The sequence below is a fragment of the Tachysurus vachellii genome, chromosome 5 (genome assembly GCF_030014155.1).
Source record: "Tachysurus vachellii isolate PV-2020 chromosome 5, HZAU_Pvac_v1, whole genome shotgun sequence".
NCBI lineage: Eukaryota > Metazoa > Chordata > Actinopteri > Siluriformes > Bagridae > Tachysurus > Tachysurus vachellii.
In genome coordinates, this window is record NC_083464.1 from 3,862,649 (window position 1) to 3,934,737 (window position 72,089).

Genomic DNA, 72,089 nt, shown 5'->3' on the forward strand with positions numbered 1-72,089 from the left:
GGTGAACAGCAGTGAACTGAGCATGCAGCCCTGAGGGGCTCCAGTGCTTAGTGTGATGGTGCTGGAGATGCTGTTCCCGATTCGGACTGACTGAGGTCTCCCAGTCAGGAAGTCCAGGATCCAGTTGCAGAGGGAGGTGTTCAGTCCTAGCAGGCTCAGCTTCCCAGTCAGGTGCTGAGGGATGATTGTGTTGAATGCTGAACTAAAGTCTATGAACTATAGGGGGTCCAGTGAAGGTGGTATCTGGGTCCTGATGTGCCTCATGACGAGCTTCTTGAAGCACTTCATTACAATGGGTGTGAGTGCGACAGGACGATAGTCATTGAGGCAGGACACTGTAGACTTCTTTGGCATGAGGACGATAGTGGTTGTCTTGAGGCACGTAGGAACAACAGCGCTGCTCAGGGAAATGTTGAAGATATCTGCTAGCTGTTCTGCACATTCCCTGAGCACCCTGCCAGGAATGTTGTCTGGTCCAGCAGCCTTCCGTTGGTTAACTCTGCATAGAGTTGGCCGAGGATAGACAAAGTACCTGATCATTGGGGGGTGGGATGGTCTTCCTTGCCGCTCCATTGTACTGCATCTCAAACCATGCATAAAAGTTGTTCGGCGCATCTGGGAGGGAGGCATCACCAATGGCGTAAGTTTGATTTTGACATTGGTGGGGACATCATTTATTTGTCATTGGTGGGGACATCATTTATTTGTCATTGGTGGGGACAACATTTATTTGTCATTGGTGGGGACATCATTTATTTGACATTGGTGGGGACATCATTTATTTGACATTGGTGGGGACATCATTTATTTGACATTGGTGGGGACAACATTCCCCATATTTTGTGCATAAAACTGTTGTTATAAGAATACTTTCTTACTCACATACCGGTAGCTGCATAATCACGTTGCATATTGCTTCATACAACGGAATCTAGCTGCAGCCTCCGACCTCAACACATTAGTGAGAAAGACAAAGCTAATCAATCAGTGACGTGGGTTAGAGAGGCAGGACTCAAAAAAGGCAAAGGTCAATCCTTAGAGAGGTGAGTTACAGAGGCAGGATTCATTGCAGGGGGATAGATCTGTTAAACGTTTGTGTTCCACAAGTTGCGCTATTTTTTACAGAACGCCGTTGTAAAATATTTTTCATCTTATTTAATGATTCCTGGATAAATGTTAAAGGAAATAAGTAAAAAAGCACAAGACACAGACGGACGTCAGGGGTTATGTATATATATATACATATATATATATATATATATATATATATATATATATATATATATATATATATATATATATATATATATATATATATATATATATATGTATATATATATATAATCTTGGTCGAATTATTGCTAGGGACAATTGAGTGTTCCCTGGATATTGGTGGGGACATGTCCCTACCGTCCCTACCCAAATCGACGCCCTTGGGCATCACTATTACAGGCAGGTGAAGCTGTCTTGTAGTTCGTGATCGCCTGTATGCCCTGTCACAAAGTGGCTGTGAATTGTCTGGGCATGAGAAGCATGTGCACGCTTTGCTTCTCTGATGGCTCGGGACAGTTTTCCTCGGCTGTTCTTAGGCTACCACCTTTAAACTACCATCACTTACCACACACGTCAGCGAGCCTTGTGTGCCAGTGACCCTGTCCACTGTTTGACCTTTATTGAAGCACTTATGGTAAGAACTAGCCACTGCAAACCCTTCACAAACACTTCACAAGACCTCCTGATGTTTTGGAGATACTCTGATCCATGATCCTGAGTCATGAAGCCTTCACAATTTGGTTTCAAAGTTCTATTTCATAATAAACTGCTATTTTCTACAGCAGTAGATTTAAATGGATTGGGACATAACCATAGTGTCTGTCTCCTTCAGGAAAGCAGTGATTAGCACAGTGTGTGAGTGTGTAACGGTGTAAGCAGGGTGTGTAGTGTGTAACCGTGTAAGCAGGGTGTGTAACAGTGACGCACATGCTGTATTGACTAAAATAAACCTCTGTGAATTGCACATGATCATCTGATACTCATAGGACTGTAATGAGTTTAAAAGGTTATTGCAAATCAAAATAGTCATGATAAAAAAGTATGACGTGTTCTTCATTAATAATGAAAGTTAGAAAAAGGACACACACACACAATCATACACACACACACTCAGTCATACACACACATACAGTAGGAACGAACAATTTATACAAATAAAAAAAAACATTGTAATATAATAAAACAACCTGCATTAATGTGCTTTTTGAATAACATATTTTTAAATTAAATGCAAATGCGTAAGAGACTTCGTTTGGTGCTACAAATTTAGTGTGAACATATTAGAAAAATAAAACGTTCGCCTCACACCTCCAGGGTTCGGGGTTCGATTCCCGCCTCCACCTTGTGTGTGTGGAGTTTGCATGTTCTCCCCGTGCCTCGGGGGTTTCCTCCGGGTACTCCGGTTTCCTCCCCCGGTCCAAAGACATGCATGGTAGGTTGATTGGCATCTCTGGAAAATTGTCCCTAGTGTGTGATTGCGTGAGTGAATGAGAGTGTGTGTGTGTGTGCCCTGTGATGGGTTGGCACTCCGTCCAGGGTGTATCCTGGCTTGATGCCCGATGACGCCTGAGATAGGCACAGGCTCCCCGTGACCCGAGGTAGTTCGGATAAGCGGTAGAAGATGAATGAATGAAAAACATCTAGATCTCTTTTCCTATAGGAGAGAACACACACATTCAGCAGCTGCTTTTCAATCTCTACCTGGTTAATTAAAGAAAAAAGAAATATATAAATATATAAATCTTCACTACTGAAAGCTACATAATACTTCAATGAGGCGATAACCAATATTTATTTATTTTTTGGATTAAACCAAAATCGTAACCTTCTCTCTCTCTTTCGCTCTTTCTCTCTGTCTCTCTCTCTCTCTCTCTCTGTCTCTCTCTCTCGCTCTCTCTCTCTCCCTCTGTCTTTCTCTCTCTCTCTCTCTCTCTCTCTCTCTCTCTCTCTCTCTCTCTCTCTCTCTCTCTCTCACTCTCTCTCTCTCTCTCCCCCTCTGTCTTTCTCTCTGTCTTTCTCTCTCTCTCTCTCTCTCCCTCTCTCTCTCTCTCTCGCTCTCTCTCCCTGTCTTTCTCTCTCTCTCTCTCTCTCTCTCTCTCTCTCTCTCTCTCTCTCTCTCTCTCTCTCTCTCTCTCTCTCTCTCTCTCTCTCTCTCTCTCTCTCTCTCTCTCTCCCTATGTCTTTCTCTCTCTCTCTCTCTCTCTCTCTCTCTCTCTCTCTCTCTCTCTCTCTCTCTCTCTCACTCTCCCTCTGTCTCTCTCTCTCTCTCTCTCTCATTCATATTCAAATTTATTCAAATAAATATGATCTTGTGCTACTTTTTTTCACTGCAGAACATAGTAAAGATATCACTGTCAATCATTTTGGACGGTTATTAAAGTAAAAACAGATATCTGATACCAGTTGTGTCTAAATGTGAATGTAAACAGACGTGCCAAAAAAAAATCAGATAGTCAAAACATAGGATCTGTGCATGGACTTGCAGTGTAAACACAGCCTCGGTCCCATCCTTACACCCCACATAACACTAGACGAGGCGACTGTGAGGAGACAATTAGGAGCAATGAAAATATATTTCTTTTCAACCAGTGTGTTTTAGTGACAGTGGAGGGAACCAGAGAACCTAGAGGTTAAACATGAACACCTGAGCTCAGGTTTTAACTCTTCACCTTTTATCAGGATCACATTTTCTCAAATAGTTCCAAGTGCTCTTTACACATTCTGTCTCACATTTCAGTCATTTGCTGTTTTGCACAATCCTTTACATTACCTCATGTAACTGCTGCTATAATACTGTGTTCAGTCCAGTATTTCTGCACACACAATATTATTTGTACATACAGTATTTATACTGGTCAGTGCTGCTTTTGTGTATTGTCTTGTATGTTTTGTTTGCACTGTCTTTTGTCCTGCACTGTCTTGTCTGTGTTGTCCTGCATTGTCTTTTTTTCCTGCACTGACTTTTGTCCTGCACTGTCCTGTACTCCCTTTTGTCCTGCACTGTCTTGTCCTGCACTGTCTTGTCTGTCTTTTGTACTGCACTGTCTTTTGTCCTGCACTGTCTTGTCTGCCTTGTTTGTCTTTTGTCCTGTACTGCCTTTTGTACTGCATTGTCTTTTGTCCTGCACTGTCTTTTGTCCTGCACTGTCTTGTTTGTCTTTTGTCCTGCACTGTCTTATCTGTCTTTTGTACTGCACTGTCTTGTTTGTCTTTTGTAAAGCACTGTCTTTTGTCCTGCACTGTCTTCTTTGTCTTGTCCTGCACTGTCTTTTGTCCTGCACTGTCTTGTGTCTTTTGTCCTGTTCTGCCTTTTGTCTTGCACTGTCTTGTTTGTCTTTTGTCCTGCACTGTCTTCTCTGTCTTGTCCTGCACTGTCTTGTTTGTCTTTTGTCCTGCACTTTCTTGTCTGTCTTGTCCTGCACTGTCTTGTCCGTCTTTTGTCCTGCACTGTCTTGTTTGTCTTTAGTCCTGCACTGTCTTTTCTGTCTTGTTTGTCTTTTGTAAAGCACTATTTTTTGTCCTGCGCTGTCTTGTTTGTCTTTTGTCCTGCACTGTCTTTTGTCCTGCACTGACTTCTCTGTCTTGTACTGCCTTTTGTCCTGTACTGTCTTGTTTATCTTTTGTAAAGCACTGTCTTTTGTCCTGCACTGACTTGTTTGTCTTGTCCTGCACTGTTTGCACCAGGTTACACAGATACACTTTATGTATCTAGGACTAACTTACTAAGTCCTTATAGCTCTGTCTTTGTTTTATGTAGCATCATGATCTTGAAGAAATGTTGTCTCATGTCACTGTGTACTGTAACAGCTACATATGGTTGTAATGACAATAAAAGCTTCTTGACTTGACTTGAAGTTCACCATCCACCCTGAAAACTCCAGAGGACGAACACAACAGCGTGTACAGCCCTACAGTCTGTGTTGTGCCCTACAGTCTGTGTACTGCCCTACAGTCTGTGTTCTGCCCTACAGTCTGTGTACTGCCCTACAGTCTGTGTTGTGCCCTACAGTCTGTGTACTGCCCTACAGTCTGTGTTCTGCCCTACAGTCTGTGTTCTGCCCTACAGTCTGTGTACTGCCCTACAGTCTGTGTTCTGCCCTACAGTCTGTGTTCTGCCCTACAGTCTGTGTTCTGCCCTACAGTCTGTGTTCTGCCCTCTCATGCTTGGCCAGGGTTGTTATTAAAGAGTTAATCACACGCACACTCCCGGTGACGTCACCAGTCTCTCTGCCGCCGCACGCGCAGCTCCGTTACACATCAGACCGGATTTTAGGAGGAAATCTAACAAAATGGGAAACTTTCAGGTGGGAATCGGTTTGTTTTTTTTATTCTTTTATAACCCAGAAATGAGATTATTGGTCAGATCGAGTGCAGCTTTAATGAAACAGAAAAGCCTTATGTTTATATTAGAGGATGAGGAATTTATCAGGGGATTAAATAGGTTGTTTATTTCTAAAAACACTAAATACACTGGAGACTTGATGTGGAAGTTCATTCCTGAGGATGACATGAGGATATCTCCTTTATAAACACCGTTATAAACATGAAAATCCCAGGGTTATTGCTCTGCGCATGCGCGTTAGGTAATGAAACGGGGACGAATATTTAAATATTTATATTTACATATAAAAAACGCGACTTTATACGTGGTTTAAACGAATAAAACTGTAAAAACGGAAAAAAATAAGAAACTAGGAATTCTGTGTTTCCTCTGCGGAATTCCCGTTAGTTCAGAGCTGTGACTCAGGAGGATGAGTGTGGAAAGCCAAACGGGTCAGAACTCTAGTAGGAAAAACTAGACAAACTTAATAATAAACCCGAGTTTAGACAAGAACTTGTAGGCTTTGTTATAAAGGTTTTAAAGGTTAGGTAAAGAAGTGACGTTTAATGTTTACTGTCTATAAATAAGTACAGAACAAAGGCAGCCTTTTTTAGTTTGTTGTTTTTACTCTATAACTGTTAATTGTATTTTAGTGAGCTTCATAAAGATAAAACTTGATGTCATCAAGGCTTTAACTCTGACAATGAACTCATGTATTCATGTTTTTTTAGACCCACAAAAGCTGATTTCCTTATAAGGAATTTCCTCCCCGTACGCATTGGTTAATCAGACCGCAGGTAGAAAGACAGTGACATCATCATTTACATGTTAGTCGTGTAAATAAGTCACATCACATGTGATGAGCTGTGATTAAGCATGAGTGTGTTTCAGAAACACATCCTCCAGAAGGTCATCCTGAATCTTCCTTTAGCAAACACACTATCTTATCATTTCTCACATCTCTAGTACATCTGTTGTAGTTGTTGCTTAACTAAACCTTCATGCATGAATTTCACTTTATTTTCCTCGTATGTGTCTCTTCTAATCTGTGTTTGTATTTGTATTTATTGGGATTGGTTCTGGAAATTATTGTCACGTTTCATACCTGGGATATGAACGCAATTATAACCCATGATCAGAACTTTACAAATAAGCAAGAGCAAAAAACAAGCAAACAAACAAGCAAACAAAAGACAATGGTATGACCAGGAACAGAAACGCAAGAAAATTAAAGATTCAGAAATCAAAGATCCAGAAAGGCAGAAAGTCAGGTCAAGACACGAACAGGTGAACACGGAACAGGTGCAAACTTTAGGCAACAGGCCAATGACAAAACTACAACAACAACATAAAATGGCATGAAAAACAAATGCAAAAGCTCAGGCAGATGTTAACATTTTGAGATCTATCTTATAGGCCTGGATTTAAAGATTTTACATTCAGTTTGACGAGTTTAAAATTCATTTTGACTCTTCTGGGAGTCATATTAGATCCAAACACTTATTGGAAATTGACATGCAACAACAACAAAATAATAATTTCTGTACTTTATTCGATGCCTGCTTTGTATGTGATGTCATTCTCGCAGTCCTTCTTCCCCTGTAAATCTATATCAAACTTTAACAATATATATAACAAATTTTGGCTTGTTATTTGGTATTTTAGTAAACCAGGACCTAATAGCACTGCATTAAGACACAAGACATTATCATCTTAAAATATGTGTTGGTTTGGACAAAGGTGAAATAAAGATTATTGGACATCTCTATATTGCATTTCAGCGATATGTAAATAGATTGTTTTGCACGTGTCTGGTGTATAAACCAGTGGATTTCTTGGGATGCTGGAGGCATGTTAGTAAGATGGTGGAATCAACAGATGCAGCAAATGTAGTTAAAGTTGATGAAACTGAATTTTACTTGTCTCAGAAATCGCTCGCAACTGATTTTTCATTTTTATTTAGAATAAGACAAATCAACTGCCTGTGCAAAATATTTAATTATATATTATACTATTATTCAATATTATATGTAACAATAAACTTTACAGCGACTTCATAAATTAACTTGAAACATAAAAAAGTAAAAAAAAAAATAATCTTGCTGCATTTCGTTGTGGTTAATAAAGAGAAAGTTCACCTGCTGTTGTAAATGCGATTTCCTGACCTGCAATACTGTACAAACTTCCCAGGAGGACTCAAACACAGACAGTTCTACCAGTGTTGCTATGACACTTATAAAATCCAGCATTAGGAGGACGTCATGTGATTACACAGAACTCCTGGGATAGTGTTAGTGGTTGCATTGAGGCAGCAGACAGAGCCTCTCTATAATGTCTCATATAATGTGGTATATCGAGGCAGGACCATAAGGGACACGTTTCATGTGGTCCAGCTTCTGTTGACATCATGTCATGTTTCACTCTCTGTAGGTCTCGTTTCTAGTCTGTAGGTCTTGCTAGTGTTTTTTACTTTGTGTTCCACAGCATGTTTCTCCTGAGTTATATAAATAAAACTCTACACTTTTCTTCATCTGTTGTCTCTTCACTTAAATGACAAATAGGCAACTGTCGTTTATTTGTATGTCTCAGCTTATATGGGGTATTATATTTCTTTTAAGCTGTTTGTGACCCAATTGGCCATCCATAGTTTGGGTCGCTTGAGATTTGTGGTAAATGGATCACTCTGGAAATGCGTTGTCAGGAGAGAGAGGGGGTGGGTAAAGAGAGAGGGGGGAGGGGGGCAGAGAGAGGGGAGGGGAGCAGAGAGAGAGAGAGAAAGAGACACGAGAGAGGGGGGGCAGAGAGAGAGAGACATGAGAGAGGGGGTAGGGGGGCAGAGAGAGAGAGGGGGGCAGAGAGAGAGAGAGACATGAGAGAGAGAGAGAGAGAGAGAGAGAGAGAGAGAGAGAGAGAGAGAGAGGAGGGGGCAGAGAGAGAGACATGAGAGAGAGGAGGGAGGTGGAGGCCTTTGTTTCTCTTTTCCTAGCTCTGTTTGTATAGTCTAATAGCAACTGGAGGCTCATGAGAGGGTGATTTCATGACACACAGTTCACACACACACACACACACACACTGTTCTCACGTACATAGTTTTACTTTCAGATGAAATTAAAAAATGATTATCTCTGCAGTTTTAACACACTGTTGTGCGTGTGCTGTTCATCTGACAAATAAATAAAAGATAAAGAATGAAATAATGTCGTGTGTCCTGATTCACAGCCAACGATTTTTCCTTACGAGGAGTTCGATGTTGTGGCTGACATCAAGGCCATCCGCAAAGCCTGCAAAGGTTTAGGTGGGTCTCTTTATCTCATCATCATCATCATTATTATTTATTAAAAAGATGTTGTGTTTGCATATCAGTAAATGTGTGGTGTGTGTGTGTGTGTGTGTGTGTGAATTCTAGTATAGCAAATACACAACATGGTTAACTGTGTTTTTATTCATTGACTTTTAGTCAATTTGTGTAACAGGTTTGTACTTTAAAAGTGACCTTATCACAGATGATCACAATATGACTGAAAGAACTTCTGATCAAGTTGCTTCCTGTTGATCTTGCGCTAATTTTTAACCTGAGACACAAAGGGCACATCAATTGTGAAACTGCCAACTCAATTCCCAACATGTTTAACGTTAAACTATATCAGATAAACATGACCCAAGACATTTTCTTAGTGTGTTACAGGACAGTAGCGTCTTCTGTTCCATCTAAATTCCGACCTCTTTTTTTCAGGCACTGATGAGAAGGCCATCATTGAGATCCTGGCTAATCGCAGTGCTGCTCAGCGAATGGAGATAAAGCAGGCTTACTTTGAGAAATACGATGACGTAAGTCTGAAAGTTATCTATGATGGTGTGAATAAAAACAGAAGGATATTGTGGAGGTGTTGATTAATTGTCTGTGGTAGGACTGAAAGGAGCTGTAGTTAGACCAAAGGGAGTGTGGAGTGTAAACAGGTGTGTATGTGTGTGTGTCTGTGTGTGTGTCTGTGTGTGCTTTGCATTGTTTTCAGGAGCTAGTGGACGTCCTGAAGAGCGAGTTGTCTGGGAATTTTGAGAAGGCCATCATTGCCATGCTGGACCCACCACACGTGTTTGCTGTGAAGGAGCTGCGCAGGGCGATGAAAGGAGCAGGCACCGATGAGGACGTCCTGGTGGAGATCCTCTGCACTGCCACTAACGCTGTATGTCTCATAAACATGGGAAACATTTTATTGTTGTGACGTGACATACGGCACCTCAGTCGTGGCCGGCCCGAGACTCTACACTACGTTACTTGTTGTAATTTAGTGGTTAAGGTGTTGGTCTACCAATCAGAAGACTGTGAGTTTAAATCCCATGTCCAGCAAGCTAGCACTACTGGGCCCCTGAGCAAGGCCCTTAACCCTTACTTGCCCAGATGTAAGTCACCATGTGAGTGTAAATGTAAAGATGACTGTTGGGTGTTGTGTGGACTCTGAGATGTTGTGTGGAATGTCAGGGGTCATATGGACTTATATGGGTTCAGATATAGGTTATGTAAACTCTCAGAAGCTGTATGGACTCTGGTGGGTTGTTTGGACTCTTGTAGTTCGTGTGTATTCCCGATGGTTGTGTGGACTCCTGGGGCTATGTGGGTTCTGGTGGGTTGTTTGGAGACTGTGGTTGTTGTGTGGACTCTGGTGGGAAGTGTGGAATCTCGGGGGTTGTGTAAATTCCCAAAGGCTGTATAAACTCTGGTAGATTTTGTGGACATTCAGGGGTTGGTTGGATTCTCCAGGGTTGTGTGGACTTTAACGGGTTGTGTGGATTTTTGGGGTTGTGTGAACTCTCAGGAGTTGTGTGTATTTTAGTAAGTTGCGTGGACTCTCAGGGGTTGTGTGGATTCTCAAGGGTTGTGGGGTTATTTGGATTATGGTGGATTCTTGGAGGTTGTGTAGCATCTCAGGGGTTGTATGGACTCTTGATGGTTGTGCGAACTCTCAGGGGTTGTATGGACTCTTGAGAGTTGTGCAATCTCTCAGGGGTTGTATGGACTCTTGATGGTTGTGCGAACTCTCAGAGGTTGTATGGACTCTTGAGGGTTGTGCGAACTCTCAGAGGTTGTATGGATTCTTGAGGGTTGTGCGAACTCTCAGAGGTTGTATGGATTCTTGAGGGTTGTGCGAACTCTCAGAGGTTGTATGGACTCTGTTGGGTTTTGTGGACTTTCAGGGGTTGTGTAGAATCTCCAAGGTTGTGTGGACTCTTAGGGTTTGTGTGGATTTTCTGGTGTTGTGCAGACACTTGGGGGTTTTGTGGACTCTCGAAGGGTTGCGGGAACTCTGGTGAGTTGTGTAGACTTTTTTTGGGTTGTTGTGTGGACTCCTGGAGGTTGTTTGGACTTTCAGTGGTTGTGTGTTATTTTGCTGTAGCTGTGGTTTGGACCAGGCTTTGGTGATATTAGCTCTGACAGTAATATTTTTTATTTCTTCAATAAAACATTATTGCAAGGTTTAATTCTTTTCTCAGGGAAATATTTAGATTTTTTATGGGTATCAGGATCTTGGATTGACAAAGTTTTTGTTTACTAGTTTATGTTCTTCTATATGTAAATGTTTAATTGCATCACTGAGGTCACTGCAGGTTTCTACATAAATACTACTACACATACATTTGTATATAACAATGTTCTCATATCAATCATCAAGTAAATGTATTTATTTCCTTAATTTTTTATTTTCTCGTCATTCTAATGTGCCCAGTTGGATTGTCTAACCTTTTCTTCCTTATTTCTCACTTCCTGCAGGATATTGCCGTTTACAGAGATACCTATTTTCAAGGTGAGAACAGAAACGTGTTTTTTATAAATGTTTTTGCTGGATTTAAACACAGTTCTCTTAGTCTCCGTGTAACTCGTGATGGATTACATTGTGATAAGATTTGGTGTTACTGCAGATATTTTTTAGCTTTTTGCTGTTCACAAGTATACATAAGAAGGAATTATTCTAATACTAATGCTTTGGTGCAACATTACAGACATTTTATAAACTATAAAAACATGACAAAAGCGGTAAAATGGTGTAAAATACAATAAATAAATGCAGAATAAGAGCGTACAATAAGGACAATATGGTAAAGACAACACAAGGCATAACATACAACACAACACAACCATTACAAAACACAAGACTAAATACACAGCGGTCTATATATATATATATATATATATATATATATATATATATATATATATATATATATATATATATATATATATAAGTCTATAGAAACACAAGCTCTGTTGATCCTCATTATTAGAGCTGCAGAAAGAAGCAGCTCAGCCTTTTTTCTCAGAGAAGATAAAGCTGTACTTGTGGCTTTAAGCGCTTGCAGTGTTACAGGTACGGCCAGTTTGATTATCTAACCAGTTTAATCCTCTTCTCTGCAGTGCATGAGCGGGATCTGGAATCGGATATCGCAGGAGACACCAGTGGAGATGTCCAGAGGCTGCTAACTCTGCTCCTAGAGGTACGAACAATCTTCCACAGAGCCGTATTAGGAGCATTCAGATGGACAAAAGCAAAAAAATAGCAATAAAGTCATATTATAGAGGATAAAATCGTCATAGCTGATATTCCAAAAATTATAAGAAATGTCATCATATTTGATGGAGATAGATGGCGCAATTTTTCAAAAGTGAAGGAAAATTAGCAATAATAAATAGAACGGGGGTGGGGGAGGGGTGGGGGCATAGAAGCCTTCATTATCACCACATATACATTATAGCACAGTGAAATTCTTTTCTTCATATATACTAACTGAGGAGGTTGGGGGTCGGAGTGCAGGGGCAGCTATGATACAGCGCCCCTGGAGCAGGGAGGGCTGAGTGCCTGGCTCAAGGGCCCAACAGTGGTATTTGGCAGTGCTGGGGCTGTAACCCAAATCCTCCAATCAACAACCCAGAGCCTTAACCACTTGAGCCACCACTGATCTCATAGCAATAATGTGAGAATGTTTTCATATATCAGGAGAACAAAAAGATAATATTTCACGAATGATAAGATATTGAACAAAATTCATAAAAAAGTTCTAATATGAGAAATAATTTTCAATATTTTGAGAATAAAAGGTCACATTCATTGTTCACCCTCAAGACAAAGAGGTTTTTTTGCTCAAAATATTATTTTTATTATTATAATGACTTATTTTTTTTCCAAATCACATTACAACATTTATCCTAGAAATATTTTCCACATAATGTCAGATATTAAGACTTTTCTCTCAATATAGATCTATATGTTTGTTCCTGATATATTACTACTTTTTTATGACATTATTTTTAAACTGTTGTAAAGATTTTAATAATATTAGACTTCTTTTTTAATATTTATTTTTTTTTCCCATAAAGCCAAATATTAGAAGATTTTTCCCAATATCTTTGAGGACAATTCTCTAAACTCCTTCTGTAAGCTTCTGCTTCTCTGATGAAGCTGTCTGAGAGAGCTGTAGTACGGAGTGAAACTGAGCCCTCTCTGACTGTCGCTTTCCTGAACTCCATCCCACTTCCTCCAGACCTTCCAGATCTGATTACAGACCAGGGTTCAGTAACACAGCAGACTGAAGGCCTCTGTTTCACTTTCCTCATAATGAATGCCTGTAGTGAATCACTATCCTGCAGTGTGCGATAGAGCGAAGAGGTCAATCACAGGAACAAACTAAACTAGTCCATTCTCAGGATAATCCTGTTACTGCACTTGGAACAACCGCAAAAAACAACAACACTTTTTTAGTTTTGTCACTTTCTCTGCCCAAGTGCTCTCTCCTCTCTGTCCAGGGTGGGCTTGATTTAGCTCCTCCTACCAGGGCAGAATCAAAATAAAAAAGACCAGGGGGTGGAGTCTGACCTGTTCTAGCTCCTCCTACCTGTAGTAGAACCAAAAATTACCTCAGAAAGATCATCTAAGAGGTGAGATCAGACCTGATTTGTCCCCTCCTACCTGGACAAAACCAGAAAGTCCAGTGTTACTACTCTGAAGTTGATTATTTTCCTTTAACTGCACTCCCTCATTGCGTATGCCTCTTAAACACACTAGTTTATAGAGTACATTGTGATTTCATCTGTATATGTATATATATATATATATGCAGTATATAATATCGTCGCTGTCAGGCAGAAACCTCGTATGTCCAAACTTTGTCAATTTCATATTTTTTCACATATCGATGCTATTGGTCAGTCCCCACGTGGGTCTGTTATTTTTAAGTTATTAACCAATCTAAAGTCTTGAAAATAGCTTGAGCGCAAATCTCATAACTCCATTGGACACTTCAACTGTCCACCTCTTCCTCACTCTGTGGGAGAGCTTCACGTCATATTTCTCCTCAAGAAGAGTCGCAACGAATCAGCACGTCTTCTGAGGTAAATGTCTTCAAAACACTGGGCTCAAAGAAAAAAAAATCTTGACCCCCGCTAGTTCTGGTGCTCGTCTGAGGACAGGAATTTAGCGCAAGACAATCCACTGCAACGCGGACTAAACCCTGTGTACTGCAGATAAGGTACGGCGTTTTTTTAATTTCCTGAAAAATAACGGTTTTGGAGATACGAGGATTCCGCCTGACAGCGACGTTATGCTTTTCTCCCTTTATCATGTGGGTGATATTTTGACAGTGTGCTTATTTCTACTGCCATCTTCCTGTTAGGGAAATCGAGATGAGAGCTATGAAGTGGACGAGGTTCTGGCTGAACAAGACGCCGTGTCACTGTTTGAGGTAGTTTTTCGTTTTAAATTTTTCAGCTCATTTTTTTTTTATAGAAATCTTGATCAGTGTATCTAATAAAATGGCAACTCCTGTTGTGAAATTTGGGAGGGTCTAAAGAACTTGCTAGAAGTACAGTAAAATACTTTTGTGCCACCATCTGGTCAAAAGTTTGTCCATAAATTGGAAGTAATTTTTTGGTTATCTATTGTAATGTATGGCTAATTATTTTTTTGGTATTTTGTCCCATCATCACCAAATTTGGTAGATGTCATCATCACAGTAATCCTCATATCAAAAGAATTTGGAATCTTCCATACAGTAAATGAGTCTTCCAGTGAAGCTGATAAACAGGAAATGTGGCTGTTTCTCAGCAACGATTTTGTGCAGTATCACAAAACTTGCTAGACATCTTTAGAACCATAAACTGAGGATATGCTACAGATTTTGTGTTATTAGACCCCACTGGTTAAACATTACAGTAACATGCTCAAAAAACGTCTGTCTAAGTCAGGGGTCGGCAACCCGCGGCTCCAGAGCCGCAAGTGGCTCTTTCATCCCTCTGCTGCGGCTCCCTGTAGATTTGGAAAATAAATATATAATTTAAATGTTTTTTATTTATAGTTAGTTAGTTTTTAAAAAAATGTAATTCTAAATTCTAAGATTATGATGATCTTGTAACATTAAAATAAACCGTCTTTAATTTTTTTTGTCGCTCAAAATACGCGTCGTAACCGCCGACTTGCGAAATCCGACACAGAAGCAGACACATTTGTGGTTCGCTGCAGCCGGCGAGTTAAAATTTTGATGTCGTGAATACGAAGAGGACTCAATTAGACATTGAACATTTTATTAGAAAGTAAACTTCAACCCAGCTTCAACCTTCTTTTTTGTTAAGGTTAGTTCAAACTGTTCAAAATATTTTTGTTTGCCTGCAGAAATAAAATTTTGTTTACTCGGTAGCAGTTCATTGATTTCATAAATGCAACACACTACAGTTTTTTCTATACTTTCCATAAAGGTAAAAAATGATATATGCGGCTGTTATCTTCATTTTAGATTTTAAAAGAGTTTTGTGGCTCCCTGTGTTTTTTTTTTCTGTGGGAAACGGGTCCAAATGGCTCTTTGAGTGTTTAAGGTTGCCGACCCCTGGTCTAAGTGATCATTTTGTTCCTAGCTTTCCTCCAAATTTGTCCATTCATCAAATTTGGCTCACATCATCTTGAGACCCTCCGAAACAACTGTGTACTACTATTCTAATTGCACTAGCTATCCCGTGTGTTATGCTACAGACAACACGTGACAGACAGGGTTTAATATCAAGTTGCTATTTACCTGAACAATTTTCAATAAAGAAACAAACCCAGCATAAGATAGATATAAGTGGAAACAAAAGGCCCGGCCTGTTGAGAAAGAAACATAAAGACATTAGATCATTTTAAATTAGTAGAAAAATGAAAAATGTCTGAGAGCATAGCAACCAGAAGGCAGCAGTAACTTCCTCTAGTCCTTTTCTTCCTCGGTCAGGGAATTCATCTTGAGTGTAATAACGTCTGTCATCTTGAGTGTAATAACATGTCATAAATGGCTATAGTTATTATCAATTTCTATAGTTTACAAAGTTATTCCTGTGATTGCTAAAGTGTAGTGTATATATTTATAATTGTATCGTATCTCTGAAGTGGCACATCGAGTAGGTGCTTGGCCCCTAAAGTCCATAACTAAAGGATCTTTAATTATTATTAATATTATTTTTTTTATTTGAATTGAATTCACTGACAAATTTTAAAGTCAATAGAAATGATTTCGGTCACGTCCTCAGGCTGGAGAGGGTTGCTTCGGCACAGACGAGTCGACGTTCAGCTACATCCTGGCCGCCAGGAACTACCTGCAGCTTCAGGTCACGTTCAAAGCCTACGAAGCCGTAAGTGTGTTGTAACACGACCCGAATAACAAGAACGTCACGCTGATGTCTCGTCTCCGAGACAGCCGTCACTCACAGATCGTGTTTCATAAACCGTCTTAGATTTCTGGAACGGAGATTCTGGATGCCATCGAGAAAGAAACTTCAGGAACCCTGAGGAAGTGTTACATCGCACTGGGTGAGGATTAAAGATGAATGAAGGTCAGCTGTCTGTGCTGGAGAAGAACTGGTTGGTTGCCAGTGACCTTAAGGTTCCCCGGGGCGTAAAAATGTATCGGCACCCTACACTACACCGGCATGTAATTTTAAACTGGATCTGTGATAAATGTAGAATCCTTAATGGTTCCTTGCTTGCTGTCTGGGCGTTTTAGTCATTTTAGCTTCTAGTCATTTTAGAAGATCACAATCTCTAATTTTCCAATGAACTCTTACAGAACCTTTGATAAATCGTTTCTCCTGAGTGTACCAGGTAGCCTGTCAGGTTCTAGGTATTAAGATTTGAAACAAGATCTTAAAAGGTTCTTTAAGGGTTTTCTTAAAAGTAAACATTCTTGAGTGGTTCAGTTTTAGAGCAGATGATTCTATGGGGTATTTTGGAACTTTTCCATTGCACAAAAGGTTCTTTGTAGTGGAAATGTTTTCTTTAGGCTTAAAAGTGTTCTTTATGGCTACTGAAAGGTTCTTTGGATGAGGTTTTATTTGTTTTTCCTATCATCTTTATTTTTAAGAAATTTAAGAGTTCATACATGGGGCACGGTGGCTTAGTGGTTAGCACGTTCGCCTCACACCTCCAGGGTTGTGGGTTCGATTCCCGCCTCCACCTTGTGTGTGTGGAGTTTGCATGTTCTCCCCGTGCCTCTGGAGTTTCCTCCGGGTACTCCGGTTTCCTCCCCCGGTCCAAAGACATGCATGGTAGGTTGACTGACATCTCTGGAAAATTGTCCGTAGTGTGTGATTGCGTGAGTGAATGAGTGTATGTGTGTGCCCTGTGATGGGTTGGCACTCCGTCCAGGGTGTATCCTGCCTTGATGCCCGATGATGCCTGAGATGGCTCCCTGTGATGGTAGAAGATGAGTGAGTGAGTGAGAAGAGTTCATAAATAGTGACAACTGAAGTACTGCTTAAGAGTTAACACTATAGAAAACTGTTTCATAATTAAGGATTCCTAGCATGGAACCATTTCCAGTAATAAAACACTTTACTATTAAGGGTTCCTCCAAAAGGGACAACTAAAGAACTCTTACAGGTTTATTAAATTTATATATAATTATATATTTTATATATTTATACAATTTATTGCAGAATTAAAGGTTCTTAGCTTCGAAAAGATGCCAAAGTCCTTTATGGAACACTTTTTATAGAGTTATGAAGGTTTCTGTATAGACGGTTTAAGGGGCCCTCTGAGGGACAACCTAAAAACAAACAAAAAGCCTTTATGGGTTTACATTTTTAGTAGCAGATACACAGCATGTTTCACAAGTTCTTTAAGAGTTCATTGGATAATTAAGGCTTCTTAGCCTTCTACTTTTTTATTTTCTCACAGGAAAAAGACCTATTGCTGGACGGTTGTACATCCAAGCAAAAAACACTTAAACAAAAGTGTATATTTAGATTTATTTAATAACTACATATAATATCCTTCCCTATCTGTAAGCTTCTATATACTTCTAAGCTACTATATACCACAGAAAGCTTGCACCAGGTTTGGCTCACCATCAATCATAGACCTGACTCTTTCTCACACACACACACACACACACACACACACACACACACACACATACACACACCATGCGGGAGCGCTGATCGGAGCTCTGAATGTTATCATATTCTGTATACGATGAACCCGTCATGATCTGCTTCTGTACCTACAGTGAGATGTGCTAAGAATCCGCAGCTGTACTTTGCTCGGCGTCTGAACGCAGCCATGAAGGGAGCAGGCACTGATGAGGACACCCTCATTCGCATCATCGTCGGCCGCTCCGAGGTATGACCCCAGACCACACACGGTCCCGATTCACTCTCCGGTATAGAACCGGAATCATTAGCATCTTCTAAAAGGTAACAATCAAAACGTGTACGATAACGGCTTAATAAAGAAACAGCTGCCTGTGCTGCAGACCCTCTAAAGACAGTTTATTAAAATTAAAATAACTTTAATAACTAGTCAACTATTCCTTTAACAAATGTTTCCATTGCTATCACCCATCACCTGCTGGCTCTCTGTGTCCCAGATCGACCTGGAGACGATTAAGGACATGTACCTGGAGAAATACGACGTGCCTCTGAAGGAAGCCATCAGCTCCGAGTGCAGTGGAGACTTTAAGCGCCTCCTGGTGGCCATCTGCCATTAATGCATGGAAAGAAAAGCAGCCTACGCTCACGTTAATAAGGAAACTAACACAGCTGACCGTGGACTCCTAGTGCACACAACACAACATGTCCTAGTCCAGTTCAACACTCTCCGTAGTTCTCATGTGGTATGTAGTGCAAATCCGGTGCAAGTCGTTTTCAGCCACTCAGAGAGGCTGTGAACAAACAGGTGTGTGAAGCGTGTACAGCACACACACTCGATGTTAAAAATAAATTAAAAACAGTGCAAGGTCAAAGGTTATCCAGCACAACCATGTGGAACGTTAATTAAATATCCAAATCCAAGGAATGCTAAATTATGGTATGTTATGCTATAATCTTCGTATACGATGCCAGTATCTCATTTTTTTTGCCATTTCATGATAATTGTGAAGAATGTGAAGCACCGCTATCTCGCCGCTAAACTAAACGTTAACACTCTTTATCGAATGTTAGAAAAAATCCGCTATGCAGTTTTAAGTCGCCGAATGACGAGGAATCATAAAGGACAACAGTAAAGTAAAAATCAGTTTATTTACAATCAGACACTTTATAAGATCAACATCAGCTTTGTGAAGTAAGAAAGTCGGGATGTGACGTAGCTCTAACTTTTCTCATTCATCGTGGTCAGTCTTCTTTCTTTCGTTGTATACTAACACAAATATAATATATTTTTATCCTATTAAACTTATGTTATATTTTACATCATGAATTATATTTAGAATTTACGTCACAACTAATAGCTTTAATGGCAAACACGGTCTTATCGCCGTTGTCGGAAAGAGTCTTTTAAAAATCCTGTTACATTCTTGATAAAACAAAATAAAATTAAAAAGGCAGCTGGTTTTTAACAACTAGATTTTAATCAGTTAACTGACTTAATGTGACAAAGCATGCTGTCAGAGAGCTAATGTGTTGTAACTATTTAACAGAACAGCATCACTCCGAGGGACCAGACACGATCTTATGGAAAGGTTTGAATAAAAGACCAAAAATTGCCTGATATTAAAAAAAACTATTGTTTAAATATCACAATAAAAATATTAATAAAAATAACTCTCTCTCTCTCATTCATCTTCTACCGCTTATCCGAACTACCTCGGGTCACGGGGAGCCTGTGCCTATCTCAGGCGTCATCGGGCATCAAGGCAGGATACACCCTGGACGGAGTGCCAACCCATCACAGGGCACACACACACTCTCTCATTCACTCACGCAATCACACACTAGGGACAATTTTCCAGAGATGCCAATCAACCTACCATGCATGTCTTTGGGACCAGGGGAGGAAACCGGAGTACCCGGAGGAAACCCCCGAGGCACGGGAATCGAACCCCCAACCCTGGAGGTGTGAGGCGAACGTGCTAACTACTAAGACACCGTGCCCCCCAATAAAAATAACAAGTTCTGATATTGTTTGTTGTTATATTTTTATTTTCACATAAATGTGTAGAAAAAGAAAGAATTGTGCTTCCATTATCTCAGCACAGTATAACATATTTACCTCTGCTGTCCATTTTATTAGGAACACCTGGGCAACTGTACCATACATTCATGCAGATATATGTTCAGCCAATCACTGGGCTCCAACACGATGCATAAAATAGTACAGATTCAGGACAACAGCTTTAGTTTATATCAAAGGTCAGACTGAAGAAAGAGTCTGACTTCTATGTGGTCTCACTGGTGCCATAGTGGAGAAAGTGAAGCACAGGTGTAGAGGTGAAGGAGGCTACTCACGGTCAGAGATGCGAATAAAGCTGTCCTGGAAAAGGTGAGCTGGAGTATTAAATCGGGATTAACATGAGATTGTTAGATTAGTGAGAACATTAATTTCACCTGAAACCTGACTTTTGATTTTCTTCTATAAGGTTGTTGTATAGTTGAAACGTGTTACACATACAGTAGTTTACACTAGAATACATCAGCATCAAGTTGACTATTATTTAAATGACCATGAAATGAGTAAATCTACAAACCGAGTAATAACGCATACAAAAGGCACAACACACCAAAGGGCTAATGTGTGATATATGTATTTTAATATTGTAATATTCTCAGATACACTCATGAAAAAAAATCTTTCAATTTATTGAAAACTGCATTTAAACTCAAACAGGTTGTTATTCAGCTGATGAAATGTTTAAGACCACAGCACAAAAAACGCACAACTGAATTAGTCAAAAAGTAGTGAGAAACCCCACCGTTCTTGTAGCCCCACCGTTCATGTAGCCCCAACCGTTCTTGTAGCCCCACTGTTCTTGTAGCCCCACTGTTCTTGTAGCCCCACTGTTCATGTAGCCCCACTGTTCTTGTAGCCCCACTGTTCATGTAGCCCCACTGTTCTTGTAGCCCCACTGTTCATGTAGCCCCACTGTTCTTGTAGCCCCACTGTTCATGTAGCCCCACTGTTCTTGTAGCACCACCGTTCTTGTAGCACCACCGTTCTTGTAGCCCCACCGTTCATGTAGCCCCACTGTTCATGTAGCCCCACTGTTCTTGTAGCCCCACTGTTCTTGTAGCCCCACCGTTCATGTAGCCTCACTGTTCTTGTAGCCCCACTGTTCATGTAGCCCAACCGTTCTTGTAGCACCACCGTTCATGTAGCCCCATCGTTCATGTAGCCTCACTGTTCTTGTGGCCCCACCGTTCATGTAACCCCACCGTTCATGTAGCCCCACAGTTCTTGTAGCCCCACCGTTCTTGTAGCCCCACCGTTCTTGTAGCACCACCGTTCATGTAGCCTCACTGTTCATGTAGCCCCACTGTTCTTGTAGCCCCACCGTTCTTGTAGCACCACCGTTCATGTAGCCTCACTGTTCATGTAGCCCCACTGTTCTTGTAGTACCACCGTTCATGTAGCCCCACCGTTCATGTAGCCCCACCGTTCATGTAGCCCCACTGTTCTTGTAGTCCCACTGTTCTTGTAACCCCACCGTTCATGTAGCCCCACCGTTCATGTAGCCCCACCGTCCATGTAGCCCCACCGTTCATGTAGCCCCACCGTTCATGTAGCCCCACCGTTCATGTAGCCCCACTGTTCATGTAGCCCCACTGTTCATGTAGCCCCACCGTTCTTGTAGCCCCACCGTTCTTGTAGCCCCACCGTTCATGTAGCCCCACCGTTCATGTAGCCCCACCGTTCATGTAGCCCCACTGTTCATGTAGCCCCACTGTTCATGTAGCCCCACTGTTCTTGTAGCCCCACCGTTCTTGTAGCCCCACGGTTCTTGTAGCCCCACGGTTCTTGTAGCCCCACTGTTCTTGTAGCCCCGTTCCTGGTGGGAACGTTGCTCCATGTGGTGAAGATGACTTCATGAAGGTCATCCACAGTTTCAATTCCGTTTCAATACTTCTGTAAAGCTTCTTTGAGACAATGTGAATGTTTAAAAGAGTTATACAAATGAAATTAAATTAAACTGAAATATTAACTTACTGTTTATATTTAAGGTCTATCCTGTCGATTCCATGGAGCTACGCCAGCCACTGTTACTGTAGCTCTCAGTGCAGGTCCCAAGCCCAAGTGAAACAGGAGTGTTGGGTCACAAAGGGTCTGATCTGCTGTGGTGACCTTGAACAGGGAGCAGCTGAAAGAGCAACAACAACAACAACAACAGAATATTTGAGGAAAAATACAGAAACAAAGTGACATTTGCTTTAAAGTGGTGATGAGATTATAAATAGCTGAAATGAACAATATTTGACTGCATATGTAATACAGTGTTATCTCAATATTATTGAATGCATTCTGTTAAATTCTTGTCTCTTGTGCTCATGGTTACACAAATGCACTTTATGTGGTTGGGTTCATTTACTTTTAGCCCTTAGTTCTGTGGTCTTATGTAGCTCTGTGTCTTTATGTAGCACCAGGGATCCGGAGGAAATTTGTTTTATTGCACGGTGTTCTGTGTCTAATAAAGTTCGCTCGAAATGACATTAAAGCTTCTTGACACATTTGCTGCTGGGCCACTAGAGGTCGCTGTAGGACTGCACATTATTTCCCACTACAATTCCTCTTTATTCCAAGAAGAGGGGAATTCTATCTATCTATCTATCTATCTATCTATCTATCTATCTATCTATCTATCTATCTATCTATCTATCTATTTATCTATCTATCTATCTATCTGTACAGTACAGTGGCACATCAGTGATGTGTGAGCTGGTGACAGTACAGTGTATTACAGTGATGTGTGAGCTGGTGACAGTACAGTGTATTACAGTGATGTGTGTGAGCTGGTGACAGTACAGTGTATTACAGTGGTGTGTGTGAGCTGGTGACAGTACAGTGTATTACAGTGGTGTGTGTGAGCTGGTGACAGTACAGTGTATTACAGTGATGTGTGTGAGCTGGTGACAGTACAGTGTATTACAGTGATGTGTGTGAGCTGGTGACAGTACAGTGTATTACAGTGATGTGTGTGAGCTGGTGACAGTACAGTGTATTACAGTGATGTGTGTGAGCTGGTGACAGTACAGTGTATTACAGTGATGTGTGAGCTGGTGACAGTACAGTGTATTACAGTGGTGTGTGTGAGCTGGTGACAGTACAGTGTATTACAGTGATGTGTGTGAGCTGGTGACAGTACAGTGTATTACAGTGATGTGTGTGAGCTGGTGACAGTACAGTGTATTACAGTGATGTGTGTGAGCTGGTGACAGTACAGTGTATTACAGTGATGTGTGAGCTGGTGACAGTACAGTGTATTACAGTGATGTGTGTGAGCTGGTGACAGTACAGTGTATTACAGTGGTGTGTGAGCTGGTGACAGTACAGTGTATTACAGTGATGTGTGTGAGCTGGTGACAGTACAGTGGCACATCAGTGATATGTGAGCTGGTGACAGTACAGTGTATTACAGTGATGTGTGTGAGCTGGTGACAGTACAGTGTATTACAGTGATGTGTGAGCTGGTGACAGTACAGTGTATTACAGTGATGTGTGAGCTGGTGACAGTACAGTGTATTACACTGATGTGTGTGAGCTGGTGACAGTACAGTGTATTACAGTGATGTGTGTGAGCTGGTGACAGTACAGTGTATTACAGTGATGTGTGAGCTGGTGACAGTACAGTGTATTACACTGATGTGTGAGCTGGTGACAGTACAGTGTGTATTACAGTGATGTGTGTGAGCTGGTGACAATACAGTGTATTACAGTGATGTGTGTGAGCTGGTGACAGTACAGTGTATTACAGTGATGTGTGAGCTGGTGACAGTACAGTGTATTACAGTGATGTGTGTGAGCTGGTGACAGTACAGTGTATTACAGTGATGTGTGAGCTGGTGACAGTACAGTGTATTACAGTGATGTGTGAGCTGGTGACAGTACAGTGTATTACAGTGATGTGTGAGCTGGTGACAGTACAGTGTATTACAGTGATGTGTGTGAGCTGGTGACAGTACAGTGTATTACAGTGATGTGTGTGAGCTGGTGACAGTACAGTGTATTACAGTGATGTGTGTGAGCTGGTGACAGTACAGTGTATTACAGTGATGTGTGAGCTGGTGACAGTACAGTGTATTACAGTGATGTGTGAGCTGGTGACAGTACAGTGTATTACAGTGATGTGTGAGCTGGTGACAGTACAGTGTATTACAGTGATGTGTGTGAGCTGGTGACAGTACAGTGGCACATCAGTGATATGTGAGCTGGTGACAGTACAGTGTATTACAGTGATGTGTGTGAGCTGGTGACAGTACAGTGTATTACAGTGGTGTGTGTGAGCTGGTGACAGTACAGTGTATTACAGTGATGTGTGAGCTGGTGACAGTACAGTGTATTACAGTGATGTGTGAGCTGGTGACAGTACAGTGTATTACAGTGATGTGTGAGCTGGTGACAGTACAGTGTATTACAGTGGTGTGTGTGAGCTGGTGACAGTACAGTGTATTACAGTGATGTGTGTGAGCTGGTGACAGTACAGTGTATTACAGTGATGTGTGAGCTGGTGACAGTACAGTGTATTACAGTGATGTGTGTGAGCTGGTGACAGTACAGTGTATTACAGTGATGTGTGAGCTGGTGACAGTACAGTGTATTACAGTGATGTGTGTGAGCTGGTGACAGTACAGTGTATTACAGTGATGTGTGTGAGCTGGTGACAGTACAGTGTATTACAGTGGTGTGTGAGCTGGTGACAGTACAGTGTATTACAGTGATGTGTGTGAGCTGGTGACAGTACAGTGGCACATCAGTGATATGTGAGCTGGTGACAGTACAGTGTATTACAGTGATGTGTGTGAGCTGGTGACAGTACAGTGTATTACAGTGATGTGTGAGCTGGTGACAGTACAGTGTATTACAGTGATGTGTGAGCTGGTGACAGTACAGTGTATTACACTGATGTGTGTGAGCTGGTGACAGTACAGTGTATTACAGTGATGTGTGTGAGCTGGTGACAGTACAGTGTATTACACTGATGTGTGAGCTGGTGACAGTACAGTGTGTATTACAGTGATGTGTGTGAGCTGGTGACAGTACAGTGTATTACAGTGATGTGTGTGAGCTGGTGACAGTACAGTGTATTACAGTGATGTGTGAGCTGGTGACAGTACAGTGTATTACAGTGATGTGTGTGAGCTGGTGACAGTACAGTGTATTACAGTGATGTGTGAGCTGGTGACAGTACAGTGTATTACAGTGATGTGTGAGCTGGTGACAGTACAGTGTATTACAGTGATGTGTGAGCTGGTGACAGTACAGTGTATTACAGTGATGTGTGTGAGCTGGTGACAGTACAGTGTATTACAGTGATGTGTGTGAGCTGGTGACAGTACAGTGGCACATCAGTGATATGTGAGCTGGTGACAGTACAGTGTATTACAGTGATGTGTGTGAGCTGGTGACAGTACAGTGTATTACAGTGGTGTGTGTGAGCTGGTGACAGTACAGTGTATTACAGTGATGTGTGAGCTGGTGACAGTACAGTGTATTACAGTGATGTGTGAGCTGGTGACAGTACAGTGTATTACAGTGATGTGTGAGCTGGTGACAGTACAGTGTATTACAGTGGTGTGTGTGAGCTGGTGACAGTACAGTGTATTACAGTGATGTGTGTGAGCTGGTGACAGTACAGTGTATTACAGTGATGTGTGAGCTGGTGACAGTACAGTGTATTACAGTGATGTGTGAGCTGGTGACAGTACAGTGTATTACAGTGATGTGTGTGAGCTGGTGACAGTACAGTGTATTACAGTGATGTGTGTGAGCTGGTGACAGTACAGTGTATTACAGTGATGTGTGTGAGCTGGTGACAGTACAGTGTATTACAGTGATGTGTGTGAGCTGGTGACAGTACAGTGTATTACAGTGATGTGTGAGCTGGTGACAGTACAGTGTATTACAGTGAAGTTATTGACTGTTTTTTTGTATTCGCTTTTCGGGTTTTTGCACTTTGCAGACGGTCCCTTGGAATCTGTCTCTCAGGTGTTCGCACATAGAGACTTGTGTATTTTGTCCAACGTGGATTAAAGCTGATATTGAGAAAAATTGTGTTGTAGCTGCGTCTCTACATTACTACGGTGAAAAAGAGGTGTTATTTGTGTAATAAAAGTGTTTAGCTCAGGAGTTATTGACTCGGGAAACTCCAATCTGTGAATATGCGCCAACTTTAGTCTAAACTGGACGGAGACACGGAGCGCCCTGTAACTCACTGAACTGCCTGTGTTCACAATTCAGATGGGAGATGTGCAGATGGGAGGGAGAACGGCTGACTACACAAAAAACTCACTACACTGTCTGTCTGGTCTCTCTGCGCGTGGCTTTTCGAGATCATGAGGCGCGATTTGTTTTTCCTCACTGCTGCACGAGTCTGCGTGAGAATATGGGGGTGTGGCGTGAGAATATGGGGGTGTGGCGTGAGAATATGGGGGTGTGGTGTGAGAATATGGGGGTGTGGCGTGAGAATATGGGGGTGTGGTGTGAGAATATGGGGGTGTGGTGTGAGAATATGGGGGTGTGGCGTGAGAATATGGGGGTGTGGTGTGAGAATATGGGGGTGTGGCATGAGAATATGGGGGTGTGGTGTGAGAATATGGGGGTGTGGTGTGAGAATATGGGGGTGTGGTGTGAGAATATGGGGGTGTGGTGTGAGAATATGGGGGTGTGGTGTGAGAATATGGGGGTGTGGTGTGAGAATATGGGGGTGTGGTGTGAGAATATGGGGGTGTGGTGTGAGAATATGGGGGTGTGGTGTGAGAATATGGGGGTGTGGTGTGAGAATATGGGGGTGTGGTGTGAGAATATGGGTGTGGTGTGAGAATATGGGGGTGTGGTGTGAGAATATGGGGGTGTGGTGTGAGAATATGGGGGTGTGGTGTGAGAATATGGGGGTGTGGTGTGAGAATATGGGGTGTGGTGTGAGAATATGGGGGTGTGGTGTGAGAATATGGGGGTGTGGTGTGAGAATATGGGGGTGTGGTGTGAGAATATGGGGGTGTGGTGTGAGAATATGGGGGTGTGGTGTGAGAATATGGGGGTGTGGTGTGAGAATATGGGGGTGTGGTGTGAGAATATGGGGGTGTGGTGTGAGAATATGGGGGTGTGGTGTGAGAATATGGGGGTGTATGTATCTATACATGTATCAGCCTTGTATCTATCTAATTTTAACTGTGGTGTGTTTGTTCAGAGATGTTTCTCATTTACATGTTGAAATGAAATCTGGATTTTTTTAAATAAATAAAATACCATAACGAGGATAAACTGTAATAAACAAACAAGCAATGATTGACTTTAAGATTGTGTGTGTGTCTGTTTGTGTGTGTCTGTCTCTGTGTCTGTCTGTGTGTCTGTCTGTGTCTGTGTTTGTGTGTGTCTGTCTTTGTGTCTGTCTGTGTGTCTGTCTGTGTCTGTGTTTGTGTGTGTCTGTCTTTGTGTCTGTCTGTGTGTCTGTCTGTGTCTGTGTTTGTGTGTGTCTGTCTCTGTGTCTGTCTGTGTGTCTGTCTGTGTCTGTGTTTGTGTGTGTGTCTGTCTGTGTGTCTGTCTGTGTCTGTGTTTGTGTGTGTCTGTGTGTGTGTCTGTCTGTGTCTGTGTCTGTGTTTGTGTGTGTGTCTGTTTCTGTGTCTGTCTGTGTGTCTGTCTGTGTCTGTGTTTGTGTGTGTGTCTGTCTCTGTCTGTGTCTGTGTTTGTGTGTGTCTGTCTCTGTGTCTGTCTGTGTGCCTGTCTGTGTCTGTGTTTGTGTGTGTCTGTCTCTGTGTCTGTCTGTGTGTCTGTCTGTGTCTGTGTTTGTGTGTGTCTGTCTCTGTGTCTGTCTGTGTGTCTGTCTGTGCCTGTCTGTGTGTCTGTCTGTGTCTGTGTTTGTGTGTGTGTCTGTCTCTGTGTCTGTCTGTGTGTCTGTCTGTGTCTGTGTTTGTGTGTGTCTGTCTCTGTGTCTGTCTGTGTGTCTGTCTGTGTCTGTGTTTGTGTGTGTCTGTCTCTGTGTCTGTCTGTGTCTGTGTCTGTCTGTGTGTCTGTCTGTTTCTGTGTCTGTCTGTGTGTCTGTCTGTGTCTGTGTTTGTGTGTGTGTCTGTCTCTGTGTCTGTCTGTGTGTCTGTCTGTGTCTGTGTTTGTGTGTGTCTGTCTCTGTGTCTGTCTGTGTCTGTGTCTGTCTGTGTGTCTGTCTGTGTCTGTGTTTGTGTGTGTGTCTGTTTCTGTGTCTGTCTGTGTGTCTGTCTGTGTCTGTGTTTGTGTGTGTGTCTGTCTCTGTGTCTGTCTGTGTGTCTGTCTGTGTCTGTGTTTGTGTGTGTCTGTCTCTGTGTCTGTCTGTGTGCCTGTCTGTGTCTGTGTTTGTGTGTGTCTGTCTTTGTGTCTGTCTGTGTGCCTGTCTGTGTCTGTGTGTGTGTCTGTCTGTCTGTGTCTGTGTGTCTGTCTGTCTGTCTGTGTGTGTCTGCCTGTGTGTCTGTCTGTGTGTCTATCTGTGTCTGTGTTTGTGTGTGTGTCTGTCTCTGTCTGTGTATCTGTCTGTGTCTGTGTTTGTGTGTGTCTGTCTGTCTGTCTGTGTCTGTGTTTGTGTGTGTGTGTCTGTCTCTGTGTCTATCTGTGTCTGTGTTTGTGTGTCTGTCTGTCTGTCTGTGTCTGCCTGTCTGTCTGTCTGTGTGTCTGCCTGTGTGTCTGTGTGTGTGTCTATCTGTTTGTGTGTGTGTGTGTGTCTGTCTGTGTCTGCCTGTGTGTCTGTTTGTCTGTGTGTGTCTGTGTCTGCCTGTGTGTGTGTCTGTCTGTGTGTGTCTGTGTTTGTGTCTCTGTGTGTGGGTGTGTGTGTCTGTCTGTGTGTCTGTCTGTGCATGTGTGTGTGTGTCTCATCTCTTCTATGTTCTCCTGTATTTTAGCTGTAGGTGAGATCTGCTAATACTTTTCACTTCTTATTTAATCTCCCAGAAGTAAAGCGTTCAAAAGCCGTGAAAATATGAAAACATTGAACAGACCACCACACACACACACACACACACACACACACACACACACACACACACACACACACACACACACAGTACAAATGATCACTGTTTGTGAATCTGTATATTGTGTAGATATTCTGTGTCTTTTATACCTTTGAGTGTATAATATATAAACCAGCAGCCAACATTGATCTGTAATCATTTTTATGTTATTTAACAGAAAAAAGAAAGGCTTGAAAAAAGAAAACAGTAACTTTGTTAAGTTGCCGGTCATGAACCGAGTCAGGCGGATGTGTGAAGTAAAGAACAAAGTCAAAGCAGAATCAAAACCAGAGACACAAAAAAGATAAATAACAGAAAAGCAAAACATGCTCTGAAGTGCAAATGGAGAAGGAAATGTCAAAACCCTGTAAAGATCAGAGTGAAGTGAGGAGTTTAAGGACATGTAACAGAAAGCAGGTGAGTTCAGGAGACGGATCAGGATCAGGATCAGGATCAGGATCAGTCACTCTTATAAGACAAATCTTATCACTTACTGTGCTGTTATTTGACTCTGAATGTCCTTTTACTGTATGTTCATTACATTCCATATTACATGAATAAGTTCTAGTATTGAATTTGTGCAAATATCCTACAATGTCTTCGATCAATCAAAACGTAGCTCTCCACTCTCTACATTAAAGAACCAAACGCATCCGTCCTTAATGTGCAGAGGGAAATACGAGGCGTGACATCACATGATGTTAAGTAGCAGTGTGAAAGCTGTTTGTTAATCAAGCAGAGGGACAAATTACTAGTGGCTTTCTCTTTCTGATTCCTCCACTCTCATTCTCTATCTTATTTCTTTCTTCTCTGCATGCTATTGTTAGTGAGCAGCCAGGTGTAATCCTAGAGTCAAAAAGAATGAGAGAGAGAGATAGAGAGAGAGAGAGAGAGAGAGAGAGAGGTGAAGTATACAGCTGCTTTATTTTCTCCAAACTGCACTCTCATCACTCTCATCATCACATCCATAAACCATTGACTTCCAGTAATCATGTGCTCAACCATCCGGAGGCGTGATGATAGGAGCGTCCACCTGCTCTCTCTCTCTCTCTCTCTCTCTCTCTCTCTCTCTCTCTCTCTCTCGCTATCCTTTCAAAGCGAGCAGCTGTACATTTGGCAGTAATGTAACAGCCGTAGGCAGCGAGTGTTCTGCTGAAGGATCCTGAACTCAGGGACTAATGGAGCCAAAGTCTTCACTGCCAACACGATACAGCGCCAGGACCAGATGCAGGAGAAAGACCGAATTGTGTGACAGGTGTGGTTCAGTGGCACCAAGCCTCTGTGTGTGTGTGTGTGTGTGTGTGTGTGTGTGTGTGTGTTTGCGTGTGTGTTCCAGCAGAACTACGTAAATCTCCAAGTCTGGATTGAGGAAACACCTGCAGGCTGATTATTGCCCCAAAACTGCCCTCTGTAATAAATAGTAGGTTAAACTACAGGAAGACATTTTTTCAATCAACAATTATTTTATAATTATAATAAATTATAATAAATTGACACCAAGCTGGCACAGAAGTTTGGGAAACTTGGCAAACATTTAGCACGTGCCCACGATTGGACCAAATGAATTTGTATTATTAATAAAAAGTATTAAATTACACATCTGTGGAAAATCTTGGACATATACAATACATGTTCATTTGTATATCACTAATCACTTCTTGTATGTGTGTGTTTGTGTGTGTGTTGTTTATTTTTTTTTGGAACATTGTGTAATGCTGCAATTCGTTGAGAATTCAAGTCAATGGTCCAAATTCCTGTCTAAAAGAGTTCCTGAACTTTTAACTTGGAGGAAAAACAAAAACATGAATATTTTCATGTTTCATATTTTCATTCTGGCTTTTAGTTGAGGGAACCAGAGATATGATTGTCTCCGGGTCGGAATTTTCCGAGATCCGAATACGACAGATTGCAGCGTGAACCACGAACGTGGATGAAATTCTAACATCTCATCTCATTGCATATTGATTCAAAGTTTCAATGAATACATTTTTCAGAGAGAATTTACTCGAATAGAAGCAATCTTCAGTGTTTATTATGTAATTCTATATGTTAAAAAATGTAATTCACAAAAAAAAGCAATGAATATTTTTCTATATGAAATATTTCCTTTTTTGGACAAAATTATTTATTATTATTTTTGATTATACTAAAGCACTTTTATGCTATTTGCTTATTGCACACTGCAGGATTCACTCAAGAATCAACCAGTCACACACACAAAAACACACACACACACACGCACGCACACACACCCACACACACACAACACACCCACCCACACACACCCCCCCCACACACACACACAACACCCCCACACACACACACCCACCCACCCACACACACACACACACACACACACACACACACACACACACACACACACACACACACAAACTGTACATATTCTTTGGAGTTTGAATATTTGAGGATTGATGAGCCACAAACACATGACTTACAAAAGTAGGAATTTAACATCTCATGATGTATGATGTCCACTCACATTCTGACCCTTGTTGTTTTCCATATTTTCTACCAGGCAAATTTCCTTATTTGGTCGATACTTCCTGTTCTCATGAACTCATCTGTTTTCTGATATTTCTTCATGTGTATTTCACTCTGAGCTTTAGTTATCATCCCCTCATTGACTATATATTTAAATAGCTTTTAGAAAACTTTTTCCTTCTCTTTTCCCCCCAATGTAGCGTGTGTGGTGTGTGTGTGAATGCATTACTGCTGATGGAGCAGCTGACAGCAGGGATGAAGGGATGATTGTAAAGTGTTACAATAAAAGTGAATGCATTCCAGGAGGTATTTTCTTTTCTTTCACTTAGGTCTTTTATTCTTTTCATTCCTGCCTACCTTGATTTTATTTTTCTGTAACATTGTCTGTAAATTAAATGGATAGTGTCATTATTTTATGTCTGTACTTTTGAGGGTCACCGACAGCAGGCACCAAATCCTTGTGTGTGAATGAACTTACTTGGAGTGTGAAATAATGTATGTGAGATTTACAGGTGAAATTTAATATAATAAAAAAAATCTGCAGGAAAAAATAAGTATAAAAATAAATAATTTTTGAAATTTAATGTTTTAAAAAATTGGCAGGAAAAAAATAAATAAATTTTGAAATTAAATAAAGTGAAAATAAATTCATTTTTTCTAATCATGTAAAAAATGAATGTCTCTCTCTTTCTCTCTCTCTCTCTCTCTCTCTCTCTCTCTCTCTCTCTCTCTCTCTCTCTATGTTCACGACACACACACACACACACACACACACACACACACACACACACACCCTGTCAGTAAATGTAAAGCATAATAAAATCTTGTCCATATTTTAGCATGCTTTGATCCTGTGTGTGTGTGTGTGTGTGTGTGTGTGTGTGTGTGTGTGTGTGTGTGTGTGTGTGTGTATGTGTGTGTGTGTGTGTGTTTCCTGGGGGGGATTGAGGTTTGGGTGTCCTAAAACAACACTGAGTTTAAAGTGGGTCAGAGCAGGACCTCAGGGCTGGAGCTCTGCATTGCACAGTGAGGTGCATGATGGGTAATTTGCCCTGCAGGTATGTGACATGATTAGAGTAGCAGCAGTAAAGCGATGATCACTGCAGCCATGAGAGCTGTTATGAAATAAAACCAGCTCTAGTTTGCTTTCTTTCCCTTTTTCAGCATCCACAATAAAAAAGCAGCTTACTTTTAATCTTTCAGTTTTCATCTGCATGTTTGTGCAGGTTATTGTTATTATTTTAAACACTAGATGGCAGGCTTGTGCCCTAGATAGAGTGGTGGCTCTGTGAATAAAGGCTCCTTATCTACAACACACACACACACACACACACACACACACACACACACACACACACACACACACACACACACACACACCTGGTTGTTGGGGCTATAATTGGCTTTTGTGTGATGGAAACCAATGGACTGATGAATGCAGATTGCTGGAAAAGTGCAAGTGTGTGTGCGCACGTGTGTGTGTGTGTGTGTGTGTGTCTGTGTGTGTATGTTTGTGCGCTGACAATGAAAGTGTCTCCAGGCTAATGGTCAACCATTGACTTTTAAAATTTTCTAAAAAAAAAACCACATCTATGGTTTCTCTCGAAATCTCAAAAACCTCCGCATTTAACACCAGCGTTTCTTCATTGTGTCTGTTTCTTACTCGTCCACCACCCTTTCTTCTCTTTCTTCTTTTCCTCTAATTTTTCCAGGCACAGCATTCGATCAACAAGTCTGGGGTTATTGACATTATTTGTGTGCTCCCCATCTGGTTGCTGCTGATAAGAATTTCACAGGGGCTGATGGGTAATCGTATTGCTGGCTTAAAAGGAAAAAAAAGCAGGAGGGTAATGTATTTGTCAGGAGAAGGCCTCTTACCAGCTCTCCTTCCTCACACACACACACTGGGAGGAGGGAGAGGAGATTTGCCACAGACGCAAAGTTCCCTCCAAAAATTGGGGCAGAAACAAAATGGCTGCTCTGTGCAACAGAGAGAAAAATGGAGAGAGAGAGAGAGAGAGAGAGAGAGAGAGAGAGAGAGAGAGAGAGAGAGAGAAAGAGAGAATGTAACACATTGCGCTAAACCAGGGGGTGAAACATCTCCTCCTGTCTTCTTCACGTCACTTTGGCTCCGCCTCATCCATCTCATCCAATCACTCGGCTCTCAGCATCGGCCATCCTGTGTTATACGGACGTCAGCAATACAAAAAAAGAAAAAAAAAATCCCAGAAACTGACCCAAGGTGAATACGTAACACGTATTCAAAAGTCTTGTCACGTACGTTCCACGTATTTTTTTTCCTCTGCGTCAGAAGCTTCAGATTAATTTTCCGATTTAAAAAAAATCTGAGAAACGCTCCAGATTTCTTAAAGCATAGTCCATAGTCATCCTCTGTACTCTAGTCCTCCGACCTACAAGGCGAAACCTGATTGCTTAATGAGAAAGAAAATGAGACGGAGGGCTGAGGATTATATACGTGGCTGGCTGTTCGCGGCTAATCAGAGCTGATGTATAATCACAGACTGGGGCAGCTGGGTGACTGAGCTGGAACCAGTCGAAAGGGGTTTGGTTTGGGGTAGAGAGAGAGAGAGTGAGAGAGAGAGAGAGAGAGAGAGAGAGAGAGAGAGAGAGAGAGAGAGAGAGAGAGAGAGAGAGAGAGAGACGGCTTTTGCAAGCTGAGAGAAAAAATAATTAAAATTTATGAACAGTGTTCTGCTTGGAAAAAGATTTGTCCTCTGTCCTCTTGGTGTTTTTTCATGTCTTTTTGCTGCCCTCTCAGCTCCAATTTCACCCCCTTTATATTACAAATACAAGTCTATGTCTTTATTTGCAGCATAGACTCTTCAAAGAAAGAGAGCACTTCTAACCTGATGGAGAAATGACCTTTGAGTCATGGCCATGTTTTGGCTACACACCAGGATTTACAGAAAGTCGCTGCTTATCGATTATTTCCTTTCAGAGGAATTTAAGGGTTGGATTTAAGACATTATGGTAGACAAAGCTTCCAGAGATACGCAGCATCTTGGACAAAAACTTCTTCATCTGATGTGACTGCAAAATCTTTCTGACACCATAAAACACCTTTAACCAACTCGTTCATGCAATTGTCCAATCATCCAATCAGTGGTGGTTCTAGGATTTTTCTGTTACAGGGGCCATTAAGGGGCCACATGTTACATTCAGGGGCCAAGTACAGGGTACACTCAAGCACACAAAATAATTCTCATCGACGATTGATGGAATGGGGGCCAATCAGAGGCCAATCAGATTTCAGCAGGAGCCAGGGCCCCTGTGGCCCTGCCTCTAGAACCGCCCCTGCACAATGCATTAAATCATGCAAATTCACTTCAAGAGCTTAAGCTAATATTCACATCAAACATCAGAATGGAGAAAATGTGATCTTTTGTTTGTGGCAGACAGGCTGATTAGAGTTTTTCTGGATATTTCCTGGGATATTTTTCACTAGATGTTTGCCACTAGAGATTACTAGTGGCAAAATTAGTTACTCCAATGGTGGAAGACTGCTAGACCGGTTTGGGTTGACAGGAAAGTTACGGTAACTCAAAAACCACTCTTTCTAAATGTGGTGAGCAGAAAAGTATCTTAGAATGAACAAGACATTAAAGCTTGAGGTGGGTGAGCTACAACTGCAGATGACCACATTGGATTTGACTCCAGTCAGCCAAGAACAGGAATCTGAGGCTACAGTGGGGACTCACCAAACTGGACAATGGGGAAAAAAGTTTCCAGGTCATTCTTCAATCTTCATTTTCCAGTTTCCTTTGCAAACATCACAAAACCAGCGCAATACCAGCATGGACCAACTTTAAACCACAGTAAGAACAGAAATTCTTGTGGTACAGTTCACATGCTGAAATCATGAGCTTTAAATCAAATGCAACAAGAAATCCATCCTCTTACAATATTGGCAGTTGGTATACACCCTTATCTAGAGCAACTGAGACTTAAGGGCCTTTCTCAAGGGCCCAGCAGTGCCAGCTTGGTGATCCTAGGATTTGAACTCGCAACCTTCCGATCAGATCTACCACTTCCCTTTTCTTTTCCTCTTCTTTCTCCCTATTTTTCTTCTTCTTAAGGAAAAGATACAACCCTTCATCCATACCAACACTCTCAGACAGAGATGTACAGGGCCATCCTCCACTTATTTCCACTGTCAGATCTGAGGTGACTGGGGGAAGATGGTGTCCCAATTTACTGGTTGTGGATTAGCCGATTTTCACCCACGTAATGATAGACGTGTGGTTATGTATCTGCACCCTGGGAGCTATGATGAGCTCATTGCGTATGTTTAAACCCCGCTGAAATGTTTCAAAGAGTGAGATGAGTCATTTAATTTGTCTCTCAAACACCACTGGCTATCACGACAAATGAGCCCATCCACATGCATTATCCTATCAGACACACAGAGACAGAACATACTGTACTTTAGGGGCTGAGTGATCTGTAATGTCTGTGTATTTCTCATTAGAGTCTTTGTTTTGCAGATTGTACCAGCTTGTCTGGAGGCACTCAAATGCCACGGTTACACTATTTTGACACATTTCTTTATTTAGCTTTAACGTTTTGACGTCAAATCCATTCCGAGTGTTGGGAAACAATGAAGTTATGCACACGTTGTTCTTTATAAGATGTACTTTAATATGTACGAAGTTTACTCAAGCATTCATGGAACTGAATAGTTTGATCAAGGCTTGTAAAAGAAAATGCGAAAACCATTTCCAATAAAAAAGAAGTTCGTTTAATATGGAGATTAGACTGGAAATTTAATTAGTAGCATCAAAGCTGCCTTCAAATATAGATTCACTGGAGGTGCAGAATAATCACATCAAACGACGAGCATCAAATGTAGTAAAATCCAACAGGAAAGAAAAAAAACAGCTCTGAATATGAAGAGATACCACAGCAGGATTTGTGCTTCCTTACTCTTTAATGCAAGTTCTTTACAGGGACATTAGGATTTAGTTATATTCCCGAGTACTAATACACGATTGGGGTTGTGAACTATGTTAAACAAATAAACTTAGCTCTATTACTCCATGAGTGGTATCCTAGGCTACCCATTCCATATTCTTCTAATTCTGAATTTGACAGTCATACCTGGTCTCATACTTAATGGATTTTCAGGTTTATTAACTAGTTAGGTCGTTTCTTTGTTTCCAAGTGTAGTACCCATTCTGCCTGGTGATATTGCCCCATAACCAGTGTTCCCAAGATAGGCTTTGAACGGGTTTTTATATGGGTACGCTACTGATATGCCGAGAATAAGTTATTTAAAAAAATTAAATAAATTAAACTTAATGTAATTGGTTCCATTGTAAGGGGAACCCTCCATTGTTGGGGGTTCGATTCCTGCCTCCAACTTGTGTGTGTGGAGTTTGCATGTTCTCCCCGTGCCTCGGGGGTTTCCTCCGGGTACTCCGGTTTCCTCCCCCGGTCCAAAGACATGCATGGTAGGTTGATTGGCATCTCTGGAAAATTGTCTGTAGTGTGTGATTGCGTGAGTGAATGAGAGTGTGTGTGTGTGTGTGCCCTAGGATGGGTTGGCACTCCGTCCAGGGTGTATCTTGCCTTGATGCCCGATGACGCCTGAGATAGGCACAGGCTCCCCATGACCCGAGGTAGTTCGGATAAGCGGTAGAAAATGAATGAAAACTTAATGTAGGTTTTCAGATTTAATTATGGTACTAGTCACTTAGTTCCAGGTTTTCCTGTCACATAACCTAGCCCCTTGTCCTTGGTTTCCAGTAGCATGTCTCTTACAACTTGGTTTCCCATTTCTACTTCCTCCAGGTTTTCTACTGCCAGGTTTTCTAGTGATACTATCCAGTCTCCTATTCCTGTTTTTTTTAATCACAGTATCCAGTCCCCTACTGCCCACTTTCATAGTCATACTAGTCAGTCCCTTACTACCTGGTTTTCTAGTCATACTACACAGTCTACTACTCCTCTGCTGACAAGCCATACTACCTAATCAACATGTTCTGAATTTGCCAGTACCTACATTTCCTTGTACATTTCCTTTCCTTCAATAGGTTCTTCCTAATTTTGTCTCCCCAGGAAAGTAGGACATTGTTTCCAGTTCTCTTAGTCCTTAGTTACCTTGTCTCCTTTTTCCATGTTTCCAAGTCACAGTACCTGTTTTCTTTTTGCTGATTTCCTATAGTATAGTTCTTCATAAGGCTGTAACCTAATATGAATCTCTTAAATTGTGTAAATAGTGGCATACCTTTCGGGTCTTAAGTCACAGACTTAACACAGTCTATTTTCCTTGGCTTCACAGTCATAGTACATACTCTCATAGTTCCTGGATGTTTAACAGTACAGTACCTAGTCTATTCCTCTCCGGACTCTAAACCTTGCTAAACTTATTAACTATGGTTCTGGGATAAACTCTCTGCACAAAAGTACTATGAATGCAGTTACTCTCTATTCCATCATACCGGTCTTTAGAAATTTTTAATATCAATCATAGTTAATGAAAATGATCTACATTCCTGTCTGTTAGAATAAAAATACATTTGTCAAACAAAGTGAGCTAACGGCATTAGTGTGATATAGATTATGAACGTGTGTGGGTGTAGAGAGCTCATCTGGATGGCTTGTCTCCTCTGTCTGCTGCTCCAGCTGGGGGGGTCACGCTCCATCACTTCCTCACAATGGTGGCCTCCTCCTCCTCCTCCTCCTCCTCCTCCGCCTCCTCAACAGAATGGCCTCATCAGAGCCATGATGTGTACACACACACACACACACACACACACGCACACACACACACACACACACACACACACACAACCAACCACCAAGAAAAAATCACTCTCTTTTTCTATCTCACTATAGTGTTCATTTACTTTATATTGACCCCATTATGTTAGCAGTTGTCTTTTTGTGTTACCAACTACGCTGCTCTAGCATTTTTACAAACCTGGATTAGTCTCTAATCTTTCACAATACGAATATTAGGTACTTAAAAATAAAAGCAAATATACTGTATATTACAGATGAACCCGAGTACAATTAAATTCTTTGGAATAAAGATAAGTTCTTAAAAAGATATAAAGAAGAAGCCTTTATTTTGTCACATGTACATTACAACACAGTGAAATTCTTTCTTCACATATCTCAACTTTGGAGGTTGGTGTCAAAGCGCAAGGTCAGTCATGATACAGGAGCAGAGAGCGTTAAAAGCCTCCACTACCCTGTAGTGTAATGCTACACATTGGAGGTGGAGAATTATTGTTTATTAAGACAGTTTGCCAGAAAGGTTTCTAGGTCAGTCGGGTGACCGGGATGCCCCGGGATGCAACAAAAAACTGTAGTCAAAATATACAAAAAAATTAGTGTTAATATGATTCATACAACGTACATTCATCCATCTTTAGTAACGACCATGTGGTGTAATGGGCTACTAGGTTGTTTCAGTTTAGCGAAATAGAACCAAAACTATCCAAGAAAAATAATAACATTCTGATCGAGAATTCTAATTATTTCTAATCATTCATTCATTCGTTCATTTTCTACCGCTTATCCGAACTACCTCGGGTCACGGGGAGCCTGTGCCTATCTCAGGCGTCATCGGGCATCAAGGCAGGATACACCCTGGACGGAGTGCCAACCCATCACAGGGCACACACACACACACTCTCATTCACTCACACAATCACACACTACAGACAATTTTCCAGAGATGCCAATCAACCTACCATGCATGTCTTTGGACCGGGGGAGGAAACCGGAGTACCCGGAGGAAACCCCCGAGGCACGGGGAGAACATGCAAACTCCACACACACAAGGCGGAGGCGGGAATTGAACCCCCAACCCTGGAGGTGTGAGGAGAACGTGCTAACCACTAAGCCACCCTGCCCCCCCTATTTCTAATCATTGAGCATCAATTATGAAAAAAGTGTCTGTGGTTTAAGCCACACCTATTTCAAGGTTATTGTTTCAGGTTATTTGAAGCCATAAAGAGATCCAGATACTTTCTTACTGTTACACACCTTCTATACAATATACACATCCTATCATGATGTTTTGTAACAAATATTTCCTAGTTAGAAGCTTATTACAACACACTTCATTTACTGCACGTCTCTTCCCCAGCGATCCTGATCAGCTTTTTAATAGCGTATTGACGCAGTTTTAATGACTTGTTCAGCAGTTTGGATGGTCAAGCCGTGAGGTTAATCATTGTATTCACCCTCTATTCACTTCACACTTCACACATGGTCACGCACCAGCCATGCATCATATCCTCAGATGTTTCAGTCGGGGTTTATTGCCACATTTGTCCTTGTCAGACAGACACACTTATCCATCCAGACACGCTTCCTCTGTCCGTTTACGAATTCGTGGCTTGAATGATCATTTGAGTGTTTTAGCATCTGTTTGTGTGTAAGTGAAAAAAAAAAAACCCACTCATTATTATTGTCTTGTCCAATTTTGCAACTGTAATTTGTAGATTTGTAACTGTAGACGTTGGTGTGGCCTAAAACAAAACTTTTTCAATAATAGTGCTTTGCTTGGGCACTTTTGTCCTGGAATTTTATGTTCCCAGCATATAAACAAACTAGTTTATTAAGTGCAATTATAAAATGCAAAGGATGAATGTGCTCTTTGTTTGCTTCCTCTCTACATATCGCTCACTCACACCCACAGGAAAGTAAAACCTCTGGCTCGCAGAACCTTTTACACACCTCCAGACTCAACCCGGTGATGTGTGAACATTTGGTGTATTCATATCTAGAAGACATGATCTATTTATTCAAAATAATATTAATATTCATATTAGGATACATCCCTACAGCTGATGCATTTGGTGATATCTATAGGCAAAAACGGACAGATTACAGGGATAAAAACAAATATGCAAATCTCCAGCCAAACATTACTCATCCAGCGGGTGCTCAAATCGTATGAATCCTTTACTTTGTGTTTCCAGCAATTTTTTTTCCATGAGTATTGTGTTCAGCATTGTAGACCGAAGCTCTTTTAATCAATCTCTCTCTCTCTCTCTCTCTCTCTCTCTCTCTCTCTCTCTCTCTCTCTCTCTATCTCTCTCGCGCGCGCACTCTCTCTCTCCCTCTCTCAGTCATACACACCTAAAGCCTCTTAAACATTCCAACCAAATGTAGAGAAAGCAGCAAGTCATTATTTAAAATGAGACCGTTGATGAATTTTTTCTCTAGTTCTATTTTTGAGGAGTTTTTCTCTCATCAAATGCTAATAATCACTGAAAAAGTCTGTAGACGGGTTTTCTACAGTATATTACTACGTACCGAATATAAAGATTTATTAATTGTTGATGTACAGCAGTGTTGAGGTTTCTCCCCAGTACAAAAACATGCTTTGTAGGCTGATTGACATCTCTAAACTGACCTGCAGCTTGTTGGTGCAGCGTCGAGGTCCACAGTGCCCTGAGTCTCCTGGAATATACTCCTGGTTCCCAATAACATTATGTAGGATAAGTGGTCGAGATAATGCATAGATGGATGGATGGATGGATGGATGGATATTAGGATAGAGTTAAAGTTCTAAAGAACATCATAAAGTTCTTGACCAAACATGTTGTTGGAAGGTCCAGTGTCTGAATAATGTGTCTTTTAGAATCTGTGATGATTCTTTACCAGCACAGTCGTTATCTAGCCGTAGGTTTTTCCATAATCTCATATTATTTCCCCTGGATGCTGTATGTTCTCACACTCAGATATTTCTGATATTTTGCACTGTTTAATTTATAAAATTATTGTAAAGATACAAAAGTTAAGGTAAGGATTATGTGTTTATCTTTTTTTTTTCATATGATGTAGATTTGTTTACATTTAAATTAAATGGAATTGAAATTAATGTTCATTCAGTGTTTCAGGTTAAATCCTGATCCTGATCTTTTACGTGTCCGACTCGCAGTGTATTTAACCCTTGTATGATGTTCGTATTTTTGTTACTCAGCCAGTGTTCGTGGGTCTGTTGTACTCTACAGATACTCAATACTAAATACTCTACAGATATTTACTTCATCCCAATTACAAGCAATATAAACAGCATACTGTATACTGTACGGTTAATATTTGACCTTTACCTTTATTACCGTATTTTCCGCACCATAAGGCGCACCGGATTATAAGGGGCAGTCTCAATTACGGGGTTTATTTTTGTACTTAACCCATACATAAGGCACACCGTATTATAAGGCGCATGCTAAATAATACGGTCTACAAACCAGTGAGTAACGGAAGCAAACCAGTGAGTTTAGTTGAACTTTATTCTTCTATTTAACAATACACACACATTATTTTTTAATCAACATTCTCCCACAAATCCATTAGTCCTCCACAAGTCCTCACCTACCGGAGGCGTGGCGGAGGTAAACCTACAATGCGTACTGTACCATTATGTAATGTTCTCTGATTGGTTTATCGCTGCCAGCGTGCGTAGTGTACGCAATTACCTCCCTGTGTCAGCGGGAAATGGTCCGACAGTCAATCAAGCGGAGCAGATTTTGGAACTCAGTGCACACATAAGGCGCCTTATAGTGCGTAAAATACGCTACATCACATTTTTTAATTAAAATGCTACTTGTTTTTTGTTGTTTTTTAATAAAATGTAATAAAAAAGAAAATCAAATTTAATCAAGTTATGAGTGGGAAAAAAATAAACAAATTTACAAGGAAGCAAAGTTTTTCAAAACTATTGATGTTTATGAATATGAGTCCCACAGACCTGAACATCATACAAGGGTTAACTCCTCACTTCACTCTGATCTTTACAGGGTTTTGACATTTCCTTCTCCATTTGCACTTCAGAGCATGTTTTGCTTTTCTGTTATTTATCTTTTTTGCGTCTCTGGTTTTGATTCTGCTTTGACTTTGTTCTTTACTTCACACATCCTCCTGACTCGGTTCATGACCGGCAGCTTAACAAAGTTACTGTTTTTTTCTCAAGCCTTTCTTTATTCTGCTGAAGAAGTAAAAGGTGTTAATTAACATAAAAATGATTACAGTTCAATGTTGGCTGCTGCTTTATATATTATACACTCAAAGATTATACTACACAATACACAGATTCACAAACAGTGATCATTTGTACTGTGTGTGTGTGTGTGTGTGTGTGTGTGTGTGTGTGTGTGTGTGTGTGTGTGTGGTCTGTTCTATGTTTTTGTAATTTCACGGCCTTTTATCGTTTTACTTCGGGAGATTAAATAATAACTAAGAAGTGTTAATGGAAAACACACACACTCACACACACACACACACACACACACACACACACACACACACACACGCACACACACACACACACACACACACGCACACACACACACACACACACACACACACACACACACACACACACACACACACACACTTCCAGCTTGAGCTGCATGTGTCCACCAGATGAAACTGAAGGACAACTTTGTCATTTTTTTTGCCACGATTCATTTCAGTTGATCCACAGATACAGTTGTGTTCAGTCTCTCACTAATCACTCACTCAGCTCCCTGAAAACTGTAGAGTAACTCAGTGGCATCCTTACAAACACCATACACCATAAACTACAACACTGTCAGTCTAACATCTTTCACATATACAGAGATAGATAGATAGATAGATAGATAGATAGATAGATAGATAGATAGATAGATAGATAGATAGACAGGTATATTTGACGCATTTTGATCTCTACACTGGCTATCTGTTAAGTTTAGAATTGATTACAAAACTGCTGTTACTTACGTACAAGACTCTTAATGATTTAGCTCCCATGTATCTAACTAGACTTCTAACATGTTACAATCCTTCACGCTCTCTGCGATCATAAAACTCAGGACTTCCGGTAGTTCCCAGAATATTTGAGTCCACTAAAGGCGGTAGAGCGTTTTCGTATTTAGCTCCCAAAATTTGGAATAGTCTTCCTGATAGTGTTCGGGGCTCAGACACACTTTCCCAGTTTAAATGTAGTTTAAAAGAGCAATACTAAAGAGGAGACGTGAACTCCATGTGATCTTTTGCATCATTACAACATTTATCAGACTGTGTATTTATTATCACACCCTCCAGTGTCACCCATATGAGGATGAGGTTCCCCTTTGAGTCTGGTTCCTCTCAAGGTTTCTTCCTTTACCAGCTAAGGGAGTTTTTCCATCCTACAGTCACCTGAGTCACCACAGACTTGCTAATTGCGGATAAATACAAACACATTTAAATCTATCTAATATTAATCTTTTATTTTGTATTATATTAATCTTTATATTCATTCATTTTCTACCGCTTATCCGAACTACCTCGGGTCACGGGGAGCCTGTGCCTATCTCAGGCGTCATTGGGCATCAAGGCAGGATACATCCCGGACAGAGTGCCAACCCATCACATGGCACACACACTCATTCACTCACGCAAATACACACTAGGGACAATTTTCCAGAGATGCCAATCAACCTACCATGCATGTCTTTGGACCAGGGGAGGAAACCGGAGTACCCGGAGGAAACCCCAGAGGCACGGGGAGAACATGCAAACTCCACACACACAAGGCGGAGGCGGGAATCGAACCCCGACCCTGGTGTGACAAGGTGTGAGGCGAACGTGCTAACCACTAAGCCACCGTGCCCCTAATCTTTATATTATTCTTTATATTAACCTTCTGTTCTATGTTTATGTTCTGTAAAGCTGCTTTGAGACGATGTCAATTGTAAAAAGCGCCATACAAATAAACTTGAACTGAATTGAATTGATAGATAAATATTTCTTCTTTTTCACCGTGATGAGCATTGTCTTTTCCAGGATCAGGCAGGACGATGAAGAGCATTTCTAATATTTATTCTTTCACTTTTCTATTTATATTTTTAGAAAGAATAACAATGTGTCCATTATTCATACTAACAACAGCAGTTCAACAGAAGCCGGATTCATCTGAGAAACTGATCTCTGTTACACAGATTCACCCAGCTGGCATTTCACGTCCTCGTCCCATATCCAGAGTCCATCTCGAGGTTCCTGCATGTCTGCAGCTTCAGCACCTTCTCTTTAAATCTCCCAAACTCTAACTCACTCACGCTCACGTGGAAATCCTTCACGTTTAATTTCACCGAGTTTGACCTTCAGGGGTTAATGATTTAAATTGAAAATCATTGAAATGTCCCAGGGATTAATGCGATGGAGCGATCCAGTGAAGAACGTCGGTCTCTGATGTACTCTTCATGGAGAAAAGCTCCCTCGGGAGAGTGGATACGGCTGAGGGCATCTGTTACGACTCACAAAACACTTGCTTATTATTTCAAATTAGTATTAGTATTAGTATTATTATCTCTCATTCCATCATCTTCACTATTCCTTCGTTTTTAAATGAACATCCCATCCACATCCATTTAACCATCTAGATATTTAAACCCTCTCCATCTTGTTCTTACACAATAATTCTGAAAAGTTTTAAACAGTTTATGTCTTTCCTTTAATATATTTTTAGTTTAGATTTTTTTTTATTAATTTTTTTAATGATTAATTATATTTTTTTATTTATTTTTCATTTGTAGCGCAAGTTTTTTGATTTTATTTTTGTAATTAATTTTATGTATGACAATTAAACGTTCATATAAATTTTTCATATTTATTTGTAATTTCTTTCTTTTATTTATTTATTTTATGCATGCCATAATTCAGTTCTTTTTTATATATTTTCACATGTAGTGTGTTTGTTTTATTTATTTATTTATCTATTTATTTATTTATTTATTTATTTATTTATTTATTTACTTATTTATTTGTCGTAATTCATTTTTTATATACATTTTTACATGTAGCCTGTTTCTAATTTTCTTTTTTTTTATGTCTTAATTAATTTCTATGAATTAAGTGAAATTAGTTAAATTGATTTTTTTATATTAAACATTTTTTATATATGGTCATAATTTATCTATTGAATTAATTTTTTACGTTTTTTTTGTTGTTCATCATTACCAATAGAAGCTTTGTAACTATTAATTTACCAATTTATTATTTTCTTTCCTAATGTCCTTATAATTTATGCCTTAGGCTGCTGGGTGGATTCACAGAGGAAGAATTTCCTTATATGATGTAAGAAAAGTCTCGGCTGCTTCTATGATTGGTTCAGAATCCGTTTGAGTGAGAATCCGATTGTTAACCTCTTATAAGTCATATCATGTTAAACTGTGTGTCATTTTCATCATTTCAGCCCTGACTCATGTTCAGAGGCTAGTTGTTTGGTCAGTAAGCTGAATGTTGAATTTTTTTAGACAGAAGATCCTAATGGTTTATTTTTTCTGTTTAGTGAGAGACTTTAGTGAGACCTCTTCACATTGTGTGTTAAATAATATGCCGTCCCTATAGGAGAAAACCATTAGAATGGGACACCTGCCCCTGTGTGTGTGTGTGTGTGTGTGTGTGTGTGTGTGTGTGTGTGTGTGTGTGTGACAGAGACAGAGAGAGCGTGAGAGACAGAGAGAGAGAGAGAGAGAGAGAGATTGACTGAACATTTAGAGGAACAAAGAGAGGATAAATGGCTGTGATATAGAGAGGGAATGAAGGCCATCTGGTTTGCTGAGCTAATGATACACTCCACTGGAGCAAACAGATAGAACATCAAAGACGGTTGCATTTAATTAAAAGTATGTTGTTTTGTTTTGTAAATAAATAAAAATGAAAGTTATGATATACACGAACTGCTAATGCATTAATCCCGGTTAGTTAATGTTCAGAGTGTTTGGTAAATGTGTTCAGTTAGTGTTTTCAGTAAGTGTTCACTAAATTTGTTTAGAAAATGTGTTCAGTAAGTGTGTTCAATAAGTGTATTTAGTAAATGTGTTCAATAAGTGTGTTTAGTAAGTGTGTTCAGTGTGTTCACTAAATTTGTTTAGTGAGTGTGTTCAGTAAATGTTTAGTAAATGTGTTTAGTAAGTGTGTTCAGTAAATGTGTTCAGTGTGTGTGTTTACTAAATGTGTTGACTAAATTAGTTTAGTAAATGTGTTCAGTATGTGTGTTCAATAAGTGTGTTCAGTGTGTTCACTAAATTTGTTTAGTAAGTGTGTTCAGTAGGTGTTTAATAAATGTGTTCAGTGAGTGTGTTTACTAAATGTGTTGACTAAATTTGTTTAGTAAATGTGTTCAGTGTGTTCAGTAAGTGTGTTTAGTAAGTGTGTTCAGTGTGTTCACTAAATTTGTTTAGTAAGTGTGTTCAGTAAGTGTTTAGTAAATGTGTTAAATAAATCTGTTTAGTAAATGTGTTCAGTGAGTGTGTTTACTAAATGTGTTGACTAAATTTGTTTAGTAAATGTGTTCAGTAAGTGTGTTCAGTAAGTGTGTTTAGAAAGTGTGTTCAATAAGTGTGTTTAGTAAGTGTGTTCAATAAGTGTGTTCAGTGTGTTCACTAAATTTGTTTAGTAAGTGTGTTCAGTAAGTGTGTTTAGTAAGTGTGTTCAATAAGTGTGTTCAGTGTGTTCACTAAATTTGTTTAGTAAGTGTGTTCAGTAAGTGTGTTCAGTAAATGTGTTCAGTAAGTGTGTTCAATAAGTGTGTTCAGTGTGTTGACTAAATTTGTTTAGTAAATGTGTTCAGTAAATGTGTTCAGTGATTGTGTTCAGTAAGTGTGTTCAGTAAATGTGTTAAGTGAGGGTGTTCAGTGTGTTGACTAAATTTGTTTAGTAAATGTGTTCAGTAAATGTGTTCAGTGAGTGTGTTCAGTAAGTGTGTTCACTAAATGTGTTCAGTGAGTGTGTTCAGTAAGTGTGTTCACTAAATGTGTTAAGTGAGGGTGTTCAGTGTGTTGACTAAATTTGTTTAGTAAATGTGTTCGATAAATGTGTTGTAATCGTTGGTGAACTGCTGCGTAAACTCCATTCTGTTCCTTCCTTTCTTCTTTCCTTAATTTCCTGCATATTTACTCACTTACCTACAAACTTCTTTCGTTCTTTCCCCCTTTCCCCCTTTCCCCCTTTCCCTCTTTCCCTCTTTCCCTTCTTCCTTCCTTCCTTCCTTCTGTTGTGGAAGTTTGAGTTTTGAGAGATGAAGAGAAGTATGAAGTATCACACTGGTAGGCACACGATCAACTCTTCCTTCCTTCCTTCCTTCCTTCCTTCCATCCTCCTTTCCCTACCTACAGTACCTTTACTTCCTTCCTTCCTTCCGTCTTTCTTTCTTTCTTTCTTTCTTTCTTTCTTTCTTTCTTTCTTTCTTTCCTATATACTTACACACATACAATCTGTCATGTGATTGTGTTTTGAACTTTTGAACTTAGGAAGCTTAATAAAACACGTGATGTCTGATAACAGCAGGAAATAATGACACTTATGATGTGATCAGTCTGAAGGTGAATGTTAATGTTACACGAGCTCTTTGTTCTGAGAGCCTCAGAAGAAGTGATGATGAAACACACACACCGAGCCGTCGTATCACAGGTCTGATTTATGTTCTCATTAAGGGTTAATTACAGACTATCACTCATTCTCTGCTACGTTCTCCTCGACGGCGTTCCTCATGCTAACACTTTGTTAAGCTTGAAGAAGCTTGTGTACATCTGTAGCTAAGTGCAGAGCTATTAAACCTCCGTCCATGTCCACGTGTGATATTCAGCTGTGTGTCATGTCAGTCTTCCCTCTTACTTTTTACCCACCTACCTCTTCCTTCTATCCTTAAATTACTACATAAGTACTCACCTATAAACTTCTTTCTTTCCCTCATTCCTTCCTTCCTTCCATCCTTCCTTCCCACATTCCTTTTTCTTCTCTCCCGCCCTCTTTCCTTACTTCCTTAATTTCCTACATACTTATTCACTTACCTACAAACGTACCTCCTTCCTTCCTTCCTTCCTTCCTTCCTTCTTTCCTTAATTTCCTACATACTTATTCACTTACCTACAAACGTACCTCCTTCCTTCCTTCCTTCCTTCCTTCCTACATACTTACTCACTTACCTACAAACGTACCTCCTTCCTTCCTTCCTTCCTTCCTTCCTTCTTTCCTTAATTTCCTACATACTTATTCACTTACCTACAAACGTACCTCCTTCCTTCCTTCCTTCCTTAATTTCCTACATACTTATTCACTTACCTACAAACGTACCTCCTTCCTTCCTTCCTTCCTTCCTTCCTTCCTTCCTTCCTTCCTTCCTTCCTTAATTTCCTTCATACTTACTCACTTACCTACAAACGTACCTCCTTCCTTCCTTCCTTCCTTCCTTCCTTAATTTCCTACATACTTACTCACTTACCTACAAACGTACCTCCTTCCTTCCTTCCTTCCTTCCTTCTTTCCTTAATTTCCTACATACTTATTCACTTACCTACAAACGTACCTCCTTCCTTCCTTCCTTCCTTCCTTCCTTTCTTCCTTCTTTCCTTAATTTCCTACATACTTACTCACTTACCTATAATCGTCTTTCCTTACTTCCTTTCTAACAATAATAAATAAAAACAAGTTAACGCACAATAAAATTTTTTTTTAAACTTTATAAAATTAATTGTAAAAAAAAGTAAGAACTATTTATTATTAATATCATTAACTTATACTAGTAAGTACTAATTTATTTATTTATTTATTTATTTATTAGTAGTTAAACCCACTGGGTTCTTAAGAAAGCTGCCTGACCTCAGAGTGTTTTTGATTCTGTGGTTGTTCAGAGTTTGCATAAATGTAAATAATTACCAGGATCACAGTGAAAGATTTTGTCTATTTTAAGAACTAGGAAATAACAGGAAGGTCAGTAAAACGGAGGTGACTGAGGGTACGAGCTGTGACTCGGCCTCATGAAGAGTTATTTGTCTTTATACTACATGAGTGAGAGTCTACTTTTGTGCACAAGCTCCTGCAGCTCGAACCAGACTCACGACGTGGACATTACGACCATTTATAAAGCGGCAGACCGGCAAATGAGGAGCTTTCACACATCAGAACCTCCGGCTTGGAGATCCAGACAAGGGAGTCACACCGTGTAAAAGCCAGACTCGGAGGAAACAATCAGAACTTGGGGTGACACGTGATAAGTGGATCCCTTAGTGTGGCCAGACACGGATGGCTTCATATGCGGCGTTATTGATTGGCTATGATCCGCCCATCGGCAGCTGATGGATGGCGACCGATAAAGAAGGCCTGAGATATTAGCAATTTCATCACCTCTGTGCCAAGAGAAAGAGAGACAGACTGAGAAATAAGAGGAATAGAGGTAGACTCAAGCGTGCCTTTGACACCAGTGACACAGTGAAAGCTGAACCCGGCCAAGCTCAGCTTTATGAAGTGCTCGTGAAACGGAGACGCTGCCATGAATATTTCAGCTCTAGTGAGGTGCTCTTCAGGTGCTCGTGCAAACCAGAGACTCAAACACTGAACATTGGAAAGCAAAAAGAAAAACATGTGATCTGACACGGCTGATGAAGATCTCACTAACTGGCTCCTAGCAGTGTTGAGTGTGTCGAGACCGTGTCTAGTGTTACTCAACACATCAGTGAGACAGAAGCAGGAGGAGAAATGGAAGGAAAATAAATAGGACGCAGGATTTGAGGCCTAGTGCTGCACTTCAGGACATAAAAAACACATCAGACACATTCATGATGAATCAGACTGAATAACATTCAGATTTGTGTTGAATTGAAGATGATGAAGTTTTTCCAAACATCCTGGAGACTTACTAATGCTCGATTCTGATTGGTCAGAAGGGTCAGTAGCAACAGCTCTGACAGCAAATCATATTCTACGATCTTTGGGTCTAATATGCTAAAGTTTAAATTTTATGTACGTATCTTTGTCTGATTGTTTGTTCAATCATTCATTTACTTATTAATTCTTTTTTTTTGTTTATTAATTTTTTTTACAGTTTACTGCAATTATTGTTAGAATGTTGATTAGTATTTGTTATACTTGAAACGAAAATTAATGTTTAAATAGTTAAATAAATATGACAATGTTATTAATAATATTTATTAATATTAATGATTAATGAATGTTTTTAATATAAAAATATGAATTCTAATGAAATCTAAATCTAAAATCTAAATATTTACACATTTTTTTCTTTCAATATTTATTTAGATTAATATTTGTAATATATATTTATATTTATATTGATTGCTACATAAATAGTTAAATAAATATTTGTGAGAAATAAAAATTAATATTAGGTGCTGTAATCATTCCCATAGTAAATTTCAGTTAACATGGAGTTTATGGGCCTTTTTACACCCGGTCACTTCATGTGTTTTCTCTGATCCGATATCTATCTGATTTGTTAAAACTGGTACATTTACATTAGGCCACATAAATGCGTCTCGGCGAATCGGATATCGATCCGATCTTTCTACTCCCGCCCAAAATGCAAATATATTTTACCTCATTTCCGGGGTAATTGAAATGGAACACACTTTGATGTGTGCGGTTTTCAGAACGCGATCAAAAAGAAGACGAAAAAACCCGCATTTTAAGACCCGACGAGACGCCTGGGTGAAAGATCACCTGCGAGTGACGTACTTCCGTTTTGGAGGAGTATAGCGCTGACGTATGTGGCTTGAACAACCACATTCATTTACACCTGTCCAGTTTCATCTGAAACACGTCCCAGACCACCTCCTGAAGGGGTTTGTATCATCGGATTTATATCCGTCTCCAAAACGTTTCGGAGGGCGTTTAGACCTGGTCTTTTTACCATCGGATAGATATCGGATCACAGAAAACTCATGAAGTGACCAGGTGTAAAAAGCCCCTATGACATACATATGTACGAAACAGAACATGTTCAAGATTAATATTAGACTTATATTTAAATGTGTTTGTATCTATCACTAATGAACAAGTCTGAGGTGACTCAGGTGACTGTGGTGAGGAAAAACTCCCTTAAATGGAAGAGGAAGAAACCTTGAGAGGAACCAGACTCAAAAGTGAACCTTATCCTCATTTGGGTGACACTGGAGGGTGTGATTATAACCTGTTATAAACACCAGAGAGTGTTATTATGAATAATGTCCTTTCTACAGTCTGATACAGTCTAATAATTGTGTATTGATGAGGAGGTTGTTGTCCTCAAACACCACATGGAGTTGGAATCTTCATGAAGCAGAATCCAAAACAAAACCAGTTATTTTTCTCCACAGAGATGTTTGTATCTTTAAAATAAATGTTGATATCAAACCTATTTCTGCTCTCTGAGTGTTTGTTCATCTAAACAGCAGCGTCCTGACTTATTTTAGATCAGACTCACAGACACAACATCAGTCAGGAGACACAGTCTAGGAGTCAGACAAGTTAACAAGGAACAGAGCTCACTGTATGCCGTGGACGAGGCTGAGCTGGACATGTTAGATGTCTCTCTAAGATAAACAGGTGGGTCAGAGTGTGTTAAGTGTGTGTTCATGTGTACACACTCCGACGAGACTGCAATCTCAGTACCATCTGTTCTCTGCTCTATACAGGGTGAGCCAGAACAAGAGAGGAACTCTGAATCATGTGTAAGCTGAAACGTCAGCACTCTAATCTACTGTAATGTAAAACACACAAACAAACAAACACACACAAACGGAAACACACACAAACACACACAAAAAAAAACACACACAAGTGTAAGCTGAAACGTCAGCTCTCTAATCTACTGTAATGTAAAACACACAAACACAAACAAACAAACACACAAACACACACACAAACAAAACACACACACAAACAAAAACACACACATACACACACACACAAACGTGTAAGCTGAAACCTCAGCACTCTAATCTACTGTAATGTAAAACACCCACAATCACAAACACACACAAACACACACAAACAAAAATAACACACACAAACAAAACACACACACAAACAAAAACACACACATACACGCACAAACACACACACACAGATACACACACAAACGTGTAAGCTGAAACCTCAGCACAATAATCTGCTGTAATGTAAAACAAACACAAACACAAACAAACACACACACAAACAAACACACACACACAAACACACACAAACAAAAACAAACACACACACAAACACACACACTTCTCAGGGTGTCATTTCACCTAATGATTTTTTTCTCTCAGTCTTTTACCTTTAAACGATGTTTGCAGCCAGTTTACTAGCAGAATGAGAACAATATTAATAACTAGAACGTACATTCCCTGAAGAAAATGTGAATGGCGCTTGCACATGGCAAATCCCGGAGGCTAGTCGAGACGAACATGTGACGTCATCTGAATACTCTTGAGGAAGTTTTCCTCATTGTGTTGAGTTTTTTGATATGTCACATGTCCATGTTGTGCTAATTTCTTATTTTCACCTGACATCACATGACGTCACGTGACGTCATCAAAATATATGTGAGCAAGTTCCCCTCATTGTTGTGAGTGTTTTGATATGTCACATGTCCATGTTGTAAAAAGTTTTTTGATTTTGCATATTTTGGGGGCGGGGCTGCGGCACAACCAGAAGGCCAGTCAGTACACCAACAAATTTAAAAGTTTGTTCAGAGTCTCACCCTAAAGGAGCTGGCCGAGTTTGGTGTAGATAGTTCGAAAGCTTGCTGAGTTATAAACCTCCAAAGTTTATAATAGGAGTCTATGGGAAAAAACTTTGAGACCCGGTACCGGAAGTACCGGTACTCGGATCGCTTAGAAAAGTCATAGCACACCTCTCCTCAATGAGCCGGTCGATTTGACATGTCATTCATGGGTCTAATACAAAAGCTGCGGGACAAGTTACCCGCCGAAGTTTTGTCCGGCACAATAGTAATAATGTTGCTTTGCAAACTCCATTAATTACTAATTAATTACACTAATGTAATGTGTGTATAGAACAGGTGCAGTGTTTAACGTCATTAAAACACATTACATTTACAGCATTTAACAGATGCCCTTATCTACATTAACTTACATCTCATTTTATACAACTGAGCAATTGAGGGCCTTACTTAGGGGCCCAGCAGTGGCAGCTTGGTGGACCTGGGAATCAAGCTCACAACCTTCTGTGTGGCAGACCAGCACCTTAACAACTAGGCTACCATATAATATCACAATAAGAGCAAATGAATTGTTATACACAGTGTAGATGAGTCTAAGATGAAAAGACTTGTTAAAATATAAACTAATACACAAATACAAATCTTATTCATTTTTTTTTACATTTCTTTTTCTTAAACATGATGAAAATATTTATTATATTTTTTCTTGTTTATTTAGTTAATATTTACACATACTTTTATCAATAACTATGTGTTTATTTCTTTATTCAACTTTTCATTAGATAAATAGATAAAGTAATTAGATGAATAAATAGTGCTAAGAAATAAGAAATTTAATATTATTAAAAAATAATATTATTTAATATTATTTTTAATTCATTTATTTATATCAAAATAATATTATCATTTAAATAAATATCACACTTTAATCAATAATAACCTTATTTATTTGTGAGGTTTTTTTTATTTATATTTCATGTAGTTTATGTATTTTATGTTTAATTATATATAGTATAAATCATATTTATAATTAGTATTCATTATTAAAATAATAATCAGAATTGTATGAAATACAGTTGTTAATATTATTAATAAGTCCTGTTTATTAGCTCATTGATTACTTGATAAATAATTAATTTATTGTCCATATGTTTATTTATTTATTTATTTGTTTGTTTGTTTATTTGTTTGTTTTGTTTGTTTATTTATCTTCCCCACTGAGTCACAGTGGATTGCTCCTGTTCATTGTCACTGATTAGTTCGATGCTTGCTGCTTTCCATTCACTTGTCTATCAAACTTCATTTGAGTGAAGAAGGACGAGCGTGATCCTCACCAGAGCTCACCTCAGATCCTCACCAGAGCTCTCCTCAAATCCTCACCGGAGCTTACCTCAGATCCTCACCAGAGCTCACCTCAGATCCTCACCAGAGCTCTCCTCAAATCCTCACCAGAGCTTACCTCAGATCCTCACCAGAGCTCACCTCAGATCCTCACCAGAGCTCACCTCAGATCCTCATCAGAGCTCACCTCAGATCCTCACCAGAGCTCACCTCAGATCCTCACCAGAGCTCTCCTCAAATCCTCACCAGAGCTTACCTCAGATCCTCCCCAGAGCTCACCTCAGATCCTCACCAGAGCTCACCTCAGATCCTCACCAGAGCTCACCTCAGATCCTCACCAGAGCTCACCTTAGGAAACAGGTACAGACGGTACGTGATGTAACAGACTGCACTTCGAGATGATGTGTGTGTACAATGTTGTGATGTTTTTCCTCACAGTCACCTCTCACAGGCCGCAGAGCAGTGATTACAGTAGCAGTGTGAGTCCTGGTTCAGTGACATATCACAATGTATAGTGTTACAGACTGTTCTGAATAATGCACTGTAAAGGAGCAGGTGATCCGGCCTCACACAGGAAGCTGGGCAGTCTTTAACCTCTGTGTCGATACGTGAGCACGTAAGCAGCTGAGACACGTGCTGATGAGGTTGTATGAAGGTGCAGAATTACAAGTTCGAGCAAAATGATGGTAGAGGACAACTCGGTGAGAATGAATTCTGATTTAAGGTGCGTCCAAAACCCCAACACACCAAGCCAGAGGTTACGAGTTCAGGTAGAAAACGCAGCAATAACACTCACAAACACAGGCTGAAATCTACAATATCTGGAATTTTATATGTAGAATAAAATGTAATTTGTTACGGCGGTGACAGATAACACTTGCTTGACTCAGAGTGTTGGTTCTAAACAAATATTCACCTTTTGCTGGGATTTGGGTATGGTTAATGGCGTTGGTTTGAGTGTGTGTGTGTGTGTGTGTGTGTGTGTGCGTGTGTGTGCGTGTGTGCATGTGTGTGCATGTGTGTGTATATGTGCGTGTGTTTTTATCTCAAAGCTCATCAGATACTCAAATCATCAGATCAGTGATGGATATGTTTCAGCTTGTTAAATGATAAATATTGTATTCTCGTGTTCTCGATTCTGATTGGTCGGAAGGCGCTGATTTATTTAGATAATATTTATTATTATTTAGAAATCGAACCTTTCCATTAAACCTTTCCGTTATTGTTTCTATGGTAACAGCTAGGACTTGATACACTAGGTATTAAATACACTAGTAATTATTAATCATTGAATTATTTCCGTATTCGAGACATATTACACCTATTGATAATTTGCTTAAATGATTTAGTAAAGAGTTTTACATTAAATTGTCCTACACTGTGATTGTTTACTCATAGCTTTAGTTAACATAAATCACAGGTTTGTATTAAAATGAATTGTTTCCATAGTAACAACTCTTTCACAGGGAGTTGTTCTAGCAGACACACCACTAAAGACTAATAACAAACATAAAACATGTTATAAATCATATTTATATTCACAATTTATTGGTCACAAGCACAATCGTACAGTACACTGCTCGCTGAATCACGATTAGTTAGAAACGTGAAAATTGTCTCATTTCTAAGCTACTTTACTCTTTGGTCAGTTTTCGTGCTTGTATATAAAGCTGTTGTTTTAGATGCTATATAAAAGACTCTTGTATCATGTCCCAAAATAAGGTTTTTCAATAGCGTCCAGTCAAACACAAGCATTTCCTTTAATTCCTTAAAAAAAGAGATAGAATGCAGACCGAAGAAGAAAACTTTATGATTATAGATAAGCAGCATGTGATACAGGTTTTCAATGAGTTGTGTGTTATTGTTAAAGTGTGTGTGTGTGTAGGTATATTCTCTCTCTAGCCTGTGTGTGTGTGTGTGTAGGTATATTCTCTCTCTGGCCTGCTTTGCATGCCTAGGTTGAACTGAAACTTTAAGCTGGAGAGTGGCCGTCATTAGCGCTCTCTCTCTCTCTCTCTCTCTCTCTCTCTCTCTCGGGCTCGTCACAGATCCTTTTTCCTTCAGCAACCCGAGTTGCCTGAGAGCAGTTTCGTCTACACAGTAAAATGTGTAGCACTCATGTCTAAATCATCAGAGGCTCTGTCTCTCTCTCTCAGGATGTCGAGAATGTGTGTGTGGTGAAGGAGTGAAGAAGAGGAGACATGGCTTCAGGGAGGGACAGGTAGGAGACAACTTTTCACTACTGTTCATGGTGTGTTAGCGGAGTCAGGTAACTCTGTGAGAGTGAGGGACACTAGGTGTGTGTGTGTGTGTGTGTGTGTGTGTGTGTTAAACATTAGCAATGTTCTAATAGTTTGCATTTTATAGTGTATGAAAAAAACCCTCTCATTTGCAACACACACACACACACACACACACACACACACACACACACACACACACACACACACCTTATACACAAGTATACAGTAGGAATTTAACTCAATGCATGTATCTGTATCTGAAAAGTGGGCGTGGTCTAAACAGGAAGTAGTAGCCCTGACAAGAGAAAATGCCCATTTTTGTTTATAATACTTGTCAGAATTTCCAGGAAGAAATTTATTTTTAAATAACGATAAAAAATACAAAGTTGAAGTAAATAATGTGTAATTAAAATTTATTCATTAATTCATTTAAAATCATTTCACTACAGAATTATTCCTCACATTATACACTGTGGATTCCATTCAGAAGAAAATAGTGATCTCATGTAATCCTCATAACAAGCTTAGAACAGCAGCCTAAATAGGGAAAAGGTAACAGGACGATCTTGTTAATTCCCCATAATCCTTCACCTATGCTACACGGCCTGGCTGCCGAGATTAGCATAACGGCTAGTCAGCTCCGCTACAGACAGACAGACAGACAGCCTGACTTTCTGTCACTCCTTCCTCATCTTTGCTAAGATGCTCCTCAAAATGGCCGCCATAGTCGTTTTTTTTTTTTTGGTATCCTAAAAATATGATGTAATATAAATGTCATATTGTCTATAACTGCCCACCCAGGGTGTATCCTGCCTTGATGCCCGATGAAGCCTGAGATAGGCACAGGCTGCCCGTGACCCGAGGTAGTTCGGATAAGCGGTAGAAAATGAATGAATGAATGAATGAATGAATGAATGAATGTTGTCTATAACTAGCTCTTGATTTTTAGTGGCTAGTTCTTTTGCAAGTGACTGTTATGTAACAAAGCAACGCGACAGACTGGAGCTTCTGGTCTGTGTGATTTTGTATCATGTTTAAATTTTAACTCTCATGAATGTTTCAGCGGTGTTATGTTCAAGCTCCACGCTCACCTCTTTAGAGAATGTATTTTATTCATGCGAGCTTCCGGGTTCGATTTCAAACATCCCAGGAGGAGTTCTGAGTATCCATCGCTTTAAGATGTGGTTAGACCTCGCACAGGATCGGGTCACGTAAAAAGGAAACACTGGTGTAACTTCCTGTTTAGGATATGATGATGTTTAAATGACAGAAATGGAGGAGAAGTCGTGGTTAGAGAGTTTGACTCTTAACCCTAAGGTTGTGGGTTCGAGTCTCGGGCCGGTTATACCACGACGAATTCTGAGTATGGGTCACCGTACTTAGCCGTATGTCACGTCACTATCGCTATTTGAAATGCTACAGTAAAAATATCTACAGGAAAGTTTGAACTTTCATTCTGTGTCTATGTGAAAATATCTGCTGATATCAGTAACTCATCACCAAACCGTAACAAAAGGTTTCATTGGAACTGTAGAAAAAAAAAGAGCTCGGAAACAAGGAGACATGTTTGATTTGATATGGATACAAATGCAGGACAAATCCTAAATAAATAAATAAATAAATAAATGGTGCTGATCCAATACCCGGGATCGGGTATTAGTATTAAAAATCATTAAAAATGAAATAAATTGTAAGTCACTCTGGAAAAGAGAGTCTGCCTAATACCTGAAATGATATTAAGTAAGAAAGGAATAAAAAGACTGCAACTGAATTTAAGGAGATCTGGAAATATATCCATTTTACGTTTTATAATATGTACAGTTTATATATTATATATTCATTCATTCATCTTCTACCGCTTATCCGAACTACCTCGGGTCACGGGGAGCCTGTGCCTATCTCAGGCGTCATTGGGCATCAAGGCAGGATACACCCTGGACGGAGCGCCAACCCATCGCAGGGCACACACACACACCCTTTCACTCACGCAATCACACACTACGGACAATTTTTCCAGAGATGCCAATCAACCTACCATGCATGTCTTTGGACCGGGGGAGGAAACCGGAGTACCCGGAGGAAACCCCCGAGGCACGGGGAGAACATGCAAACTCCACACACACAAGGTGGAGGCGGGAATCGAACCCCAACCCTGGAGGTGTGAGGCGAACGTGCTAACCACTAAGCCACCGTTCCCCCCATATTATATATTCATATTATGTATATATGAAAGAGAGAGAAAGAAACAAAACAGCAGGATTATTGTTAGTTGTTAGTTATTGTCATGGCCAAATGATCTCAAGGATTAATTAAAAAAAAATTCATATTTACAAAAAAAAATAATCAAAAATAGCTGTGTTTTAAATTGTACTTTTATTTCTACAATTTTTCATCCATTTTTTGCATTATTTATTTATTTGTTTACTATTTATTTTATGAAATTTCCCCCTTTTCTTAAAGACCGATATACAGAAGGCAATCGCAGAAACTTAATAAGTCACATTATATACAATTATATACACACTTTACAGGCCAATTTAGAGCCTGGGGGCGGAGCTTTGTGAACATGTGGACGACTGTGGAGAGATTGGACGAATGTCCAGAATGGACTAATCTTTCATAATGCAGCTTTTATAATAAAGTGTAACCATTTTAAAGTAAAAAGTGTTCTAAGATCAGTGTCGGTCAGTATCTGGTGCAACACTATGACACACCGGTGTCTGACTTTTGATCTCTAGCCGACTTGACCTCCGTTTGACGGAGCCGGACATTTGGAAGCCAAAGTCTGAAAAACTCATACAAATTTACAGAAAGTCAACCATGAGAAGTTGGTGAGGAGATGGGATTTAGTTCAACTCCTTTATACGTGTGTCCAAATGTGCAAACTAAGTATTTCTATTTATTTACTTAAATACTTTATACTTCATTATATAGCAAAATGTGTCCGACTTTTACAAGTCAGACCTGATTGACTGAACGTCTGCCTCACGTCTCACTCCACAGTGGTGTTAATATGAAGCTCATATGAAAGTAGACACTCAGGACTTTAAGAATTTGTAGAGTTTCATCACTATTTGTCTGGGTTATACTTGGGTTATACTTGTCTGGTGTATGTGTGGGGCAGAGCTATCAAAACAGGGGTGGGACCCATTTGGGTTAGGGGCGTGTTTGTTTTGGTGATTTCAAATGTCAACATTGGCTTTCAAACAATGGAGACCCCACCTTTAATTATTGAGAAAAATTATCCAGCAGATCTTTGACTTGAAAAAAAGTATGTGAACCTTCGCTTTCAGTATCTGTTGTGACTCCTTGTGCAGCAATAACTGTAAGTAAAGTGTCCGGTAACTTTTGATCAGTTCTACACAACAGCTTCGGTACAGAAGAGCTTCCACACTGGGGTTTTGATGGATGTCCTCAGATGAACTGACTGTTTCAGATCCTTCCACAATTTTTGTGTTGGATTAAGCTCAGTACATTGACTTGGCCATTCCAAAACATTATCTTTGTTCCTCTTTAATCGTTCTTTGGTACACAGTCTCGGTGCTTGTTATCGTTGTCTTGGTGTATGACCTATGTTTTCTTGAGATTCAGTTCATGGACAAATGTCTTGCCATTTTCATTTAGAGATCACTGTAATAATTCTGAATACATTGTTAGATCAATGAAAGCATTCTGTTCTGGCCCAGATGCAGCAATACAGGCTCGAAGCATGATACTACCACCACCATGTTTCACAGACGGTATAAGGTTCTTATGCTGGAATTCAGTATTTTCTTTTCTGCAAAAAATACGCTTCTCATTTTAAAACAAAAAATTTTTTTTGGACTCATTCCTCCACAAATTATTTCTCAAATAGTCCTCTGGCTTGTCCATGTGATCTTTAGTGAACGTCATGGGCAGCAATGTTCTTTTTGGAGAGTGGTGACTTTCTCCTTGTGACTCTGCACATCGAGTTTGTCTAGTGTTCACCTGATAGCAGACTCATGATCATTAACATTTTCCAAAGTAAAAGAGGCTTTTAGTTAATTTGAAGTTCCTCTGTATTCCTTTCTGGCCCAACAGACTGTTACATGTCTTGCTTTTGGAGTGATCTTTGTTGGATGAACACTTCTGGGATGTAACAATCGTCTTAAATTTCCTCCATTTCTACAGAATTTATCTGACTATATCTGATTTTTTAAATTTAAAATGCTTTAGAGAGGATTTTGTAACCTTTCCTAGCCTGATGAGCAACAATAACTCAGAAATCTCCAATGATCTGCTTCAACAAACACACGTCATGACCTTCAGACCTCGATTGATCTCTGTACTTTTAAATAAAATAGGGCACTCATGGAGACCTGATTGTCATCTCAATGACTCAAATCAGTTGGACTCTAATTTGACCTTGAAATTAAGTACGAAACCTAGAACTTCACGTTTTCCTCTCACAGATATATAATATCAGAACATTTTCCGGAATAAAACCATTACTACAGGTTCACAAACTTTCAAGTGACACTGTATTTATTTTTATTTTTAAAGTCAAATGTCATTTTGATCAGATCTGATTTGGTGTGTGTCCTCAGGAGATCTCTTAGGAAGATGTTTCCACAGTCGGGGAAATCCATCGTCTTTGACAGCTTCCCCGATCCTTCAGACACCTGGGAGATCGCGGAGACCATCGGGAAAGGAACCTACGGAAAAGTCTACAAAGTGTTGAACAAGATCGACAGCAGCGAGGCCGCCGTCAAAGTGCTGGATCCGATCCATGTGAGTCTTTGCACCATGAATCAATCAAAACTTTACCGAATAGTATAAAAGAACATCAAGAAGAACTTGTAGTTTGAGAAGTTTTTGTTAGTTCTGGCTGACGTGATGATGAAAGTGTTCACCTCTAATAGATAGATTATAGTAGATAATATCTAATATGGTTTCTATAGTAACTGCTCATACTGTACACCAGGACACTCCACGTAGACTGATTAAAATAAACGTGCGTGATCGTCGATATGGTGAGGTTTTCTGTCAGGACGCGTTTGTTTAAAATTTATGGAAGGAGTCTCTAGTGTAAAAAAAGGACAATAAAAGTTTTGCACTAAAATTAAAACAAAAACCATTTTTATTTAAATAGATTTGTAAAGATTTAATTCATTTTTATTTTTGCGATTTTGATATCTGTTATCTATTACACTCCAGGATTTTTTGCAAAATTTAATTTGGTGAAAGTCAGTAAAGCGCTTCGTAAAGTTTTAATAGCTGCTTTAACCTAACATTGTTCTGTCCACATCATTAAGGTTCTTTCAGTAAAAAGGTTGCTGTAGTGTATGATGAATAATACACGTGATGTTCGTGTGTGTATGTGAGTTTGTGTGTGTGTGTGTGTGTGTGTGTAATGGAGTCAGTACATTAAAGCCTTCAGCATGCTAACACTAGCTCATCTTCATCACACCACACTGCTGGTGATTATTTCCCTACACCGCAACAACAATATAAGTGTTTATTCCTCACGTGTAGTTTTATTTCTTTTTTTATTTTTATTTTTTGAATGAAAATCTGTTAGGTAAAAACTTATATAATAATATTATTATTTTTCATGACATCACTGTGCACACTGTGAAGAGCATGAATATTTCAGATTTCTGTTGTAATGATGTTACAGTGGTGTGTGTGTTTACGTGTGTGTGTGTGTGTGGGTGTGTGTTTCTCTCTGAACAGTGTTAGTTCCTTCTCATACTCTGCTAAAGCCGTCACAGACATTTCCCTGCTGTCATTATGTCATATTAGGAAGAGCACACCTGTAACTCTGAGATATGCTGCAGTCTCTCTCTCTCTCTCTCTCTCTCTCTCTCTCTCTCTCTCTGTTTTACTCTCCCCCTCTTTTTCTTCCCCCTCACTCCCTATCTTTCTGTCTCTTCCCATCTCTCTGTCTGTCTGTCTGTCTAACCCTAACCCTGTCCTTCCAGTCAATGAGCAGCAAACTTAAAAAGTCCCCAAAAATAAAATTAATGCTAATGGAACGCAAGAATAATATTTTAAAAACTGTAATATGTTTATTAATAAGTTGATTGACACACTAAGCTCATTTAAACCAGGCTCATTCGCTAGCTAACTAAATGTATAAGCTAAGTTAATTCGCTAGCTAACTAAATGTATAAGTTAAGTTAATTTACTAGCTAAATAAGTCTATAAACTAAGTTAATTTACTAGCTATGTTAATCTCTAAGATAAGTTAATTCCCTAGCTATCTTAACCTATAAGATAATTTACTAGCTATCTTATTCAGTAGGTCAATTCACTAGCTAAGTTATTTCACTAGCTAGCGTAATCTCCAAGCTAAATTAATTTAGGATTTCTTTAGTTCATTCATTATTCATTAGTTGTCTTAATCTATACGCAATGTGAATTCACTAGCTAAAGTAATCTTGGTGTAAATTTGGAGTGGATCAGCTTTGCTGTTGCATTGAGTGGTTTAATTCAGCATTACATTAGAAACAGCAGTTTCATGAAACAGAGCGAGCATCGCAGTGATTCACTTTGTCCTTCATTACACCTTCTGTATATTCATTTATTATTCAATCTGTTATTATTCATATCTCCATGGCAACATGGCTGCCAATGCTTTTCATGACTAAACAACGGGAAATGACTTTAAATGTCATTCTGATGACAGCAGAAATGAACCCCATTGTCATGTTCTAATAACTTCACTTCCTGTCTATGCCTGTGGTTATGAAGCACGTCTTTTTTCCTTTCTTTTGCGCTAAAGCTTTTACAGTGTTAACTCCACATGGTGATGCTGAATGTGTACGGTGTGAAACGATGCTCTGTTAGAATGTTAGTCTTGTCGCTTAGCAACAGAAACCCAATCAGAAAGTGAGCAGCGCCTCTGTGCTTCGTATCAGGTGAAAACCAGGACGTAGAGACACTGAACAAAAACGGCTCGGTAGATACAGTCAGGAGACAAAACACTGAACATCACAGAAGTGTGCGGTGTAGAGAGGGGGAAATACGTCACACTGAGAAATTAACTGAAGACCGATACGGACGAACGAACGTCTGGTCGACTAGACGACAAAGTTAAAAAGCAGCATGTGAGCACAGAGAGAGAGATCGAGATCGAGAGACTCAGACAGAGGTAAAAGGCTCTCACAAGTATGTAAATACAACATGACACATCCAGCGGCCATGACAAGAACCATGACGAGAACCATGACGCACTGAACACTGGATAATTCATAAGCTAAGTTCCAGACAATAAATATAACCATGTACGCTGTTGTAGGAAAATGATCAACTAAAAGGTGACGTGAGGAAGCAGCGTTATTGTTAGCATTGTAAAGTTGAGTAGTTTGACATTTGTGTATCATTTGTGTAACTGGAATCAGTCACTTTATTACAGAAAAATAAGGTGTGTCACGTGAGCTTTGTTTTTTTCTTCCACAGAAATGGTAAAGTATAACTTCATTGAAGATTACATAAAAAACCTGCTGATACTGGAGACTCCTTCAGTCCAAAAAACTTACAGATATTCATCATCTCATATTTATATAAGATAAACAATAAGCCATGTCTTTAAAATGTGGTGTTTTTAATGAAAAGAGTGGGGAGGGGCATTGGTGACTGAGATTAATGTCTGGTTAAACATTATGGCTTCATTTATATATAAATTAATTAATTCATTCATTGATTTATTCATCAACTCAATCACTTACTCACCCATTCAGTCATTAATTCAGTTATTAATTCACTCACTCATTTGTTTCTCATTCATTCATTCATTCATTCATTCATTCACTCACTAACTTAATTATTATTGAGACAGGGATTTGTTTATTAACTGAAGCTTTATTTGTTTATTCATTCATTCACCCATTCATTCATTCATTCATTCATTCACCCACTCAATCATTCACTCACTCATTCAGTTGTTAATTAATTAATTCATTCATTCATTCATCCATTCATCAACTCAAATCACATATTCACTCATTCAGTCATTAATTCAGTTATTAATTCTCACTTAATTGTTTCTCTTTCATTCATTCATTCATTCATTCATTCATTCATTCATTCTCTTTCTTTCACTCACTCACTCACTCACTCACTCACTCTCTTATTCACTTAATCATGATTAAGACAGAAACTTGTTTATTAATTGACACGTTATTTGTTTATCCATTCGTTCATCCATTTATTCGTTCAATCATTCACCCACTCAATCATTCACTCACTCATTCAGTTGTTAATTCAGTTATTCAGTCACTCACTTATTAATTGTTTTTCATTCATTCATTCATTCACTCACCCACTTAATCATCCATCCAATCATTCAGTCATGCAGTCATTCAATCATTAATTCATTTATTTATTCACTCACTCAGTTACTCATTTACTCACTCACTTGCTCACTCAGACTAACTAGTTTTTTCATTCATGCTTTATTTTTCACTTTTTTACTTATTCATTCATTCATTTACATCTTTAATGCTGTAATTTTCATGACACCACATCTACATCATGGCATCTACATCTACTCTTCAGGTCTGCTTTCTCTCACTCTGCTGTTGTTTTCAGGATATTGATGAGGAGATCGAGGTTGAGTACAACATCCTGAACGCGCTCTCTGATCATCCCAATGTGGTGAAGTTCTACGGCATGTTTTACAAGAAGGATCCTAAAAACGGAGACCAGCTGTGGTTGGTGCTGGAGGTAAAGCGTCACAAATTCTGGGGCACAATGTTTAAGATATTAAGGTGTTCAGGTTGTTCAGATTTATGGAGTGTTTGGTATAAATGTCAGACGGAAATATCAGAAATTTTACAGTTTGGCTTAATCAATATATTTTGGATAAAAGCATCTGACAAGGGAGTAAAACTATTGTACAAACACAGTCCTCTCTCTCTCTCTCTCTCTCTCTCTCTCTCTCTCTCTCTCACACACACACTGTCTCTCTTTCTCTCTCTCTCCCTCTCTCTCTCCCTCTCTCTCTCTCTCCCGCTCTCTCTCTCCCTCTCTCTCTCCCGCTCTCTCTCTCTCTCTCTCTCACTCTCTCTCTCTCTCTCTCTCTCTCTCTCTCTCACACACACACACACTCTGTCTCTCTTTCTCTCTCTCTCACTCTCTCTCTCCCTCTCTCTCTCTCTCCCACTCTCTCTCTCCCTCTCTCTCTCTCTCTCTCTCTCTCTCTCCCTCTCCCTCTCTCTCTCTCTCACTCTCTCTCTCTCTCTCACACCTGCTCATTTGCAGTGTGTATTTTTATTACTCAATTACCTTGTAATCATCTAATTTGCAGTCTGTGACTTGTCTTTCACATAATCCTGGGTAAACTCCAGTCTCGCCCATGTGAGATATGACTGTGGTCAGGAGTCTGGGCTTGTTCTTGTTAATAACCAAGCAGGTCAGAATGATAAAAGCTTGTCTAAAGTTAATGAGACGACTGATTTAAGCAGTTTATCTGGGTTAGGATCTCGATGGATCCTGACTACCCCACGAGTGAGGTTGGAACAAACCCTATACAGGACAGCAGCAGCCAATAATACACACTGATTTAATTTATGCTAATTTATGTGAATATTCATTCAACGATATATATGTATATATATATACAGTATAGTAGTTTGACATTCGGATGTTAGAGTGTGTGTTTGCGTGTGTGTGTACACGGTCCAGTGTGCTATAAAACATTGCAACTGTCGCGATGAGGCAAAGGCGAGTGAGGATCCAAACGCAGTTCAGTCTTTTATTAATCCAAAACAAGAAACAGGCAAACAGACGGGCAGGCAAAACAGGGCAGAACACTGAGCACACAGGAAACAGGAACATAGACACAAACATCCAACAACGACCAACACCAGGGAAGTGAACAAACAGAGTAGATATAACAAACAGGAACCAATCACCAAGCAGAGACAATCAGTGACTAAGAGGGAGAGATGGAGTTCGATTAGTGTCCATGGTAACAAATGAGTGGGCGGAGCAAACAATTAACATCAAGGCAGACCAGCAGACAGAAACAGGGCAGAACACAGACAGACTCATTACAGCAACTTAATTACCAATAAAAATGGTTGATTACTTCAATATACTGTAAGTAATTACATGAGAAATAAAAATTAGATTATGGTGAAACAGCGGATACTTTTTTATGTTGTTGAAACTATAGTATACATATAGCTATTATTCTGTATTATTATTATTATTATTATTATTATTATTATTATTATTATTATTATTACACAGCAACAAGTCTGATTTCTGACAGCTATGTTTAATTATTAAACACACACACACAATAATACAATACACCAAACATATATTATTTAAATCCATTAATTAAATCTATTAATAACTATTAATGTATAGAATAGAATCAACAGTGTATCAGGTACATGCTGTTTCATTGTAATCTATTTAATTAATTAATAAATAATAATAACAATAATAATAATAACAATAATAATAATAATTATTATTATTATTGTTATTATTATTATTATTATTATTTATTATTATTTCTTTTTTTTTATAATACTACCATTACTACTACTACTACTACTACTACTACTACTAATAATAATAATAATAATAATAATAATAATAATAACAATAATAATAATGTAATTATTGTTTTTTTAATTATTATTATTATTTAATAAGCTGGCTGTTGAAATTCCTTTAGAGAAATTGTCTAGTTATAGTGCAGTGTTTGTATTTCCTTCCTGAAGGTTAAAGGACAGCTGGTTGTTATTTCTCAGTGGTGAGAAAACCTCTGTTTTATATTCCACTTCCTCCCGAGGCATTTGAAAATGCCACAGGCTTGGCAGCTGAGAAATCGAAGGCAATTGAGGGCGAGGCCGAGCTCTGGCGAAGTAACCGTCATGCCCTCTTGGTGTCCCTGACATTTGACCTCTTACTTTTACCTGATTGTACTGGCAGTGGAAATGAAAGTGTGTCGGAGAGACAGAGACAGAAAGGATGGTGTGTTTGCATAATTATGCTGACATATTTTACATGGAGCAGCAAGTTATTAGTTTAATGTTGAACTAATGACTTGAGTGATGTGTTAAAATGGAAATGAGGATCATTAGATTATAGTGAGACAGAACAGGAAGTGGAATAAAGAGATATAGATACAGAGTTAATGATGAAGAAATGAATTTCAGGGTTAGGGGGACAGGGTCAGAGACACTGAGTCTGAAACACGTGGTCACGGACACAGAATCAGGAAAAGAGGGTCAGGGATACAGAGCCAGGGACACACAGTCAGGGATATAGGGTAAAGGACACAGAGTCGGGACATAGGGTCAGGGACACAGATTCGGGACATAGAGACAAAGAGACACAGAGTCAGGGACACAGAGTCAGAGACACAGTGCCAGAGACACAAGGTTAGGGATACAGAGTCAAAGACACAGAGTCTGGGACACAGAGTCAGAGATGCAGGGTCAGAAACAGAGTAAGAGACACAGGGTCAGGGATACAGGGTCAGAGACACATAGTCAGAGACACAGGGTCATGTATACAGGGTCAGAGAGACATAGTCAGAGACACAGGGTCATGTATACAGGGTCAGAGAGACATAGTCAGAGACACAGTGTCATGTATACAGGGTCAGAGACACATAGTCAGAGACACAGAGTCATGTATACAGGGTCAGAGACACATAGTCAGAGACACAGGGTCATGTATACAGGGTCAGAGAGACATAATCAGAGACACAGGGTCATGTATACAGGGTCAGAGACACATAGTCAGAGACACAGAGTCATGTATACAGGGTCAGAGACACATAGTCAGAGACACAGGGTCATGTATACAGGGTCAGAGAGACATAGTCAGAGACACAGGGTCATGTATACAGGGTCAGAGAGACATAGTCAGAGACACAGTGTCATGTATACAGGGTCAGAGAGACAGAGTCAGATATACAGGGTCAGGAACACAAGGTCAGAGACAGAGTCAGATATACACAACCCAGTCTCACGGCAGTTCATGACATAGTCACGAAATTTAATCTATTTGATTCGTGTTCGTGGATACAAATTTCCTTTTTTTTAATGTCACTCAGCAGGACTTTCAATCTAATGTATTTCAATAGGAAGCATCTTTCGTGTCTGAACCATGTTTTTCTTTCTGCCACTCGGAAGCATTGTTTTTGCTCATTTGTTAGACGTCAGCTAAAACTACCTGATGACCCACCGCTAATTCTCTTTTAACGATATCCTAATCTTTCTTTCAACACATAAACACAAAAGTGTGCTTGATAATTCAACAATACGATGTCATGACCATCCGTTTTATTTGATTCTCCTGATTTCTGCAGGCCGCAAATTCTCCTTCATTGCACTCAAAACACTTCCCAGGTGATGTTACTTGAATGTAATGAAATTTGAACATTTAGAATTTGCGAAACCCTGAAAGCCTGCAGAAATCACCCTATCGCAAAGCGGACTGACTCTGTCTCCATAGCAACGGATACTGAGGCTAACGGGTGTTGCGTGCATCCGCTTTTGCGATTGGGTGATTTTTGCGGTCTGCGAATTCTTAATGTTCAAATTTGATCATTACATTCAAGTGACAGAGAATTGGTGGTGGGTCATCAGGTCGTTTTAGCTGACGTCTTCAACATAGTAAAAGTAGATAAGGCTCATGGGTACTGTAGTATTTAGTTTACTGTCCGATTTGACACATCAAATAGATGGAAAAATGGCTTTTCTCAGAAAAGAAACCATAGCACAATGGTTAGTACCCTACAGAATATAAAGCAATAAAAACAAGGATAAAATCTCCTGGTTAAATGTTGAGTAATGTAGTGCTTAAAGTTTAAAAATGAATACCAAATGAGCAAAAACAATGCTTTCGAGTGGCAGAAAGAAAAACATGGTTCAGACACAAAAGATGCTTCCTATTGAAATACATTAGATCGAAAGTCGTGCTGAGTGACACAAAAAAAAGGAAGGAAAATTTGTGTCCACGAACACGAATCAAATAGATTAAATTTCGTGACTATGTCACGAACTGCCTTGAGACTGGGTTGATATACCAGAGACACAGGGTCAGGGACACAGGGTCAGGGACACAGGCTCAGAGATACAGAGTCAGAGACGCAGGGTCCAAAACGCAGGGTCAGAGACACAGAGTCAGAGATGCAGGGTCCGAGACACAAGGTCAGAGACACAAGGACAGAGACACACGGTCAAAGATACAGGGTCAGAGACACAGGGTCTGAGATACAGGGTCAGAGACACAAGGTCAGAGACCCAGAGTCAGAGACACAGAGTGAGAGACACAGGGTCAGAGACACAGAGTCAGAGACACAGAGTGAGAGACACAGGGTCAGAGAAACAGGGTCAGAGACCCAGAGTCAGAGACACAGGGTCAAGGACACAGGGTCAGAGACACAGAGTCAGAGACACAGGGTCAGGGACACAAGGTCAGAAACAGAGTCAGATATACAGAGTCAGAGACCCAGAGTCAGAGACACAGGGTCAGAGACACAGGGTCAGGGACACAGAGTGAGAGACACAAAGTCAGAGATACAGGGTCAGAGATACAGAGTCAGATGCAGGGTCCGAGACACAGAGTGAGAGATAAGGGTCAGAGATACAGAGTGAGAGATAAGGGTCAGAGATACAGAGTGAGAGACACAGAGTCAGAGACACAGAGTGAGAGATATAGGGTCAGAGACAAAGAATCAGAGATGCAGAGTCGGAGATATAGGGTCAGAGACACAGGGCCAGATACACAGAGTGAGAGACACAGAGTCAGAGATACAGGGTCAGAGACACAGAGTGAGAGACACAGAGTCAGAGATACAGGGTCAGAGACACAGAGTGAGAGACACAGAGTCAGAGGTACAGAGTCAGAGACATAGGTGATAAAGTCCAGTAAAATGTTGATCAGACTGCTGGGTGTTGATTAAGACTGAGATGGATTTAAGATAACGCAAATATTTCATATTTAATCTGTAATTAATGTGTTCATAAATTCACCAAGAAACAAATCAGGAATGTTTTTGGTTCTGTTAATTTTCAGTACACACTTTACCCTGTTCAGGATTTTAGTGGATTAGGTTTTTTCTCCCTTTTCCTCCTCCTCCTCCTCCTCCTCCTCCTCTTTTTCCCTCTTCTTCTTCTTCTTCTTCTTCTTCTTTTTCTTTTTTTGTTTAGCTTAGTAATTAATACACCACTCTCCAATATAAATGGAAATCTAAATCACGTGACTTTTGTGTCAGTTTTGTCACTTTGGTGTGTTCTCTGTGGAGTGAAAGTGGGACACCAAACCTGCTTGTGCTTCAGATGGAGTGATGATGTGGAGACAACTTTAAAGGGACAGTCTTACCTTGTATATACTGTATACAACATAGATGTTGAAATATTTCTATATATTTATATTTAGTTAACAAAAAAAGGACAGACGGAAGAAGACATGTTAGCAAGAGTGCGTATATGAACATGAAGAATTACAGTTTCTAACCTTCATACAAGGCTTTTTCTTTTTCTCTTTGTGAGTAGTAAAATAGCTTTAGTGTCCTTTTTCCCCCTGAAGAGCTTTGCATCTGTATGCAAACTGTTTAATGCAAACACCAGGTTATGCTCAGGGACTCAAACCGGGTCTGAGATGGGGAGGGGCGAGACAATGACAGAGGGGGTGGGGCAAAATAAAAAAAGGGGTTAAATTGCCATGGTTACCATCTTGCCCTGCTGTCTGAACTATAATTTTCCATATTTCAGAAGGTTTCTAGGAGTCCACTGATTACCTAGAAAACCGGCGCTAAATTGCGTCTTCTGCTTTGTTGGCTCGTGATCAGCTGCAGCCGTGATTGTGCGTCTGTCTGCTAGTCTCTTTTGTACGCTGCCTTCTAATTACGGAGCGATCTCAGAGCTTTCATCTGCTTTTGGCAGACCCTCAGCCTTTACGGTCCCCGACTCCTCACCCTCACTTCAAAGAAACGGTGCTGTTGTGTAAAAGTCCTCCATTTTGCCTTCTATTACATGCGTAATGACTGCAGCGTGCGCCAGGATGCAGCACTTCATTACCAGACCAAGACTTCCTGTTCGTTTGTTGTTCTGCGCTAATGGATTTCCGATTAGTTTCCAATTGAAAACTTTCATTGTGTTTGTTTGAATTTTGAATGTCGTGTTTGATGTTTGCCAATTAATAAATTGTGTGTTTTTCTTTTGGATTCCAAGCGAAAAGTGCAGCAACGAATCAAAACTGAACCTGAATAAAAATAATGAGCGGTGAAGATGAAGACTGCGTGCAAAAGTCTTTAAACAAAATGGCCGACCTTTTCTTTGCTGATCTGCTGCTCAAATTTTAAAATATATTTTACAGTGATTTAAGTTTTGAAGAGCGGGATCGATTATTAGACAAATTTAACTAGATTTAAGGTTTATTTCCTCAAACATTTGAGAAATTAACATTGGAGCAGCTAAAATTTTTCAAACTTAGGTTGATTTTATGCTGATTCAGGTATGATATTATCACAACACTCATCCATCCAAATCCGTCTATCATTCACACGTGTGAACGTGAGTACGGTTCTCAGAGAAAGTCAAGAATCCTGTGCTTGCGATTTTTAACAATAAAAAATAAAACACAAATTGCATTGAAAATAAAAAAAGCTATTTTATATATATCTAAACTATTTATAACTGAATGATTGGAGATTTTTATTTGTCACATGTACATGAAAATGTACACTATATTGCCAAAAATTTTAGGACACCCCCATAAATCATTCAATTCAGGGGTTCCAATCACTTTCATGGCCAC

General features: G+C 39.8%; 2 protein-coding genes across 3 annotated transcripts in view; both read left to right on the forward strand.

Moving 5' to 3' along the window:
- Positions 1–5,252: 5,252 nt before the first annotated feature.
- On the forward strand, positions 5,253–19,424 carry anxa13 (annexin A13). Of its 2 annotated transcripts, none has more exons than XM_060869526.1 (11): positions 5,253–5,357; positions 8,594–8,669; positions 9,108–9,202; positions 9,388–9,558; positions 11,142–11,175; positions 11,784–11,863; positions 14,036–14,104; positions 15,915–16,016; positions 16,119–16,194; positions 17,891–18,003; positions 18,251–19,424. In XM_060869526.1, the coding sequence occupies exons 1-11, from the start codon at positions 5,343–5,345 to the stop codon at positions 18,368–18,370; spliced, it is 951 nt and encodes a 316-aa protein (XP_060725509.1). In that variant the 5' UTR covers positions 5,253–5,342; the 3' UTR covers positions 18,371–19,424. The 2 variants fall into 2 exon arrangements, with proteins under 2 accessions (XP_060725509.1, XP_060725510.1); XM_060869527.1 differs by having other exon boundaries at positions 9,391–9,558.
- Positions 19,425–56,248: 36,824 nt separating this feature from the next.
- LOC132845518 (myosin-IIIa-like) overlaps positions 56,249–72,089 on the forward strand; it is a 55,396-nt gene continuing 39,555 nt past the window's right edge. The window contains exons 1-3 of the mRNA XM_060869540.1: positions 56,249–56,308; positions 60,899–61,082; positions 64,887–65,021. Of these exons, the coding sequence (XP_060725523.1) occupies positions 56,289–56,308; positions 60,899–61,082; positions 64,887–65,021 (339 nt within the window). The 5' untranslated portion in view covers positions 56,249–56,288. The remainder of the gene's footprint in view (positions 56,309–60,898; positions 61,083–64,886; positions 65,022–72,089) is intronic.

What these genes read in the sequence shown, in the direction of transcription:
- anxa13 (XM_060869526.1), top strand. An exon ending in CAAAGCCTGCAAAGGTTTAG is followed by an intron (nt 8,670 to 9,107) that starts GTGGGTCTCTTT and finishes TCTTTTTTTCAG; the next exon opens with GCACTGATGAGAAGGCCATC. An exon ending in TCTGCACTGCCACTAACGCT is followed by an intron (nt 9,559 to 11,141) that starts GTATGTCTCATA and finishes CACTTCCTGCAG; the next exon opens with GATATTGCCGTTTACAGAGA.